Raw genomic sequence first — 56,032 nt, forward strand, 5'->3', positions numbered from 1 at the left:
GAATACCTATGTGAGAATGCTGTTCATCGACTACAGCTCAGCATTTAACACCATAGTACCCTCCAAACTCTTCATCAATCACCCCGCTCTGTGCAACTGGGTCCTGGACTTCCTGACGGGCCGCCCCCAGGTGGTGAGGGTAGGTAACAACATCTCCACCCCGCTGATCCTCAACACTGGGGCCCCACAAGGGTGCGTTCTGAGCCCTCTCCTGTACTCCCTGTTCACCCACGACTGCGTGGCCATGCACGCCTCCAACTCAATCATCAAGTTTGCAGACGACACTACAGTGGTAGGCTTGATTACCAACAACGACGAGATGGCCTACAGGGAGGAGGTGAGGGCCCTCAGAGTGTGGTGTCAGGAAAATAACCTCACACTCAACGTCAACAAAACAAAGGAGATGATTGTGGACTTCAGGAAACAGCAGAGGGAGCACCCCCCTATCCACATCGACGGGACAGTAGTGGAGATGGTGGAAAGTTTTAAGTTCCTCGGTGTACACATCACGGACAAACTGAATTGGTCCACCCACACAGACAGCGTTGTGAAGAAGGCGCAGCAGCGCCTCTTCAACCTTAGGAGACTGAAGAAATTTGGCTTGTCACCAAAAGCACTCACAAACTTCTACAGATGCACAATCGAGAGCATCCTGTCGGGCTGTATCACCGCCTGGTACGGCAACTGCTCCGCCCACAACCGTAAGGCTCTCCAGAGGGTAGTGAGGTCTGCACAACGCATCACCGGGGGCAAACTACCTGCCCTCCAGGACACCTGCACCACCCGATGTCACAGGAAGGCCATAAAGATCATCAAGGACAACAACCACCCGAGCCACTGCCTGTTCACCCCGCTATCATCCAGAAGGCGAGGTCAGTACAGGTGCATCAAAGCAGGGACCGAGAGACTGAAAAACAACTTCTATCTCAAGGCCATCAGACTGTTAAACAGCCACCACTAACATTTAGTGGCCGCTGCCCACATACTGACTCAACTCCAGCCACATTAATAATGGGAATTGATGGAAATTATGTAAAAATGTATCACTAGCCACTTTAAACAATGCCACTTAATATAATGTTTACATACCCTACATTACTCATCTCATATGTATATGTATATACAGTACTCTATATCATCTACTGCATCGTGCCATCTTTATGTAATACATGTATCACTAGCCACTTTAAACTATGCCACTTTATGTTTATATACCCTACATTACTCATCTCATATGTATATACTGTACTCTATACCATCTACTGCATCTTGCCTATGCCGTTCTGTACCATCACTCATTCATATATCTTTATGTACATATTCTTTATCCCTTTGCACTTGTGTGTATAAGGTAGTAGTTGTGGAATTGTTAGGTTAGATTACTTGTTGGTTATTACTGCATTGTCGGAACTAGAAGCACAAGCATTTCGCTACACTCGCATTAACATCTGCTAACCATGTGTATGTGACAAATAAAATTTGATTTGATGATTTGATTTGTGCTACTACCATGTTGTGTTGCTAATATGTTGTTGTCATGTTGTGTTGGTACCATGCTGTGTTGTCATGTGTTGCTGCCATGCTATGTTGTTGTCTTAGGTCTCTCATTATGTAGTGTTGTGTTGTCTCTCTTGTCGTGATGTGTGTTTTGTCCTATATATTTTTATTTTTAATCGCAGCCCCCGTCCCTGCAGGAGGCCTTTTGCCTTTTGGTAGGCCGTCATTGTAATTAAGAATTTGTTCTTAAAACTGACTTTCCTAGTTAAATATGGGTTCAATAAATGAAGAGTTTCCGCTCTCAAAATCCATACCATTACCAACTCCTTCATTTCATTGGTCATAAATCTTATCATTAACGCTGAATGAAATGGTCACTTCTGAGCTTGTTTTTAATTAAACTAAATGAAAAATGTTGCCACCCCTCCCACGTCAGCGCAAGCGAGCTGATGTTAGACAGGTACATTTGCAGAATCTGGCGCATGGGGTTGAAAAATGCCAACTAACGTGCGTTTGACACTTGCGCCGCCGCAGTGCCTGCCGAAAATAGGGTCAGATAGAAATGACAAAATGTGTAGAATATGTTGACTCCTTTCCTGTTTCAGATGTGTTACGGGGAACGTATATATTTCCCAAATTGACCTTCTCCTGTAACATACAGTATATATACGTAACACATGTAAGCCCTTTACTATTGCAGTTACTCGGCCACTATTGCAGTTACTCGGCCAAAGGCCACTGGCCTTTGCTGGTCTGTATATAAAAAGCCTTCTCTAACTCTCAGGGCATTCCTGACCTCAGACATGTGACGGGATTGAGGCTAAATGGGGGACATCAGATCACCAACAGATCAGAAAGATTTACATCGTTTGGGAATGATTGGATATTTTTACTGTGGAGGCAGAACAGATTGATCTCAGAATGATCCCAATTAAAACACCAGGGCCCAGGGCCGGTTCCAGGCATAAGCGTTTACTAGGGCCCCCGGCCGCTAAATGGGGGGCGCATGACTCGGTCTGGGTCTCAAAATTTGGTTGCGCTTCGGCAGTTTCTCTCTTGTTATGTCAGTCACTCAATTAGCCATGTCAGCTAACAATGTTTTGATTGGTAGTTAGTCTATCCAGCTATCTAAACTTAATCATGGCCGAATACCGACCGGGCATGCAGGGCACGTGCCCAGGGGCCCTGACCTCCAGGGGGCTCCCATTGAGGATGTTAGTCATTCTCACTCACATATCATATTAACGGGGAGTAATTCATGACAAAATGTGTAGAATTGCAGGAAATTAGCTGTAAAACTGCACATTTTTTATCTCCGCCCCATGACAAAATGTTTAGAATTGCAGAAAATGAACTTCAAAAGTCTCCACTGTGAAGAGGGTGTTTGTGTGAAAATTCACTAGCTTTCTTTGTCATTCTCAGCATCTCAGTTCTCTCACTCTATCTGTATTCATACAGGTGCAGCTCCATCTGTAAGTGGCCACTCAAAAGCTGACATACCAGCATCGTAGTTACCACGGGCCCATGTTGCAATGCTTTGATTCAATGCTCTGATTCAAACTCAATCCGTGAATTAGTCATTAAGACGTCGCAGTACATTATCCACCTACAGGGGGGATATCATTTTCTTACCCCTGTGACCAGACGCAGGTGACGGTGCAAATTACATCATCCCGGGTCATTACTGGTCTCGTTGGTTGGCAGAAACCTCAACCTAAAGCTATGAAGCTATATAGGCTAATTCAGTCCGATAAACCTAAGTTAATATGAGCTTATCCAAGCCTAAAGTATCCCCGGCTCCCAGAGCAATTCGTAAGAGCAGGGAGTAAACGACTTGTCCATGGCTCGTATGCTCTAGCTAAGAGCTATGGCCCCAGTCCTCTCCAGTGTCACTTTGTACTCAAGCCAATCACTCGCCCACACTGCACTTAAGTTGGGGTAGCAGGAGGGTGTAAGGTTACACTGTTGTATCGGACATTAAAGCTGCAGTGGATGCATTCCAATTTGACGTTTGCGTAGACTTGAGCAGAAGTCCTTCTATGCTGATTTAGCATTCAACTTTTAATACATGGACACAAATCCCTGCAGAAAATTGGATATTCTCTTAGTGGTTTATCATGTAATATTAAGTAATATTGTCACGATTGTCGAAATGAGCGGACCAAGGCGCAGCATGATTGGAGTTATCCCACAAAGCAGGTGAGAACAGGGAACCCTTAAGTATGATCCCCAATTAGAGACAATGATAATCAGCTGCCTCTAATCGGGAACCATACTCAATCCCAAAACATAGAAACAAAATGACTAGAACACCCCCCTAGTCACGCTCTGACCTAAACATCATGGAGAACCAAAGGCTCTCCATGGTCAGGGCGTGACAGTACCCCCCCCCCCCCCCCCCAAAGGTGCAAAGGAGGGCTCCGGCCATGGAGCTGGGTTGGACGCCGTGCCTGGACTGGGCACCGGGAGGCTCCGGCCTTGGAGTGGGACTGGGCGCCGGCGCAGAGGAAGGCTCCTGCGCTGGAGCTGGACTGGACACTGTGCCTGGACTGGGCACCGGCGCAGAAGAAGGCTCCGGCCATGGAGCAGGATTGGACACCGTGCCTGGACTGTGCACCGGCGCAGAGGAAGGCTCCCGCCCTGGAGCTGGAGTTTTCGGACTGTTGACCGTCGTTGGAGGTTCCGGATTGTTGACTGTCGTTGGAGGTTCCGGACTGTGAACCGTCGCCGGAAGCTCTGGACTGTGAACCGTCGCCGGAAGCTCTGGACTGTGAACCGTCGCCGGAAGCTCTGGACTGGGAACCGTCGCCAGAAGCTCTGGACTGGGAACCGTCGCCAGAAGCTCTGGACTGTGAACCATCACCGGAAGCTCTGGACTGTGAATGCGCACTGGAGGCCTAGTGCGTGGAGCCGGTACAGGTGGCACCGGACTGGTGACACACACTTCAGTGCGAGGAGCAGGCTCAGGACGTACCGGACTTGGGACACGCACTTCAGGGCGAGTGCGAGGAGCAGGCACAGAACGTACCGGACTGGGGAGGTGCACTGGAGGCCTGATTCGTGGGGCCGGCACAGGTGACACCGGACTGGTGACGCATACTTCAGGGAGAGTGCGGGAAGCTGGCACAGGACGTACCGGACTGAGGAGGCGCACTGGAGGCCTGCTGCGTGGGGCCGGCACAAGTTGCACCGGACTGGTGACACGCTCTTCGGGGCGAGTGTGGGGAGCAGGCTCAGGACGTACCGGACTGGGGACACGCACTTCAGGGCGAGTGCGAGGAAGAGACACAGGACGTACCGGACTGGGGAGGCGCACTTGAGGCCTGATGCGTGGAGCCGGTACAGGTGGCACCGGACTGGTGACACGCACTTCAGGGCTAGTGCGCAGAGCTGGCACAGGACATACTGGACTGGGGAGGCGCACTGGAGGCCAGATGCGTGAAACCGGTGCAGATGGCACCGGACTGGTGTCACGCTCTTCAGCACGCCTGTGCTGCAGCATTCTCATTGCTACCACCTCTCTCCGGAATCTTTCATCAAATTCCTCTTCCGACTCCCAAACAGGCTCTGTGGCACTCTCCGCTGCTCGATCGCCAGCTCCATGTGCCCCCCCCCCCCCCCCAACAAATCTTGGGGTTTCTGTGGCTGTGGTCCCCGGCGTCGTCGCTGTCCTTCCGTGCTCCTTTGCGACTCCCGCCAAGGAAAGATCTCGTGTCCTCTCATGTCCTCCCAAGTCCAAAACTTCCTTACCTCATTTTCACGCTGCTTGGTCCTTTGTTGGTGGGATATTCTGTCACGTTCTTCAAAATGAGCGGACCAAGGCGCAGCGTGATTGGAGTTCCACATCTTTATTTTTAGTGAAACTTAAAACAAACCAAACACCTCCCTAGTCACGCTCTGACCTAAACATCATAGAGAACCAAAGGCTCTCCATGGTCAGGGCATGACAAATATTCAGGGCGTGACAAAGTGGTATGTTATTTATGATATGAAACTATTGCTGTCATAAATATAACTACATGTGCTAAAAACAATCTGGTATATTCTTTTCCATGCAAATGGATTGTTATAAGAAACCACACAACAGCCTTCTGTAGGGAGGGGTGTCAGTCTTCTGTAGGGAGGGGTGTCAGTCTTCTGTAGGAGGGGTGTCAGTCTTCTGTAGGGAGGGGTGTCAGTCTTCTGTAGGGAGGGGTGTCAGTCTTCTGTAGGGAGGGGTGTCAGTCTTCTGTAGGGAGGGGCGTCAGTCTTCTGTAGGGAGGGGCGTCAGTCTTCTGTAGGGAGGGGCGTCAGTCTTCTGTAGGGAGGGGCGTCAGTCTTCTGTAGGGAGGGGCGTTAGTCTTCTGTAGGGAGGGGTGTTAGTCTTCTGTAGGGAGGGGTGTCAGTCTTCTGTAGGGAGGGGTGTCAGTCTTCTGTAGGGAGGGGTGTCAGTCTTCTGTAGGGAGGGGTGTCAGTCTTCTGTAGGGAGGGGTGTCAGTCTTCTGTAGGGAGGGGCGTCAGTCTTCTGTAGGGAGGGGCGTCAGTCTTCTGTAGGGAGGGGTGTCAGGCTTCTGTAGGGAGGGGCGTCAGGCTTCTGTAGGGAGGGGTGTCAGGCTTCTGTAGGGAGGGGTGTCAGTCTTCTGTAGGGAGGGGCGTCAGTCTTCTGTAGGGAGGGGTGTCAGGCTTCTGTAGGGAGGGGTGTCAGGCTTCTGTAGGGAGGGGTGTCAGGCTTCTGTAGGGAGGGGTGTCAGTCTTCTGTAGGGAGGGGTGTCAGTCTTCTGTAGGGAGGGGTGTCAGTCTTCTGTAGGGAGGGGTGTCAGTCTTCTGTAGGGAGGGGTGTTAGTCTTCTGTAGGGAGGGATGTGGTAAGGTGGCGTGAATTAAGGTGGCGTGAGGTAAGTAGCCACTGAAAGCCACTGCAGCTGGTCACCACATGAGAATCTCATTCAGACTCCCGTGGGATCCCTGTGGCGTACCACTACACTCCCTGACATGGACACCTGGCCTGACATGGCCACCTGGATCAACCTGTGTCCTCTGTGGCTTAGTTCGTAGAGCACGGTGCTTCCAACACCGAGGTCGTGAGTTTGATACCCATTTGGGCCACACGTGTGATAAATGCATGATTGTAAGCCTTTTAGGATAAAAGCGTCAGCTAAAATGGCATATATTATTTACCCACAGACACCTACATAACAAACAAATTCACGTACAGGGACTGAAATGTACTCACAGTAACACACACGTACAAAAACACACATAACTTTTCATAGATTTGTGAAGTGCATGGAGACTTTTTAAATACTGTATAATAAATAAGTAATATATACTTAATAGATAACAATGTATATATAATTTAAATCCACCATGACAAATAAACTATCAACAGCACATATATCAGATCTCCCGCATACCAACCACTAACACATTGTGAGGATCATGCTCAGGTAAATGCTTTGGTTGCGCTCTCTCACACTCTTCTTAGTGCTGACCTGTCATCTTAGCTGACCTGCCATAACCTTACTTGCTGATTGGTGGCGGGATTAGTTTGGGGGTGGAGTTAAGAATCAGACCACCAATCCCCCATCTGCTTCATGTCCTGGAGTGGCCTCTAGCAACTCCTCCCAACCGTATAGTTTTGAAGAAGCACACCACTGTTTTATCTCTTTCACTCTGCACACATCACGTGAACAGGCCTCCTTATTAACATCAACGGGGCTGTAGTGGAGCCGGTCGAGAGCTTCAAGTTCCTTGGTGTCCACATCACCCACGATCTATCATGGTCCAAACACACCAAGACAGTCATGAAGAGGGCACCACAAAACCTTTTCCCCCCTCAGGAGACTGAAAAGATTTGGCATGGGTGCCCAGATCCTCAAAAAGTTCTACAGCTGCACCATCGAGAGCATACTGACCGGTTGCCTCACCGCCTGGTATGGCAACTGCTCGGCATCTGACCGTAAGGCGCTACAGAGAGTAGTATGTACGGCCCAGCACATCACTGGGGCTAAGCTTACTGCAATCCAGGACCTATATAATAGGCGGTGTCAGAGGAAAGCCCATACAATTGTCAGACTCCAGTCACCCAAGTCATAGACTGTTTTCTCTGCTACCACACGGCAATCGGTACCCGAGCGCCAAGTCTAAGACCAAGAGGCTCTTTAACAGCTTCTATCCCCAAGCCATAAGACTGCTGAACAATTAATCAAATGGCCACCGGACTATTTACATTGACCCCCCCCCCCCCCCCTCCATTTGTTTTGTACAGTACACTGCTGCCACTAACTGTTTATTATCTATGCATAGTCACTTCACCCCTACCTACATGTACAAATGACCTCTAACCTGTACCCCCCCCCACAGTGACGCGGTACCGGTACCCCCTGTATATAGCCTCGCTATTGTTATGTTATTGTGTTACTTTTAATAATTTTTTACTTTAGTTTATTTGGTAAATATTTTCTTAACTCTTCTTGAACTGCCCTGTTGGTTAAGGGCTTGTAAGTAAGCATTTCACGGTAAAGTCTACCCTTGTTGTATGTGACAAAAACAGTTTGATTCGATTTTTTTATTTGATTTGAAACGCACACACACACACCTGCACACTCACTTTATAAGCCATGAGTGGTACCTCATCATCACAACGCTACTTTATCTGATATGTGCGTGGTGACATCACACAGCTCTCATAATGCTCTAACAACTAATCCGACTGCTGTACGACATTGCCCGTCAGAGCCGGTTACTACACTATACTGTATTGTGCCTCCCACTCGTGGCTCTAATACATACTGACTCTGTTGTACAAACACCACGGCTATGGATCCTATAGATGCTAATAGTCTCTGGCTGAAAGGGTTTGCCCTCTACTGGCCGGTTTGCAGTCCAGGGACTCTGATTATCTGTGGTAGCAGTAATAATCCTATGTCTCAAGTGAGATAGATTAGCTAACACTAAGAGGAAAGGGAATACAGGGGTATTTATCACTAGGCTTGTAAACAGATCCAGGACATCCAAATAGAAAGTAGACGATCTGATGGACACGTTTTATGGCTGGCCTAGCTGACAGAGGTTAGTGGTACTATTAGATCACGTCAAGAGAATGATACAAGCCAGAAATGAAGCTCATTCATTCTCTCACAGACACAGTGTACATATTAGTGCCTCTGCATCAGGTTTCCTTAACACTTTTAAAAGTGTTGACAAATGAACACTGAAGGCAGTGCTATTTTATTCTAGTTACCTGGATTAGTGGGACTCATATGTAACACTTTCTGAGTTAAATGTACACTGGTGAATTTTGTTGTGCACGTTAGTGATCTATTTCCTGTACCGCCTCCTTATGGCCTTCTTTACACTTTCCCAAGTTGAAATGTAACGTCCCAGCTAACACTTCTAGGGAGACAGACTGTTCTTGTTATGTTACCTGTAATGTTCCCCTGATGTTTGAGTGTTCCGTTTTCTGTTAGTTAGGGGGACATTCTATATATGTTAGCAAAAAAAACTCCTGAGAACTGACAGTATTTAGCATATTTTGGAGTTAGAGTTAAGAGAACATTCCCTTAACGTCAAACAGAACTTACCCAGACACATTTCATGGTAACGTTGCAAGAAGATTCATGTGTCCAGTTTTCTGAAGGTTAGGAGAATATTCCATCAACGTCACACAAATAGAACATGGTTGGTGAACCACTAATCCATTCATCACACTTTGTCTGACAGTAAGGTTAGGGATACCCACACAGTGCTGTGATGACAGTAAGGTTAGGGATACCCACACAGTGCTGTGATGACAGTAAGGTTAGGGATACCCACACAGTGCTGTGATGACAGTAAGGTTAGGGATACCCACACAGTGCTGCGATGACAGTAAGGTTAGGGATACCCACACAGTGCTGTGATGACAGTAAGGTTAGGGATACCCACACAGTGCTGTGATGACAGTAAGGTTAGGGATACCCACACAGTGCTGTGATGACAGTAAGGTTAGGGATACCCCCCAGTGCTGTGATGACAGTAAGGTTAGGGAGACCCACACAGTGCTGTGATGACAGTAAGGTTAGGGATACCCACACAGTGCTGTGATGACAGTAAGGTTAGGGATACCCACACAGTGCTGTGATGACAGTAAGGTTAGGGATACCCACACAGTGCTGTGATGACAGTAAGGTTAGGGATACCCACACAGTGCTGTGATGACAGTAAGGTTAGGGATACCCACACAGTGCTGTGATGACAGTAAGGTTAGGGATACCCACACAGTGCTGTGATGACAGTAAGGTTAGGGATACCCACACAGTGCTGTGATGACAGTAAGGTTAGGGAGACCCACACAGTGCTGTGATGACAGTAAGGTTAGGGATACCCACACAGTGCTGTGATGACAGTAAGGTTAGGGATACCCACACAGTGCTGTGATGACAGTAAGGTTAGGGATACCCACACAGTGCTGTGATGACAGTAAGGTTAGGGATACCCACACAGTGCTGTGATGACAGGAAGGTTAGGGATACCCACACAGTGCTGTGATGACAGTAAGGTTAGGGATACCCACACAGTGCTGTGATGACAGTAAGGTTAGGGATACCCACACAGTGCTGCGATGACAGTAAGGTTAGGGATACCCACACAGTGCTGCGATGACAGTAAGGTTAGGGATACCCACACAGTGCTGTGATGACAGTAAGGTTAGGGATACCCACACAGTGCTGTGATGACAGTAAGGTTAGGGATACCCACACAGTGCTGTGATGACAGTAAGGTTAGGGATACCCACACAGTGCTGTGATGACAGTAAGGTTAGGGATACCCACACAGTGCTGTGATGACAGTAAGGTTAGGGATACCCACACAGTGCTGTGATGACAGTAAGGTTAGGGATACCCACACAGTGCTGTGATGACAGTAAGGTTAGGGATACCCACACAGTGCTGTGATGACAGTAAGGTTAGGGATACCCACACAGTGCTGTGATGACAGTAAGGTTAGGGATACCCACACAGTGCTCTGATGACAGTAAGGTTAGGGATACCCACACAGTGCTGTGATGACAGTAAGGTTAGGGATACCCACACAGTGCTGCGATGACAGTAAGGTTAGGGATACCCACACAGTGCTGTGATGACAGTAAGGTTAGGGAGACCCACACAGTGCTTTCAACTTCCATATTTGACATACATGATTATATTGCACATGTTTATTCATACAGTAACTATTTTTCAACATGTCTTCACCTGGGATTTGACTTCACAACCTTAGTTCATGGCATTCTGATCTTCCTCAAACGCCACCATGTCTGTATCAGTGATTGAACTCACCTGTATCAGTGATTGAACTCACCTGTATCAGTGATTGAACTCACCTGTATCAGTGATTGAACTCACCTGTATCAGTGATTGAACTCACCTGTATTGCTACACCTTGCACTTCGAAGTAAATCCCAGCTCTGTTAAAAGTACACTCAAGAGAAACAATTATATTTATCATAAACCAGGTTTCCATCCAACCTTTTTCTGCAAGTAAAGTACATGTCAGATAAAACATGTAATGACAGGCCTCATGAAAACAGAAAATGTGTCGGTAAACTTTCCAAATGTCGACAAAACAAAATACGTTAGATGAGGTGGGATCTTTTTGTGTCAGTAAAATGTATTATGTGAGAAATGGCAGTGAAAGCTTTAATGCGCAAATATTGATATAATAACCATCAAATCAAAGTAAACTTGGAGTCACGCGATGACATGTGTCGTCCTCCCTCTACGACTCGATGGGAAAGCATGCAGTTTATTAGGCTACAGATTAAATATGTTATGAAGAACTTCACAGGGAGGTGAAAGTACACGATGATGAGCTTGATGCTCCTTTCAAAATAAATATTGAGGATCTTATTCTGGTGACATGAATCATGATCATCGATGCTTGTCTGTTTTGACAAATACAAAATATTCTTGCTCTTTGGTCCATAATCGTCTCATCATGTAGGCTATACCCACACTGTATCTTCAAGCTGTTGGCTACAGCACACGTACCAATACCAGAGTGGACACACTCACTATATAACACAAAATAAATTGTGGGAAAACCATCAGAAGAGTTCAAATCCTAGGTGAGAACACGCTAAATAATAATTCCTGTATAAAGGACCCTGAATCATGTATATCAAAGAGTCAAATATTTCCGTTGATAACATTGCATGTTAAAATGTGTGGGTGTCCCTGAATTTAGCAACAGACAAAGAGCTTTGAGTGGATCAGCAGTTCACCAATCATGGGCTTGGTAACAGTAACACGAGGTAGGGTGTAAGGAAACATGTTCTTTTGTTTTTCTTGATATCTAATATCTAGAGAACATGGCAACCGTTTACCTCCGTTATCTCACCTCATTTGCACACACTGTATATAGATTTTTTCCCCCTACTGTATTATTGACTGTATGTTTGTTTATTCCATGTGTAACTGTGTTGTTGTTTGTGTCGGACTGCTTTGCTTTATCTTGGAAAGGTCGCCGTTATAATTGAGAACTTGTTCTCAACCTTCCTACCTGGCTAAATAAAGGTGAAATAAAAAATAAAATAAAAGATTCTGTGTATGTTTGGTGTGACGTTATTGGAATTTTCTCCTTACCCTGAGAAACTGGACACATGAATGTTCTTGCGACATTCTCATGAAACGTGTCTAGAAGATTAATACACACACCCACTCACAACCTTTCTTACGTCAAATATTGTGTTACTCCCTTATAGCGATTGGAAGAGTGAGCCACCTGGTAAGTCCAGCCAGTACACCGGGCCACACACAGTGATGCATATAATGATGTCCAGGGAGGAGAGGGTTACTAGAGTGAATAAGGATAACAGTTGCTTTGGAAACTCAGGCCCAAGAATCTGGGACAAGCTAGTTCAATAAGTTTAAACTGGATCCAGAGCTTTTGGCATATTCACAAACCTCAAAAAGTTAATATTGAGTAATCTTTTAAACTCAAGGCTTGAGATTTATGGTTAGATAGGCTGTTCAATCGAAAGTCAAGCGTATCGAGTGTTATCTGCAGCTGTCGAGAGTTTGGGACTTTAAAGTTCTGTCTGCATTTTTGTTAAAATGTAGTTATTGACATGGCTTTGTTCTGTTAAATATTCTCTACCTATTTAGTACTCTAAATACCCCAATTTATGTTGTGAAGTTCAAAAGAATACAATATAAAAATTGCTGTCACCATTCAAACCAATAAGGGTTCTGAACTTTAAAGACAATTATCTTGGAATCCTTGTTTTGCAGATAGAACATTCTAGTTCCAAGCTGTCGTGTTGGTGACTCAACTCACGATGAATGATGTTGTGATGTTGTGTCAGCACTATTTCACGATAGTTGCTGGTTGAAAATACAATCAATACAGGACTTTAAAAATAAAATTAAAAAGTACTTTTTTTGCATGGTTGTTGTTTTTGCTTCACACATGACATTACATGAGGGAATCATTTTATAGACCAATACCAAAAGCCTAGATTCAACCCTGACTGTGTAATATCTGCGTTATAGCGTGAGTGAAATTTACAGGCAATGTTCCCACGTTTGCGGAGACTTCATTCGCGGTATTCCGTCTCAATCGGAAATTACTTTTACATTTCAAACATGCTATAATGCGGATCTTCTGCAGTTCGGATTGAATCTAGCCTAAAGAGATTTTAAAACCTCCGATAACCTTTCAGTTGACTAATCCCACCCATTGCACCACCCCCAACCCATCCATAATCCTAACTGAAATCCTTCCGATTACACCCACCCCTCCCTAATCTTAACTGTGGTCCCCTCTCCGCTCCACTCAGACCACTCCCAGACAAAAAAACAACTGTTTTTGTTTATTTTTTACCATTTTAAATTAAAACTATTGTAGTTAGTAACTTTATTGTTACCCAGAAATGATTTAATATGAAGCTCAAGATGGTTCTACTGGACCTTTAAATCACTGCAAAAAGTTATTCTACAAAGTATTGACTCAGGGTTGTGAATACTTATGTAAATGAGATACAGTATGTGTGTATTTAATTTACAATAAATTTGCTATCATTCTAAATAACATGTTTTTCACTTTGTCATTATGGGGTATATTTAATGCATGTTGAATTCAGGCTGTAACACAACAAAATGTGGACTAAGTCGAAGGGTGGGAATACTTTCTGAAGGCCCTGTACATAATTATATAGGCATTTATCTGTACATTCATGAAAACAGTAATAATGTAATTCAGCAAGTAATATTTCATGATCAACCTTGTCAAACGCTTTGGATAACTCTAGAAAATTGCCAAGAGCGTTGTTGTCGAGGGCTGTAAAGTTTTTATTCTCAGGTGGTAAAAGAGCCATATCTGTGGAGTAGTTTTTACGAAGAAACCATGTTGGTGATATCATATAAAATACGGTGTTGGTTTAAATGTTTCAACGTTCTTTTTTTACGCCAGTTTCTCTGGGATTTATGAAAAACATGGTATTACAGATATAGATATAACCCGAGTGGTGTAGCGGTCTAAGGCACTGCATCTTTGTGCAAGAGGCGTCACTACATTCCCTGGTTTGAATCCAGGCTGTATCACATCCGGCCGTGATTGGCCCAGTGTCGCCGGGGTAGGCCATTATTGTAAATAAGAAGTTGTTCTTAACTGACTTAACTAATTATAATAAATTAGTTAAGGATCTTGGATCCCCAGGTTTAAAGAGGGGGATAACTTTAAAATCTTTAGGATCAATACCAGTTGGTATAGATTTGGTGAATATTTACCTTAGAGGGTATATAATCGAGGAAGACACTGATTTCACCAAAGAGGCACCAATCTCATCATGACCTGCTGCTGATATCTTTAAGTTACCAATTACCTCCATCACCTCCATTACATCATCACCTCCATTACATCAGGAGGATCAAACTGAGGCAGAGAAGGGAAATGCCCCTTAATGTAAATCCAAAGGACTTCCGCCAGTTTTTGCCGGACCCTGGTCTTTTTGTCTTTAAATAATGGATACCGCTTTTATGTCTCTGCATCCAGTATGAAATAAGTTAGAGTTCGTTTTGCGAGCCAATGCTAACTAGCGTTAGCGGAATGACTGGAAGTCTATGGTATCTACTAGCATGATAGCAGTTACCATAGACTTCCAGTCATTGTGCTAACGCTAGTTAGCAAATTCCTTCAAACTGCATGCAGAGACATAAAAAATGGTATTCACTGCACAGGAGGTTGGTGGGACTTCAATTGGGGAGGACGGGCTCGTGGTAATGGCTGGAGCGGAAGATGTGGAATGGTATCAAATACATCAAACACACGGTTTGATGCCATTCCATTGGCTCCGTTCCAGTCATTATTATGAACCGTCCTCCCCTCAACAGCCTCCACTGATCCACTGGGTTCATCTGACTCAGGGGAAGTGTCACGTTCCTGACCTGTTTCTGTTAGTTTTGTATGTGTTAGTTGGTCAGGACGTGAGTTTGGGTGGGCAGTCTATGTTTTCTGTTTCTATGTTTGTTTAAGGGTTACCTAATATGGCTCTCAATTAGAGGCAGGTGTTTTTCATTTCCTCTGATTGAGAGTCATATTAAGGTAGGTGTTTTCACACTGTTAGTTTGTGGGTGGTTGTCTCCTGTGTCTGTGTATGTCGTTGCGCCACACGGGACTGTTTTCGGTTTGTTTTCTATGTTCCTTCTTTTATGTAGTCAGTTCTCCCTGTTCATGCGTTCTTCGTGTTTCATGTAAGTTCGTTGTCCAGGTCTGTCTACGTCGTTTATTTGTTTTGTAATTTTCCAAGTGTTTTTCGTGTTCGTCTTTAAATAAATTAATTATGTCTTATTCACACGCTGCGTTTTGGTCAAATCCCTGCTCCTCCTCTTCGGATGAGGAGGAGGAGGAAAGCCGTTACAGGAAGTAGATAAAGGGCTTCATTGCTAAAATTCTGAAGTATCCCTTTAACAGCGAGGAACACACAATCACAAAAAAAAGTATTAAATACAACTAAAATAGCATAAGGATCACTATAGGATCACTGTAGGATTATAGGATCACTGTAGAATCACTGTAGGATCACTACAGGATCACTATAGGATCACTGTAGGAGCACTATAGGATCACTGTAGGAGCACTATAGGATTATAGGATCACTACAGGATCACCGTAGGATCACTGTAGGATTATAGGATCACTACTGGATCACTACAGGATCACTGTAGAATCCCTATAGGATCACTCCAGGAACACTATAGGATCACTACAGGATTATAGGATCACTGCAGGATTATTGTAGGATCACTATAGGATCACTGTAGGATCACTATAGGATCAATGTAGGGTTATAGGATCACTATAGGATTAGAGGATCACTACAGGATCACTATAGGATTATAGGATCACTACAGGATCACTACAGGATTATAGGATCACTACAGGATCACTGTAAGATTATAGGATCACTGTAGGATCACTATAGGATCACTGTAGGATCACTATAGGATTACTATAGGATCAATGTAGGATTATAGGATCACTGTAGGATTACTATAGGATTGTAGGATCACTACAGGATCACTATAGGATTACTGTAGGATTATAGGATCACTGTAGGATTACTATAGGATAACTGTAGGATCACTATAGGATCACTATAGGATTATAGGATCACTGTAGGATCACTATAGGATCACTGTAGGATTATAGGATCACTGTAGGATTATAGGATCACTGTAGGATTATAGGATCACTGTAGGATTATAGGATCACTGTAGGATCACTATAGGATAACTGTAGGATCACTATAGGATCACTGTAGGATCACTATATGATCACTGTAGGATTATAGGATCACTGTAGGATCACTATATGATCACTGTAGGATTACTATAGGATCACTATAGGTTCACTGTAGGATCACTACAGGATCACTGTAGGATCGGTATAGGATTATAGGATCACTATATAATCACTACAGGATCACTATAGGATATTAGGATCACTGTAGGATTACTATAGGATTATAGGGGCGGCAGGTAGCCTAGTGGTTAAAGCACTGGGCCCGTAACCAAAAGGTTGCTACATCCAATCTGTCATTCTGCCCCTGAACAAGGCAGTTAACCCACTGTTTCCTCAGTAGGCTGTCATTGTAAATAAGAATTTGTGCTTAACTGACTCGCCAAGTTAAATCAAAATATATATAGGATCACTATAGGTCTTCCAACATTAAATTGAGGCGTGAGAGCCAGAAGCCTTTTTCCTGTTCAACAGTTGATTGCTGGTTTTCCAAGTTTACTTTATATTGTTTGAAGATTCTTGGAATTTTCTAGTACATTTTTTGTGATATCCGAAGTAGATGGCTAAATCTGTTCTCCTACTTTTTGTAATTGGCACAATTCCGGGTGGGATTAGTGAGAAACTTTTATATAATTTGTTTTGTTTTTAGTGAGGATTTTTGGATGGTCTGACTAAGGGAAAGTAGTGGTGAAATATTATGAAATATCATCAATCAACATCTTAAAGTGGTCAGTATTGTTACATATTCTACATGTAACGCTACTATCCATTTCCACCGGTTCTTTTGACAAAGAGAAGTGGAATATTGGAAAGTGGTCATAAAACGACTATTTAAATAACAAATACTTGAATACGGATATAGTTGAACCCAGGTCTAAATCAGACAACACGCAATACCAAATACAATGTGAAAACCAAACATTAACCAAGAAGTGTTTTACATTTTATCTGTTCTTTTCCCGACGATTCTACATGTTCAATCGCCACCACTGTCTACAGCGGGTTCAGTAATCATCATGTCCTCATACGATTGCACTTCACTTGTCTCTATATTAGTTTCAGTCAGTCCACTGGCTTCAGTCTCTATACTAGTTTCAGTCAGTTTCAGTTACATCACTGGCTTCAGTCTCTATACTATTTTCAGTCAGTCCACTGGCTTCATTCTCTATATTGGTCGATGTGCATACTGTGGTTTCTGTATTTGCTGTGTTCTCTAGGTTTATTCCAGGTCCTTCACTTGAAGCAGACTCCATACTGGCTTTAGTCTTTATTGTAGCACAGGTTCCAATGCTGAGTGTGGTCTTTGCGCTGGTTACAGTCCCTGTACTAGTCGCGGTTCTGGAGATCATTGCAGTTCCAGTGCTGAGTGGGGGTCTCTGTACTAGAGCGGTCTGTGGTGCAGGTTTGGAAAACTTTTGTCCAGCAGGGGAGGAAGCGGGAAAGCTGCTCCCGGAGTTCCCGGCAACGCAAGCCGTACACCACGGGGCTGAGTGCCTGCCCCACTAGGAACACCACGAAGTTGGTCACTGTGGCGGCCATATTGTGCTTCCACCTGGTGATGATGGGCACCAGAGGCACCAGAGGGAGCAGGTACAGGATCATCTGTAGCATGTGGATCGGGATGGTGCGGCACCCGCTGCTGTTGGAGCGGGAGAAATGCCCCCCCGGCAGCCCTCCATGTAGATGAGCACGTATCAATAACACCACCAGTGCCAGGCTGCTGAACCGAGATGTGGGACTCTCCAGCGTGGTGGAGCACACGGGGTCCAGCTCCAACCTATAGGCCCAAGAGGACTGGGTGCAGGCCAGGACAGTGAACAGAACCAAGCCAGCACCATGACGGAAGACCGAATGCGACGCACTAGCGTTGGGTAGTGGAGCGGCCTCAGGATGGACAGACAGGTGTTGATGGCCATGAGGGTGAGGGTGATGCCAATGCCACGGCCTAGAGCCACCTGAAAGTCAAAAAGGACCCAGCAGGTAAGGCGGTTGATGGGCACGCGGAGGGCGCGGCGGCCGTGCAGGACGGTGCCCACGCCGTTGAAGCTGGTCACACAGGCACAGTGCTGGAACAGCAGAACGAAGCGGACATTGCGGCGGAGCTCGGCTGTGTGGAACACTGTCACCACAATGAGGTAGGTAAAGAAGAAGGTGGTCAGGAAGATGCCCCCGTGGACACACACTTTCACTGTGTCCAGCAGCCCTACGTCATCCCCAGATATAGTAGCATTTAAAAGGCCTGAGTAGAGGAAAGACACAGAAACCCTGAGAAATAACATGTGAAGTTAAACCACATAAAGGCATGAGTGAGATTATTTGGATACTTTGATAAACCACATAGGACGTCAATGACAATACAATGACTGTAAACCCAAGATAGAGCAAACTCATAGGTTGAGATGAAAGAAAAATTACAGGGAGGAAAAACAGCAGAAAAAATGGCCAAATCTTACCTGTATTCTGTTCCACTGCCACATCATAGTTGGAGTCATTGGACATCGCTTCTGCTGATTCTGGCAGGTCACGGGTGAAAACTAAATTTGGAATTTGCAAAACCAAGAATTCGGAAAACCAAGTTATTGGTGCCAACATCTACAGTATGGGTGTCTCTACTGTGGCTGTTAGCCCTTAGCTTCAGGTAACTGTGACCTTCTATATCTTTGCCTTGTATTTTCTGTCACGTGTCACCACCGCCATGCATTTAGTTCGATTCTTTATCGACTACCTCCTAATCCGTGGGTTTAGTGGAATAGACTGTTCTGAGAGTCAACACCTGCCTCTCAGCATAGCAAAATTCTATATTTAACAGTAGGTGGAGCAATTTATTGTGCTCCTAGGTGTGTGTGCTGTGCTGAGTGTGTGTGTGTGGACATCTGACCTGCACCAGGAGGGTGTGTCGCTAGTGACTGTGAAGGTCCATGAGTGGAGATCAGACTGAACACGTTCCCTATTATTAACTAGAAGGATGTTAAAATGATTGAACCCTTTGGTCCTCAAGTTATTTAGCTGAGATAAGGATTTAATATAGAATATACTGTAGGTTTAAGTCATGAGCATGTTTAAAATATTGTTATATTTTAAACATTGTAAAAATACATAATATATATTTACAAAACAATATCAAATAGGAAGACATTTGTTATGAGAACACAGCTGGCAGGTTTTAATCCTTTTATTTTTACCAAACATGCCCCCCCAGAATCATTCCACTGGATGGTATTGTCCTGCTCGTGCAAAAATGTATAAGGAAAAAGATTATGGCACATGTACAACACAACGCAACAGCAGGTTAAAATATTAACATCTCCAGCCATTGCCACAACATCCTTTGCTGCCAGGCAACAGTCTATGAGACAAACTGTCTTCCAACAAAACACAGCCACTGTACTGATTGAAAGACAAGAAGCATAACTAACATGAATTCAACAAACATTCAACAGTCATCATATTTGTATCAAAAACGACTTGCACTGTCTCCACCCGAGATCAAGCCGTCCTCTATTCCTCTGCATGGAAACCTCAAGGATCCTATTTAGAGTGTAAAGATAAAACAAACGTCATTTCAGTGAGCTCCCTGAATCAGAGCTCCAGTCCCCCTGTGCCACATCACGACCCTGGCCCGCAATCACCCCACAGAGCTGCATGTCTGTACAGAGCTGCTCCGGCCCAGGGTCCGACTCAGAACCTGGCTCTATATCTGCAGCGCGGCTCTCTGGGTCCTCACTGCGCTCCACCATTGTGTCTATATCATAGCGCTCCGGGTCTGTACAGAGTAGCTTCTGGCTCCTCTTCCTCCTGCGGCTGATCTGTTTCTGCAGCTGCAGCTTGCTGGTGAAGAAGACGCTCTTCCAGCCCAACTCCAGGGCCAGGGCCTCCACCTCGGCCGACACGGTGCCGCAGTGGCCGCGCACCGCTTGCTCCCAGAACTCCTCCGAACGACACAGCTGACAGACACACAGGGAACAGTGGTTAGGGACCTAGACCAGAGTTTGTGGTCAATCATTCAGTCAGTTAACTCACCAGGGGTTTAAACCACAAACAAAAACAACAGATTCACTACAGAAAATAAACCAACAGAATATGGAAATATGAATATGGAAAACACATAATTACAGTCAGATATATCCATGTAGTTACAAAAGGATTCACATACAGTATACATCATAGGCAGTACACTGTCTACATCATAGGCAGTATACAGTCTACATCATAGGCAGTATACAGTCTACATCATAGGCAGTACACTGTCTACATCATAGGCAGTATACAGTCTACATCATAGGCAGTACACTGTCTACATCATAGGCAGTACACTGTCTACATCATAGGCAGTACACTGTCTACATCATAGGCAGTACACTGTCTACATCATAGGCAGTACACTGTCTACATCATAGGCAGTACACTGTCTACATCATAGGCAGTACACTGTCTACATCATAGGCAGTACACTGTCTACATCATAGGCAGTACACTGTCTACATCATAGGCAGTACACTGTCTACATCATAGGCAGTACACTGTCTACATCATAGGCAGTATACAGTCTACATCATAGGCAGTACACTGTCTACATCATAGGCAGTATACAGTCTACATCATAGGCAGTATACAGTCTACATCATAGGCAGTATACAGTCTACTTCATAGGCAGTACACTGTCTACATCATAGGCAGTATACAGTCTACATCAAAGGCAGTATACAGTCTACATCATAGGCAGTATACAGTATACATCATAGGCAGTACACTGTCTACATCATAGGCAGTACACTGTCTACATCATAGGCAGTATACAGTCTACATCATAGGCAGTACACTGTCTACATCATAGGCAGTACACTGTCTACATCATAGGCAGTATACAGTCTACACCATAGGCAGTACACTGTCTACATCATAGGCAGTATACAGTCTACATCATAGGCAGTATACAGTCTACATCATAGGCAGTACAATGTCTACATCATAGGCAGTATACAGTCTACATCAAAGGCAGTATGCAGTCTACATCACAGGGTTTGATCCCGGGCTGTATCATAACCGACCGTGATCGGGGGTCACATAGGGGGGCTCACAATTGGCCCAGCGTCGTCAGGATTAGGGGAGGGTTTGCCCGGGGTAGGCCGTCATTGTAAATAAGAATTTTTCTTAACTGACTTGCCTAGTTAAATAATGGTAAAAAAAATCAAATAAATAGGCAGTAACACTGTCTACAGTACATGCATGCACCGAGTCTCACACAGACTGAGTGGGTCCATTCACCTTCCTGAACCTGTGTGAGGTGTGTCCAAGCCGTGCCACGTCCTCCAGTTCCAGATGGGTCAGGATGTGGAGAAGCAGGGGATCGGGCAGACGCTCCAGGTAGTCATAGTGGCCCTGACATAGTGCCTGGCTGTACTGAAGGATCCTGGGGCCAAACACCACACTCACCTGACCTAGGAAACCATCACACCAGTGGAGGCTGCTGAGTGGAGGATGGCTCATAATAATGGCTGGAATGGAGTCAACGGAATGGTATCAACCACATGTAAACCATGTCGTTGATGTGTTTGATACCATTCCACTGACTCCATTCCAGCCATTATTATGAGCCGTCCTCCCCTCTGCAGCCTCTACTTGATCACACAGACAGCACCTGTCAACAGAGTCACTTAGCCTCATGCCCACCAATGGGGACGTTGCTTAACTTTTTTTTGTGCTGTGCCCAACCTAGCAAAAGTCCGTTACAAGGGCAGTAGACCATGGGAGAATCTCAATTGCATTTCCTTGACTCCTCACGTCCCCTCTCCTTCTCAAACCCCATTGGATGAGAAAGTCAGAGCTCCCTCCCCTCTGACCATCTCCAATGGGTTTTGAGATTCTCTCCAGGAACAGGGTTGGAGTTAACCTACAGGACAGTAGCTCTCCAGTGTCAGGTTTGGAGTGAAAACCTACAGGAGGTTATCGCTCCAGGAACAGGGTTGGAGAGCCCTAGGCCATTGCCTCTACGACCTCTGCCCTCCTAGAAACTACCCTTCTAACACAACTGTGAACCTAAATCATGTGGGAACTGCTGACTTAGCCGCTTGGAATAGTATCATTTAATTAGGGGTTGATTGGGTTACAATCAAAGCAGTCATTTTTAGCAAGGTAATTCGCTTCATTCGAGGGCATAGGGTTATTTTGGGCATTTACGATATTATCTATCTTGCTATTAGTGAGCTGTTGGGCTGTAAGTTGAGCAGGTGGGCTGAGGGCTACACTGGGCACCTTACTCTGAAGCAGGCTGTCATCCAAGTAGTCATTGTGAGACTCCCTCAGTTCTCCTGGCTTTGTGTTCCTACCATCTCTTCTCAAAGAAATCTTCCACCATCTCCAAATAACCTGAAAATATGAGTATTGCAGAGCAAGTGGTATTACAGTATTTACTTAAAACAATTTAGCTAGCTAAATTGCTTTGCTGATTATTTGTTACGAGTGCTATTTACTTTAACTATTTGTTGCCAGCTTTCTGGCATAGCCTTATTTGTTAGTTAGCCGAGCAAGCTACTACTAGATTATATTGTTATGTGTCTAACGTTACTGACATGTACGTTATTATAGCTAGCTAACGCGTTGGCTAAACTAAGATTGAAAGATTACTGTAGCGTTAGAGATTGAAAGGGCAAGGCAGTAAATGGCTAGCTTAGAAATGTCTAAGAAAAAAATGTTCTAAGTACTTTACATTTTAGGGAGGACATAACACGAAAATATTTACCTCTGTCTTGGTAACAGAAAATTGGAAGAAGTCTTTATTGGGTGCAGGGCCTTGACCACTGACTTCAAATAAACTTTCCCCCAGCAAAGTCGACATTTTGGACGCTTGGTTTGTGTTGCCATGGCAACGAAATGGTTCGTTAAGTTCATTTCCACCGTGCTAGAATGTAACGAAACCCCTCCTGCTGCGACATTCCTTCCTGCCGCATCATGCTACAATGTAACAAATGCAAAAATGTACAACATCCTCTTGGTTTTGAAGTCACTTTTGCAGCTGTGTATAAATGAAAAGCTATGTTTTCCTGGTACTTGAGTCAATGAAAACATTTCCTCATAAAGAGCTATAGTGAACACAATTTTACTGAGTTACAGATCATATAAGGAAATCAGTCAATTGAAATAAATTCATTAGGCCCCAATCTTTGGATTTCATATGACTGGAAATACAGAGAAAAAAAGGTAGGGGCGTGGATCAGAAAACCAGTCAGTATCTGGTGTGACCACCATAGAGTTGATCAGGCTGTTGATTGTGGCCTGTGTAATGTTGTCCCACTCGTCAATGGCTGTGCAAAGTTGTTGAATATTGGCAGGAACCTGAACACACTGTCGTACACGTCGATCTAGACTCTAGAGCATCCCAAACATGCTCAATGGGTGACATGTCTGGTGAGTTTGCAGGCCATGGAAGAACAGGGACATTTTCAGCTTCCAGGAATTGTGTACAGATCCTTGCGACATGGGACCGTGCATTATCATCCCGAAACATGAGGTGATGCCGGCGGATGAAAGGCATGACAATGGGCCCCAGGATCTCATGCAAATGCATTGTGCTCGTTGTCCATAGTTTATGCCTGCCCATACCATAACCCCACCATGGGGCACTCTGTTCACAATGTTGACATCAGCAAACCGCTCGCCAACACACCATACGTGGTCTGTGGTTATGAGGCCGGTTCTACATACTGCCAAATTCTCTAAAATGACATTTGAGGCAGCTTATGGTAGAGAAAGGAACATTCAATTATCTGGCAACAGCTCTGGTGGACATTCCTGCAGTCTGCATGCCAACTGCACTCCCTTAAAACTTGAGACATCTGTGGCATTGTGTTGTGTGACAAAACGTAATATTTTTGCGTCCTTTTGGCCCCAGCACAAGGTGCACTTGTGTAATGATCATGCTGTTTAATCAGCTTCTTGATATGCCACATCTGTCAGGTGGATAGATTATCTTGGCAAAGGAGAAATGCTCACTAACAGGGATGTGAACAAATTTGTGTACAACATTTTAGAGAAATAAGCTTTTTGTGCATATGGAACACTACTGGGATCTTTTATTTCAGCTCACGAAACATGGGACCAACACTTTACATGTTGCGATTATATTTTTGTTCACTGTAGATTTTAACCTCAAATTCTAAATGAGAATCAAGCGCAAACTGCAGTTAAGTTAAAAATCTTTAATATATTTATACATATTTATATATGTACACATTGACTTACGTATTACTGTAATGGCGAGTAACACAATTCCATTAATTAAAAGTGATTGGGGGGGGGGGGGGGGGGGGGCACAAGTTAACCATCTCTCCAAATAAATACAAACTTGTCATGTGTTTTTACACACCTGCGCAGGGCTGTAGCTACATATGAAGACACCGAGGTCCGGACACTGAGGTATAATGGTCCGGACCTCGGTCATTCTTTACAATTAAAAAAACAAAACATTTATTTAAAAAAAAAATGTACGAACCTACTCGGGGTCTCCACTTACTGTTGCTAGGTAGAATAGTAAAATACACAAGGTGCAATTTAAACACTTGGTAGTGCATCAGCAGTTTCCCTCATGTCACTCACTGACAATCACTAAAAAATGTTGGGATTGGTAAATGGGTCTCGTTAGTCTAGCCAGCTATCTAAACTTGTAGTAATCACGGTTGAATTACCAACCGGGCACGTGTCCTATTAACATGGCATGAGTCATGGCAAAATTTGTAGAATTCCAGGAAATTTACTTTAAAACGGCAACAACAAGAAAATGTATGTAAAGCAAAAATGTTGTTGTTTATCTTTTGTTACTAAAAAAACTTTTTCTGTTAACAGATCCCTCTGTACGTATTAATTTCTAGTTTGTAATCCCGGTGCTGAGTTAATGTGAGTTAATGTGTAGCGGCTAATCGTATAGCTAATAGGCTGTGTTTGTAGGCCGACTGAGGTGAATGAAGCTACAGCAACCACTGTGATAATGCCAGGGGTCATTTAAGCTTGTTTTTGCTGTTCTTCAAATAGCATTTTAGAGTTTATAAATTGTATAAATGCAGTAAGTGAGCTTTAACTTTCTTAATTTCTTTGGGTAAAATCTAGGATTTTTTTTTTGGGGGGGGGGGGGGGTCCTGCTCCACAATCTTGTACTTTGCTGAACGCACCCCAGGTTGCACCCCAAGTAATAGTGGTATTAATCATGCACCAAATAAAAGTCCCTTTCCCGAACACCATAACTGCAGGCAGAGGCGTCATGCCAATTGAAACCACTACACAATAGATTGTTTCTTTAACACAGAATTCATTAAATGATAGTGAATATGACCATCGGTGCTACCTCGTTCACCAGCCTGATTCTTCACCAACATCTAATCGTCATCGTTTCCCGATGAGAAAATCTTTGTCACCTCAGTTCCCTCCTAGACTTGTTGTATACAACCATGTTAGTTATCATATAAACCCACTGGTAGAAACATTGTAGTGGCGTCAGCACAATGTCCTCCGCTCACGTCAAGTCCTAATTATACATAACATAATGTATTTTAAACGTGATTACAAATGCCGACATGCACAATAACTGTCAAACATAATAAACTACAAAATATATGTATAAAGAACGTATAAGTCCCAGGGCATAGTTCCAGGGCAGTCCCCGATCCCATAGTCCTTCATAGTGTCGTAAACATAGTTAAGAAAATCTTGAATTCAAAGTTTCAGAAATGTACTGTCACATCACAAGCTGTGACTGAGCCGGTACATTGAATAGGTGCTGCATGCTGCCCTCTGGTGGTGACGACGGGGAGGGAGGCGTTCTACAGGAAGGGGTTGGTGTTGGAGCTTCCAGAGGGGTAGGATCCTGCCGGGGCTCCCGCCTGGTTGGAGACAAAGGGTTAATCAATATTGTAAAATACATGACCATCAGCATGACTTCCAAACATTGATCCATGAGGTTAGCAGAGAGAGAGGGGGCGCACAGATGCGTTTTTACATTGGACCCATGCAGAAGTTGAATGTGTGTAAGTAAATTGTATGTGTTCGGACTTGCATTTTGTTGGTCAAAGTCAGGCACAAAGTGTTTCACACTTGTATTACAAATCAAAGACCACAAAACATTCTTCGACATGATCTGGAAACATACACACTATTAAATACTCCCCATAAATGGGTTATTGGTCATCCCAGGACCAGCCATGGGCTGCCCAAAGGGGGTCATGGAGGGCTTGGTCTGTCCATAGACTGTATATCCACCAGGACCTGTCAATGCAGAGAAAAAAACTGATTAAGGCTTAATGGCCTCTTTACCAATTAGTTTCCCAAATAGTGGAATGATGGCTATTTAGTTGCAGAGTGGATACTAGCCAGAAACATGATATTTGTTTATAGTGTAGGGTCACAAGAAAAGTCACAGCACAAAAATTGTTTTGGAAATGACAGCTTTAATGTTATGGCCAAACTATATTGTGATTGAAACTACACTACTTACCATTGGGTTGTTGGGGTTGGTAGGCCCCCGGCTGGGGGTAAGGGCAGGGGGCCTGGCCAGGGAAGGGCTGCTGGAACGTCCCACTAAAACTGGTTGGGAGGCAGTAAGAGGAGGCATTCCCAAAGCCAGCAGGCATACTCATAGAGCCTGTGCCAAACGAGGCTAAGATACACAGAGAGATGGGAAGGGGCGGAGTGAGTAACATGAACACAGTGGTAAACACAAACTAACCTTTCAATGTACAGGATCTACTGATTTCAAAACACTATTTCAGACAAAGAGAGACAACTGGCTGAATCCCAAACACACACTTGATATGCATGTACGTATGCACTTTCATGTGCTCACACAAACACACCTGCGGCCGGTGCGATACCATTGGTCTGGAAGGGGTTGGTGACCATATCCGGGGCAGCAGCAACAAATGGGTTATTGGACGAGACGGCTATAACAACAGGAAATGACATTATGCTTTCATTGTGTTTGAGAGTCAACCATTTCAGAAAATACTGTAGGTGTAACAATCCACTCACCTCCAAAGCCTTGCTGCACATGCATGTTGGGCAAGACTGGCTGAGTCTGGGCAGGCAAGGTTCCCAACACAGCGCCAAACATATTCCTAGATTCACTTAAATACAGAACATGAATACATTTCTTAGCTCATTGAACCACCATTTTTATTTTTTTTATTTAAGGAGATGCAAAGGCTAAAAATGTGTTTTTAGTGCCAAATTTTGGAGTAGTGTCTGTCTCTCACCCCTGGACACTACTCCCTGTGGGGGCAGAGGAGCTCAACACGTTGTCCAGCTCAGCCAGAGCAGCGTAGCGGTCCTCTGCCGACGTGCCCAGCTGGGATTGGGCCGGTACAGCACCAGCCACTGACGGCACTGGGACACCTCGCCCTACAGAGAGCGAGAGAGACATACACAGGGGTCAATATACACACATTCACACACAGGAGAAAGGACAAGGATACAAACACACACACTAAAGAAAGAGGCACACATGGTATGATAAAAACAAGCTAACCTGTTCCCCTGTTGGGCTTGGAACAGAGATAATGAATTAAATGACATTTCATTTGTGTCAAACCGTCAATAGGCAACCCATCCCTTATGGGATTAATTGACACAAACAAACATTACAATAATTCACTGTGGCAATTAAATCATGTAAATGAGAGGGTATGTATGAGAATGGGACCCGGCGGTACCTGACGCAAACGACTGAGAGGGGGATGAGGTCCTGAAATGCGGAGGTACTCCAGAGTTGCCAAACGCCTCAAAGTTGGCAAAGTCAGCTTTTGAGTTAACCTTAGTCACTGCAAACCACAGAGGAGGAAACACAAAACCCTGACAATGTGAGGAATGAGGAATGGCGTGACGGTAAAACCCTGACAATGGGAGGAGCAGCAAATGACAATGATTTAACATACAAACAACGTTATAATGACTTGTGTACCTGCTTAGGCACATTGGCAGTTTTACTACTCTTCTTAACTCCTCATTTGCATTGAACTCGAGATTTATTTCATTTTGACTCCTTGAAGACAAATCATTCAAATCTACTTAATATTGGGCAACGTCTAAATCCAACTTAAAAAGGGTCAATCTGCAGTTGCTACATACACTGCTCAAAAAAATAAGGGGAACACTTAAACAACACAATGTAACTCCAAGTCAATCACACTTCTGTGAAATCAAACTGTCCACTTAGGAAGCAACACTGATTGACAATACATTTCACATGCTGTTGTGCAAATAGAATAGACAAAAGGTGGAAATTATAGGCAATTAGCAAGACCCCCCCAATAAAGGAGTGGTTCTGCAGGTGGTGACCACAGACCACTTCTCAGTTCCTATGCTTCCTGACTGATGTTTTGGTCACTTTTGAATGTTGGCGGTGCTCTCACTCTAGTGGTAGCATGAGACGGAGTCTACAACCCACACAAGTGGCTCAGGTAGTGCAGCTCATCCAGGATGGCACATCAATGCGAGCTGTGGCAAGAAGGTTTGCTGTGTCTGTCAGCGTAGTGTCCAGAGCATGGAGGCGCTACCAGGAGACAGGCCAGTACATCAGGAGACGTGGAGGAGGCCGTAGGAGGGCAACAACCCAGCAGCAGGACCGCTACCTCCGCCTTTGTGCAAGGAGGAGCACTGCCAGAGCCCTGCAAAATGACCTCCAGCAGGCCACAAATGTGCATGTGTCTGCTCCATGAGGGTGGTACAGACTCCATGAGGGTGGTATGAAGGCCCGACGTCCACAGGTGGGGGTTGTGCTTACAGCCCAACACCGTGCAGGACGTTTGGCATTCGCCAGAGAACACCAAGATTGGCAAATTCGCCACTGGCGCCCTGTGCTCTTCAGAGATGAAAGCAGGTTCACACTGAGCACATGTGACAGCGTCTGGAGACGCCGTGGAGAACGTTCTGCTGCCTGCAACATCCTCCAGCATGACCGGTTTGGTGGTGGGTCAGACATGGTGTGGGGTGGCATTTCTTTGGGGGGCCGCACAGCCCTCCATGTGCTCGCCAGAAGTAGCCTGACTGCCATTAGGTACCGAGATGAGATCCTCAGACCCCTTGTGAGACCATATGCTGGTGCGGTTGGCCCTGGGTTCCTCCTAATGCAAGACAATGCTAGACCTCATGTGGCTGGAGTGTGTCAGCAGTTCCTGCGAGAGGAAGGCATTGATGCTATGGACTGGCCCGCCCGTTCCCCAGACCTGAATCCAATTGAGCACATCTGGGACATCATGTCTCGCTCCATCCACCAACGCCACGTTGCACCACAGACTGTCCAGGAGTTGGCGGATGCTTTAGTCCAGGTCTGGGAGGAGATCCCTCAAGAGACCATCCGCCACCTCATCAGGAGCATGCCCAGGTGTTGTAGGGAGGTCATACAGGCACGTGGAGGCCACAAACACTACTGAGCCTCATTTTGACTTGTTTTAAGGACATTACATCAAAGTTGGATCAGCCTGTAGTGTGGTTTTCCACTTTAATTTTGAGTGTGACTCCAAATCCAGACCTCCATGGGTTAATAAATTTGATTTCCATTGATCATTTTTGTGTGATTTTGTTGTCAGCACATTCAACTATGTAAAGAAAAAAGTATTTAATAAGAATATTTAATTCATTCAGATCTAGGATGTGTTATTTTAGTGTTCCCTTTATTTTTTTGAGCAGTGTACATTTTTGGACTAATTAATTAATTAAATGTACCCATTGATTCTTGAAAAATATAACTTAGAAATGCCTCATGAGCTTAGTTCAACAGTCGTACCTCGTCAGAACCCAAAATATAAGCTTGTTTTACTCCAATGTTTGTAAACAAAGTAAATGTAAACAAACACTAAAAAGCCTCTAAACATGGTTAAAACTATCATTTTTGATATCATGGATGGTCAGTCCATCCATAGTCCAACAGTCTGTTATTGTTTCCACTGCTGATTGCTGCTTTAAATACAATTTTCACTTAGTCTCCCATTAACATCCACGCATGACCAAGTGAAAATTCAACCTAAATGGAAGTTAGGATTTGCCCCTGGGAGTTTGAGTGAAGGCCAATCGCACTCATTACTAGATTGTCTAGGGGAACCTGGTTGGCTAGGGAAACCTGATTGGCTCATTACCTGATTGGCTGGGGAAATTCGCAAAGTTGGCAAAATTGGCGTTGCTGGCAGCCTGAGAGGGCAGAGCGGCAAAGATGTCTCCACCCAGGTCTGTAAGGAGGTCAATCTTCTTCTCCTGAACTATGGGATGGGCCACGGAGCGAACCACCATCGGGGACTGGCGGAGGGAGAGAAAGACCATGAGAAATAATTAATAACAATTTATCAACGTGTATATAGTGCTTTTCAAAGAATCTTAAAGTGCCTGCACTTCAAAGCACAAAAAAATATAGGTAATTTAGAAAAACAACATCACAACGTTATGAGATGGACAGTCATTAGAAAGTTCATGGCTTGAGTGGTCATCTGAGGGAGGTGGTCAAGCAGGGAGAGACAGTCCAGAGACAGGCAGGAAGTGTGATGTCTTCAGGGTGTCTCACTGTCTCTGGCTTTTCCGTAGTAGAACTCAGTCAGATGAAGTCTGAGCTAAGCCACTGTAGTGCATGGACTCCGTAGAAGGTAGGTAGCTAGCTACCAAAATTAAGCGCCCACTTGGATGATGCTATGGCAGTCACGTGGCACCAAAAGCACACCACGTTTCAATAATAATTAAATAGCAGCCTTGTAACTACGTCCTCTCTACGAGCCTCATCACTGCACACCTCTGTAGTCTTGTAGTCTTGCTTTCGGCTTCTCTCCATCCTCACCCTCCAGACACTAGCTGGCATTCGTATCAAAACAGCTAGCCAGCTAACATTAGCTAGCTATTCAAACAGCTTCAGTCAGCTTCAAGTCTTTACGTTGTGGTGGATTCTGATTATATTAGCTATATTAATTGTTCATTCTTAAAACAAAAAGATTGTTGGTAAAAATACCATACAAATTACAAAAATATTAAAAAAATGTACAGCTCTCTGCTGCTAGGGTGCCATGGCAAACGTCTACTCAAATGCACCCATTGACTTATATGACTAGACCAAGTTATGAAATGGCTAAAAGGGCATCAGCCTAAAATGTATTTCATCATTTGTTTGGAAATGACTCAAAAGCACATCAGCCTGAAATGTATTATGCCATATTTCATAGCTGGTCATGGGTGCACCTCAGCCACGCTCAAGGTCCTAAACGATATCTCAACCGCCATCGATAAGAAACAATACTGTGCAGCCGTATTCATTGACCTGGCCAAGGCTTTCGACTCTGTCAATCACCACATCCTCATCGGCAGACTCGATAGCGTTGGTTTCTCAAATGATTGCCTCGCCTGGTTCACCAACTACTTCTCTGATAGAGTTCAGTGTGTCAAATCGGAGGGCCTGTTGTCCGGGCCTCTGGCAGTCTCTATGGGGGTGCCACAGGGTTCAATTCTTGGGCCGACTCTCTTCTCTGTATACATCAATGATGTCGCTCTTGCTGCTGGTGAGTCTCTGATCCACCTCTACGCAGACGACACCATTCTGTATACTTCTGGCCCTTCTTTGGACACTGTTAACAACCCTCCAGACGAGCTTCAATGCCATACAACTCTCCTTCCGTGGCCTCCAACTGCTCTTAAATACAAGTAAAACTAAATGCATGCTCTTCAACCGATCACTGCCTGCACCTGCCCGCCCGTCCAGCATCACTACTCTGTACGGTTCTGACTTAGAATATGTGGACAACTACAAATACCTAGGTGTCTGGTTAGACTGTAAACTCTCCTTCCAGACTCACATCAAACATCTCCAATCCAAAGTTAAATCTAGAATTGGCTTCCTATTTCGCAACAAAGCATCCTTCACTCATGCTGCCAAACATATCCTCGTAAAACTGACCATCCTACCGATCCTCGACTTCGGCGATGTCATTTACAAAATAGCCTCCAACACTCTACTCAGCAAACTGGATGCAGTCTATCACAGTGCCATCTGTTTTGTCACCAAAGCCCCATATACCACCCACCACTGCGACCTGTATGCTGTCGTTGGTTGGCCCTCTCTTCATACTCGTCGCCAAACCCACTGGCTACAGGTTATCTACAATCTCTGCTAGGTAAATCCCCACCTTATCTCAGCTCACTGGTCACCATAGCAGCACGTGCTCCAGCAGGTATAACTTTCTGGTCACCCCCAAAGCCAATTCCTCCTTTGCCCACCTCTCCTTCCAGTTCTCTGCAGCCAATGACTGGAACGAACTACAAAAATCTCTGAAACTGGAAACACTTATCTCCCTCACTAGCTTTAAGCACCAGCTGTCAGAGCAGCTCACAGATTACTGCACCTGTACATAGCCCATCTATAATTTAGCCCAAACAACTACCTCTTCCCCTACTGTATTTATTTATTTTTGCTCCTTTGCACCCCATTATTTCTATTACTACTTTGCACATTCTTTCACTGCAAATCTACCATTCCAGTGTTTTACTTGCTATATTGTATTTACTTCGCCACCATGGCCTTTTTTTTGTTGCCTTTACCTCCCTTATCTCACCTCATTTGCTCACATTGTATATAGACTTATTTCTCTACTGTATTATTGACTGTATGTTTTGTTTTACTCCATGTGTAACTCTGTGTTGTTGTATGTGTCGAACTGCTTTGCTTTATCTTGGCCAGATCGCAATAGGAAAGTTGAGAACAAGTTCTCATTTACAACCTGGTTAAATAAAGGTTAAATAAAAAAAATAAAAAAAGAATATGTTAAGCAGGTAGAAGCAATACCTGACGTGTTGGGGGGGTCTTGTTGAGCTGCAGGGTTTTCAGGGGCTGGACCTCCGGGGTGCTGGTTGTGCTGCTGGCTGAGGAGCCCGACTTGGAGGCCTGGGCCATGGCTACTGTCCTCGCCTGGTCTGGAGGGACGTACCTGTGTGCACACAAGCATAAAGAAAAATACATCCAGGGAATTGCTGGAACTGAGTTCCAAAGGTGTAAGAATTTTTACATGTAAAACTGGGTTGCTGTTCATGACTTCATAGGATTTTACATAGGCAGTTCTCTAGAGAGTGATTTTTCCTCCAATTTCACCCCTGAATATATCACAATAGAAACTGGAGGATCTCTACTTTTTGAGATATTCCGTTAACTCGATAGAAAGCAAAAGAGTGAAGCTCCTCACCATCTTTTCTTCTCATATTTTTCCTGGAGGAATTCTTTTACTTTCTGTGGTTCGCGGAAGTCTGGAACAACTAATGTCTTGTCATCGTACAGCCCCAACCAGATGTATTTACAAACCTAGATAGAAAGTGTGTGGGGAAGGGGGAGAGAAAGGAAAAAGAGAAATGCCAATAAACTCCCTTGAGATAGAAAAACTCAGACGGCAGACATGAGGAGGCAGACATGAGGATACAGACATGCACAAAGACAATAATCCACTGTTCTTCAATAATGGTCCTGGGGACCCACAGGGTCAGCAGGATTTCATTCTCAATACTAACACACCTGACTAAGCTAATCATCAATGCCTTTGAATGAATACGATGTGTTAGTGCTAGGCTGGAATAAAAGCCTGCATTCACCCCGGATCCCCAGGACTAGGTTTGAAGAACACATTTCATAGTACATTACATGAATTAATGTCAGTACCTCGTTGGTGTGTTTCTGTAAGAATTCAATTTCCTGTAGTGTGAAGGTGGTCATAGAGATGGACTTCACTCTGTGGGGGGGATTCAGGCCTCTTCTAGAGTGTGTGTGTGTGTGGGGGGGGGGGGGGGGGGTAACGATAGCAGAGGGGAACAATTGGTGAGTATGCATTCTGTGTCAATAATTTTACAATGACCAGACACAACATGACTATACACTCACAGCTAAAATGCTTTAATGTGCTTAGCCTTCACATATGGAGTGAGATGATCCGTTTTCGCATCAGTTGTGCTTTTGTCAGTAGTCCCTTCCTATTGTGGTCTCTAAACTATATGCATTTGAATTACTTGACCCACTTCAGGTATTCTATAAGTGTTTGGCAAGCAACAAATGCGACCATTTCTGCCTAGGGCAATACTATATACAACTACTATAGGAGTGAGCAACGGATGTCCCAAACTACCCTTATGGTATAGATAAACTTGGATTGGGAAAGAGCCGAGGTTGGGCAAGAGTTTCGCCGGCGGTACAGTGACGTGCTGTTTTGACACACTCGGCAAATACGCCTTTAATCAGCAACCATCACACACACTAACCTTGAGACAACTATTTTCGGCACAAACAATACTTTAGTTGAACTTTTAAAGATTGGGAATTGAAACCTCTCGTTACATCAAAGTACGGGCTTTGCGACCCTGCCGAACCAATAATAGTCTTTAGCTAACGTTGGATAGCATTACATGCGGTGTTGGGGAGCTTGATAAGTAATATTAGCTAAACCAGCATAAAGAACGACTTTAGCTTGCTTTAAAATCAACCCCACATAAAAGCATAACAATGGTCAACACAGTACTTACAGGATGCCAGAACAGGTGGTACAGACGAAGGAACCCACTGTCATGTTGGCATAAGTCGGGCCGCGCTGGTCGCAATCAAAGCACTTCCTATTCTGGGGCTGGCTAGTCATTTCCCGAAGCATCTTAAGATGCGTCTCCTCTTGTTTTCGCTTCGCACTCGTCGCCATAGTTGAGAAAATGGGCTGCTAAAGGTGGGAGAAGTTTATCCAGTGCTAGGCAGGGATGTCTTGCCTCGACAACAGTGGTTCAGACACCTTGCAGAGGTCTAGTGGGACGGACACATTTCTTCTTCGTTGGTTTACAGGTGTACTAGACAGCTAACCGGAGCGTGACTGACACCTACTGGCGGGCAGCATTGACCATTCGACAACATTACATTGATGAATAACAGTTTAATAGTAAATACAATGTTTACCATCATACTATGTTTTGTAAAAACAACGACTTAAGAGAATATCCTCTTCCAAAAGGCATCATTTGGAGTTTTGGTCTCAACTTTGACATGATCCTGTCAGTTTATCACGATAAGAAAGTAATTTGCCTAGAATGTGGCACTGTTGAGGGTAGCAGGTGTCCACCCATTTGCCTTCCCTCAGTATAAATCAATCGTCTCCTGTTTTGGCTGAAGGAACAAGCAAGGCCCCACAGACAGTGGTTGCACAGTTCTCGCCAATGAGTCCCCGCCTCTGCTCATCCTGTTTACTCGTTCACTGGGAGTTGGCCAGGGCCGTGTTCATTAGGGCACACAAGGTTTTAAAACGGAAAACAAATAATATGAGAATTACCTACTGGACATGCCCAGTTAGTCTGTCCCCGTTTCAGTGCATTTTCTTCCGCTTGGTGCCTAATGAACATGACCCTGAGGTAGTCGCTGTCCCGAATCACTAATCGGTTTATGCTCAATTGTTCGGAAGTGAAATAAGTGTATAGATCAGTTGATCTGCTCAGGTAGACCTTCGTGGTCCTTTTTCAGGTAGGAATGTGAGACAAAATATCCAGTGAAGTGTTATCAACCCGACCTTCAGTATGCTGGTCTGTAACGTTATATCGTTTGCATTTTCAATACTGGTGCAATTCACACGTGACAAAATACTTACACAATATGTCCGAGCCTAACCGAATGGCAAGCACTTCCAGCTGATTGCGAGGAAACGTTATTCGGTCGACAACACTCGGTTACTGTTTACTTATTTTGCATCACGTTGAAAATACAATCGACAGAACCAACCGGCACCACAAAAAGTCAGGTAAAAAACACTTTCCTGTGGATTTATCTCCACCTCCTACCGTCAAAAGGAACAACAGTATGTACAATCGGTAAGTGTAAATATCATTTTATTCAACGACTGGAGTAACCATGGTAACAGTCTAGGGCATCCTCTTCACTGTCGGACAGCTGGGGGTGGAATCATTAGTCCAAACGGTTGCAAAACGAGAGTTTCTATTGGACAAATTAAGTTATGTCCTTCCCCATTTAATTCCTTTTGCTTTTGTTTATGAAATGTTTTGTAACAGAATCGGCGAACTCGCCCCTGGTTAGTCAGGATGCATGTGCAGTACTGCCAGGCACCATCTGAGGACAGTGTCACTTGGACTCACTCTCTTTCCTTTGGCGGCGATGGAAGATTCAGCCGGCTACAAGGGGAGAGATAAGGCTGGTATTTCAGACAACACAATGACTAAATACATACTAGAAATACACTGGCCGATTTAGGTGCCACGTCGCTTACAGTTTAGCCTGGAATCCAGTCTGTTAGGTGCCACATCACTTTCATTTTAGCCTGGAATCAACTGTGTTAGGTGCCACAGCACTTTCAGTTTAGTCTGGATTCCAGTCTGTTTCTGCTTTAGCCAACCCGGTTATCTTGGAATATTATCTTGCCAAAAAAGGCAATGTGACGTTGTTGAATGCAGGAAGAGTTAGGCAACCAGGCTACTCCCAGTTCAGCAGTACAGGGTCGTGTTCAGTAGGGCACACGGTAGTGAATCATTATGCATGCAACAGAGAAGGAAAACCTGTGCTCTTATTGGACAAGTTCAGGTAGTACCTTCACTCTATTTCAAAGCGTTTTCACCTGTTTCGAGCCTACTGAACACGACCCAGAAGAAAACATGGTTTTCAACACTTTTAAAATGTATCAAGAGAGACAGTCAATATAACCAAATACATGAAAGGTGATCAATCAATCAATAAAAATGCATACCTACACTGATGAGGTTATAAACTGTGAAAATCGCTGTACAATTCATACTGTTCACATTAGCTGTTCTGGATACAATGGACCAATGTAAAGGGTTGATACAGTCTGGGGATCTCCAAAGCAATAAGTATATGAAGCATTTGGCATCGATTAAATGCCTAATTAAGTTCTATATATAGCCATCTTTATACAGAGCTCTGGGCCTTATGATGAGATATAGAGTTTAGCAGGTACTCCCACCGTAAAAAGGTGAGGTGTCAGTGTAACGGATGTGAAATGGCCAGCTAGTTAGCGGGTACGCGCTAGTAGCGTTTCAATCAGTTACGTCACTTGCTCTGAAACCTAGAAGTAGTGTTGCGCCTTGCTCTGCAAGGGCCGTGGCTTTTGTGGAGCGATGGGTAACTATGCTTCGTGGGTGACTGTTGGTGATGTGTGCAGAGGGTCCCTGGTTCGCGCGAGGGGACGGTTTAAAGTTATACTGTTACATCATTAAAATAGTGACCTGCTGGCTTTTCCGCAAAACGCGGAAGAATTCTTCCATGCGGGTTTGTCTGCTCCGTCCTGCTGCCTTGTCGCCCACCCTCTCCGCTCACGGAATTTCGCCATTCGACCGCGTACCCTGTACTCCCTACATATCACATACATATGGAATAATACCGTTTTAGATTACTACCATGGACATAAAACATGCACTGCAAGATCCAGATGATTTAGAGTTGTGCACACCAAGGGGTCACATATAAAAAAAAACGTCTCAGTTTTAGCTTTTAGAACACAATGAAGAAGATTACATGGACAGGGAGGACCTGATCCTAGATCAGTACTCTGACTCTGAGACGCTTGATACATTATGACCCCTGGTCTAATTCCAAAGGGGGTTTTACAGGACCAGAACAGTACTTGACGTGTTTATCATGGCACAGAAACCGGAACCAGGGCCTCCTCATCCGGCTCAGTCCAGGTCAGGGGGCTCGGTCAGGGTGGCGTCCTGGTACTGCCAGAACAGTGGGACAGGGTGGTTATGGAGGAGGAAGGGTTAGAGAGTGTTATTCTAGGTACAGTCCACGGACATAGCATAGGAGTTGAGGTCTGAGGTGAAAAATTAAATAACTATTAGTTAATATATGTTCATCGTATGTGAAGTGGGAACAAATTACATTGATTATTGGTTTAATAGTATGTTTAATCCGGATTTATAAAAAAGACTTCTGCAAACGCATTGGCACCAAAATCTCCAAGTCAATTGTATTGTAGTAATATGAGCAGTGGTCAGGGAGGAAACATACCTTTCTGTTGATGTTCAGTACTACATTCTCTATAGTCCAGTACTACGTTCTCTATAGTCCAGTACTACGTTCTCTATAGTCCAGTACTACGTTCTCTATAGTCCAGTACTACGTTCTCTATAGTCCAGTACTACGTTCTCTATAGTCCAGTACTACGTTCTCTATAGTCCAGTACTACGTTCTCTATAGTCCAGTACTACGTTCTCTATAGTCCGGTGCTGCTGGATCAGAGTCAGCGCTCTCTTGGGGCCAAGGCCTGCAATCTTATCGCAGTAGTCACAGCCTAACAAGATACACAAGTCCACAAACTGACAGACATTAGGAGGATAAAGAGAAGGGGTGTTAATGAGTATGGGAGCATTTTTAAAGTACAATAGTTGCGAGATCATACTTGAGAGACAAGTAAATAATGATGTTGTATGTCTTACAATACAAAGGACATAGTGTGCTTATATATACATGAAGCTTATGACCATGTAATGAAGGCCTATGACCATGTAACGAAGGCCTATGACCATGTAATGAAGGTCTAGGACCATGTAACGAAGGCCTAGGACCATGTAACGAAGGCCTAGGACCATGTAACGAAGGCCTAGGACTCATTCATTACAAAAGCTGTGGGTGGTCTTACCTCTTCATGTGTAATCTTCAGAATGTCTAGCAGCTTGGGTAGAGAGTATCCAATTACTTCACTGTGAGGAGAGGAAGAATTCGACAGAGAAAAGTGGCCATCAGTCATTTCAATAACTCAACCAATAAATCAATTAAATGTAAATTGTATAGCCTTCTTTTACAAATACTTTGCCACAAAGTGCTTGGAAAGCCACTCAGTCCTAAAGCTTTTTTTCTATTGGAGAAGCCCACAGCAGTATAGACATGGTTATTGACTCAAAGGATGAGCTGGCGGATCAGGACATTGCCACCAAAGGGCAGTGCCCATGTCTTCTGATGCCACCACGTCTACTGTGCCCCGTTTCACCAGGTGGGCTCCTCGCCATCCCCAAGTGCCTTGAGAGAGTGAGAGAGTGAGATAGAGGGGGCTGGGAGACATGTCATTGTGCGGTGGTTAGTGTGTGTTCAAGTCAACTGGGTGTGTTCAGGGTTAGCATGCTACATTGAGGATTGGCACACTGACCTGGATGATGGACACACCCATAAGCTTCAGGAACTCACATGTCTGAGGACACACTACAAAGACACAGAGAGACAGGTCAAAAGTCCAATACAGGAAGACGGAAAACTTGGGTATATTCATTTAAACCAAGAATGAAGCACATAGTTGCAAAACATTCTTGGCTGTGATATATTTTATTGTTATCTGTATGTTTTTGGTTTTTTATATTATGTGTTGTGCGAGGTTGGGGATTTGGTGGGGCCGCCAGGGGTTTGATGGGGATGGGAGGGGTTGTTAAGTCGGGTATTGTTATTTATCGATTGTATTGCCTTGATGCGATCCAATAAAATCAACTGTTCACAAAAAACTTTTCAACTGCAACCGTTCACTCTAAACGGAAAACATTTTGCAATGAAAACGAGTTTCTATTGGACAAATTCAGATAGGTCGAGCCCCATTCCATTATGTTTGCTTCTGTTGGCTTCAGTTTGGTTCCTAGTAAATAGACCCCTGATATGCGCAGTGATTGAATTCCAAATGTTCTCTTACCTGTTCCTGAACAACTGGGGGAGCTCTAGCCTGTGCGCTCTTCTCCAGCTGGAACGAAACAGGGATTTTATGGGATGTGTCGGGAAATTATACCATAAGTACTGTATGGCACTACTTGTGAGGGTGCCATTTTGTGAGGTAGGTAGCTATGGTTTCGGCTGTAATTCTAAGAGTGCCACTCAACACAGCCCTTTTCTCCTCTGGAGGCTTCCCATCAAACACAAACACTGGCTTGATGTCATGGCCCAAGATGGTTAACGTGTGAAAGAACATGCCTGTCACGTGACTAGGGCGAGAAGATGGGAACATGGGTTGGAAACAGGGCCCCCAACTCAGAGTTAGTTGACACAGAATAGAAACACATCCCAATAGCCTAAAGTGACTCCCTCTTCATCTGGGCTACGGTCTTCATCTGCACTAGCTTGAATTAACTGGACAGGTGAAAGTAAATACTATCACCTATCCTGTGATCTCAGATCAGTGCAGAGGAGAGAAGAGAAAGCCACAGTGTTTTAATGTTATCAACTATGCCAATGGTTCGATAAGCTGCTCAAGAAGTAAGAGATTACAGCTCACCTAGGGTACTGAAGATGAAGATTGGGTACTGCAGTGAGGAACTGGTTCAGGTGTCCAACGCAATGACCTTTCCTAAAATTTAAACAAACAAATGACTCTATTAGTCAAATCTGTCAACTCAATGAGCAGCAAACCTGCAGATCATACATCCAACTAGGTCCATGTCAATAGATATGGGACATCTATTGGCTAACACTTGGCCAGCATGCTAGTTTACTACTTCTGAGTAATACCTTGTCTGGTAGCTTCAATGTTGGGGAGAAGACTAGTCAACTCTTGGGCGGGGCGCAAGGATGCTCCATAACATTACACATGTTAGGATGAGATGAATCACACATGGAAGAGGTCAAAGTTGATACTATTAGTACAGATGAAAGGGGGAAATTCTAGTAGGAGCGAACTGCATGCTAGTTAGCTAAACTCTCGGCTAACCCACAGCTAACCGTTATAAACATGCACACTTACCCGTGTAATCGCAGATCTCTCTGTACGAAATGGCACCAGGTGCGTTGCTGCGCAACAAATCACTCCGTTTTGTAAAACCCACTATGCTCGTCTGACTCTTAGTTATAAAGACAACAATTTGATACACAGTTGTGGGTGAAGTTTTTTTTTTTTACACCAATCTACCAATAGGAGGCAGAGGGAAGAGAACAACAGATCATCCTTTTCAACCACACATCATTTATTACAAGTCAAATATTTCCAAACAATCCATTGATATTACAAGAAAATAGATAAATAAATGCACAAATACATGTTCAACTAAAGAAAATAAATACATACATACATAAAAATACAAATAAATGTTAAACTAAAGAAAACAAAATAAAAAAACTGTTTTTCAACTAAAGATGCCAGCTTCGTGCAGCGAAAACAGCGCCTGATAAATACAGAACATAATCACATTTGTCGCAATGTTTCTTAGCTCATATATTCCACAAGATACATACATATTTATTCCTGAAAAATATGAGTTCAAACTATTTTTTCCACACACGGCAATTACGTCATACAGTGCTAAAGACTTCATTGGATGATAATGAATAGACATTTAGACTCATGCTCCGCTTCTTGCCAACATCGAGGTAGGAGAGAAATAAATAGTCATTCCACACCATAAAATGGAGTAATGGTACGAATCCCTTCACACAGGACGTGCAACTAAATGCTTACATTTGGAGAAATCTCAACACTGGTTTCCTTTGCCTGTATCCTTGTAATTTCAGCAGCCTCACTGGTTCAAGCAATCTGGATTGATGGGGACATCCAAGCCATATTTTTAACCAACAGATTAGGCAGTCGGGAGTTGTCATAGATACCACCACCCCCCCTCCACAATTTAGTTTTGCTCCAAACAGGTGGGTCCACCCCAAAGTGATGACAGACACCTGTCTCGATCAATGTGAGAAGACTTGAAATATACAAGATGGCGGTGTACACATTGTTGGATTACTTCACGGATCATAAAAAGTATTTATTTTAATAACAGAGCATTTAAAAAATAAAAACGTCATGGACCCCCTTGTACCCTGGACAAGGACATGTTATGAGACTCCTGTTTCTACAAATAGAGGATGAGGACAGTATCGCCAAACTAAGATCGGTCTGAAATGTTCTGTGCTACACCAAACAGTACCTAACCGGTAACTCCCAGTATATTAGATTAAAAACATTGTTTTGATTAAATCACATTATCTGGTGTTACAATCTGTAGAAGGAATTGAGATATTTCTGGTTAAATGACAGTGTAGGACCTGGTCATTGGGTTCCGTGCGGTTCTAACGTCGGAACCAGATCCAGGTATTGATGAGCCAGAACGCCACGGTGGCGGAGTAGAGAATCACCTCTCGCTTGGAGCGCTCCTTGTTCTCCTCCTCCAGTAGCTGGAGACGTCGGTTCAGCTTCACAATCTGAATAAGCAGGTGAATGTAGTGAATCAGTTTGTTAAGGATGATGATTCATCAGAACAGTTGATTCAGTCCATTCAGTGAATTAAATGAAATTCAGTTTAGTGGATTGAAAACTCCTTATAGACACCATTTTATTCTTTCTTCATTGGGAGAGTGTCAATTCCACATCAATTCAGGACATCCCCAAAATGGCATTTCCTGAACTGAAATGGAATTGACTCAATTTCTGTGAGTCAGACAATTTTTCAATTTATACATTACATACCTATCAGTGGTGGCTGGTGGCACTTTAAAAGGGGAGGACGGGCTCATAATAATGTCTGGAATTAAATGAATGGAATATGTTTGATACCTTTCCATTCACTATTATGAGCCATCCTCCCCTCACCAGCCTCCTCTGATACCCATTATGTGTTAGCTACAGTCATTCATTTGATCAATATATACATTGGAAGGTAATCAATCATTTAATAAATATAATTGGATAGGAGGGCAACACAGGGTACAATGCTTTGACTACCTGTCGCCGTAATGACGAGGCGTCCACTAAGCCTGAATCATCAGGGGTCATGTCCATGTCGAGGGCCAAGTGACCAGCCCTACAGGAAACAAAAAGCAGAACATATTTATAATACGACAGAACATAAATGGATTTAACATATATGGAAAAAGTTACATTTGACAAAGTTACTGGCTGCAACACTGCAAAAGCCAACATCTATATTCCGAAGTAAAATACGTTCCCCCAAACTGATGGACTGCATTTCCGGCTTGGTTAGTAACATTGTAAATACTTGACTCAGAGCATTTGAATGGTCTTTCAACTTTAAAAAAAGACCGTTTTAGTGGCGCTAAACACGCCATCACCACTCCGAGCTCAGCTTCATTATTGAGAGGGTAAGTACAGGCTAGGTGCCAATACAGCAGTATTTGAGCTAACAGAGGCGATCATGAGCCAACTCTATGCAGTCTAATGCTATTCCATTAGAACACACACACACACACACACACACACACACACACACACACACACACACACACACACACACACGTCAAGAGTCACCTTGATTCATCGGAAAAAAAGGACAAAGTCATCATGAGAAAGTATATATAAAAAAAGGGGCTATTGTAAAAACAGACTGACTGTCTGATGTTCTCCTAGAGAATGACTGATGTCACAAGATAAAATAGACCCAAGGAAATCTGTTGACAGTAGCTACGCACTACAGATTACTTAGAGATAATATATCTTAATCTCATCCTAGCTTAGAGAAAGCATAAGGCACACACTGACTACTCCTGAAGTATGCACTAGCACACTTTCTCACATAGATGTTATTAACAAGGGTGGAAACTCCTTCCGGTCGATGTTTACACCAGTCTTATGCTTTTAAATCCATGACCGGGAGCGTGCAAGTGCACACACTTAGGAAAAAGGGTGATTTTTTTTCTTCTTTCAGAATGCAACATGTGTGTGGCTGAGGAGATCAAGGGGGTCACCTGCGGTGGATGTCGACCTCCAGGACCTCCAGGACCTGCTGGTAGGCCCGGCGCGTGGTGCATTGGATATAGGACAACAACCCTCCAGCACTGTACTGTAGGTTCACCACGTCCTCAGGGGTACACAGTGGAGGACAGGCACGGAGAGGGGGGGCGACGGGGGACAGGGTTACACTGAGAGAGAGAAGGGAAAAAAAAATGTAAGAGTGAGATGGAGAGAAGGGAGGGGAAGGGAGGGATGGAAAATTGAAAGAAGGTAGAGAGATGGACAAACAGAGGAAGAGAGGTAAAGACATGTCAAGGAATTGAGAGAGATGAAGAGAGATAGGCATTTCATAGTCTCCCGTGACAGAACCAAATCTAGGCTCCGGCCAACTGCTCGATTTGGTTCTTGGGGGGGGGGGGTGCATCCCCGCAAAATTAGGATTAGTCCAAAACCAGCGCACTGGAAGAATTGTTGCACATTATCCATCAAATCCCAGTCTCCGAGGAAAGACGCAACATTTGAATGTTTCGTCCTCATGAGATTCTTCCTGTGACAGATTACATTTAAATGTTAAAGGGGATACTTTTGGCGATAAAGACCCAGGGTCAGATGAACTCTTGGACACCATTTTTTCAAAACATTTTAGTCATTTAGCAGACGCTCTTATCCAGAGCGACTTACAAGACCAATTATGGTTAAGTGCCTTGCTCAAGGGCACATCAGCAGATTTTTCACTTAGTCGACGAGGGGATTCGAACCAGCGATCCTTTCCAGCAGTTATTTTTACGAATCATGATTTCGCCAAAGTGGTGCTAAGAGTGGGAACAGGGATTCTAACCGGAAAATTCTCTAATAAACACTAGTTATCTGCAAAATAGTCGCTTTGAAAACATTGTCATATACCTCCATGTTATTAGCATGCAGCATATACAAATATTGTAAAAACAGGGGGACTTTCCAGAAAGGATGGGGCTAGGAAGGGTCTTTGACAGGGAGTTTGCGTGGACTTGTCTAGTTCAGATTTGAAAGCCTTTTTGCCCCAAGAACCAAATCAAGTAGCTGGCCACGCCAGATCTGGTTCTGGGTGCTGAAATTAGGCATTTCATAACTACGAGAAAGAAAGCGATGACTCTTCCAATGCTTCCCTCACACCTGGGCTGTTGCTTACCTTACGTGGGTTCTGTTGGCCGGGCCGCTCTGGCGGATGCTGGTTGTATCGCTCACAGTGCGCTCCCTCAGCGACCGAGAGTGGACCTGTGTATGGGGCACATCAGGGATGTATGATGGGATCGCTATATTTTCATTTTAGCCTTAGATTTTAAAGTGATAGGACTTTCTGCCTAATTGGAAATGTAGTAACGGATAACTAGGAAGTAACTGGCGGTCCTTAGAGTAAGATACCAAACATACAGTATGGGTTGGTCTACTTTTTATTACCATTTTTTCTTTGGTCCAATTGGTAGTTACAGTCTTGTCTCATCGCTGCAACTCCTGTACAGACTCGGGAGAGGTCAAGAGCCATGCGTCCTCCGAAACACAACCCAACCAAGCCGCACTACTTCTTGACACAATGCCCACTTAACTCGGAAGCCAGCCGCACCAATGTGTCAGAGGAAACACCGTACACCTGGCGACCTGGTCAGAGTGCACTGCGCCCGACCTGCCACAAGAGTCGCTAGTGCGCGATGGGACAAGGACATGCTTGCCGGCCAAACCCTCCCCTAACCCGGACGACGCTGGGGCAATTGTGCGCCGCCCCATGGGTCTCCCGGGTCGCGGCCGGCTGCAACAGAGCCTGGACTCGAACTCAGAATCTCTAGTGGCACAGCAAGCAACTGCGATGCAGTGCCTTAGACCACTGCACCACTTGGGAGGCCTGGGTTGGCCTACTTACCCGCTGATTAGTGTTAGCATCGTAGCATGAATAACAATGAAAAACCAGACCCAGGTTAGCATGCTCCAAATAGAAGGCTCCAAATAGAAAAGCATTTTTTTTTTTGTAGAACATTTCTCATTTCTGAGAACCATTTATGGCTCTGTGTAGTTCTAATGACGTCACACCGTTGACACAAACTCACCCCCTGGTTGGCGTGGGCCTGTGTTGTGGGAGCCTGGTCAGTCTCCAGGGAGTCCAGGGAATGTTCATTGAGGGTGAGTATTCGTGGTGGCGCCTTCATGTCCAGTAAATCCACAGGAGGAGTGGACTGGATCAGGTCTAGGTCTCTGGGCCGGGAGTAATGGGAGTCCCCATCGTCCCCTGGAGAAGGCGGAAGGAGGACAGTGTCATGTTCATTAGTCAACAAACGGAAGAACACGGACTGAAACAGGGGAGGACTAGCTGGACTTGTCAGCACAATGGCTCAACAGGCATTTGGACTGACCTACTGAAAACCAGATGGCTCTCTCCAGGTTTCCGCACAGACAACCAGATGGCTCTCTCCAGGTTTCCCCACAGACAACCAGATGGCTCTCTCCAGGTTTCCCCACAGACAACCAGATGGCTCTCTCCAGGTTTCCCCACAGACAACCAGATGGCTCTGTCCAGGTTTCCCCACAGACAACCAGATGGCTCTGTCCAGGTTTCCCCACAGACAACCAGATGGCTCTGTCCAGGTTTCCCCACAGACAACCAGATGGCTCTGTCCAGGTTTTTCCCTCCGGCCCCACTTCCAGCATTGGGGAACATCCCGCGTCACGTCTATTCCCATACGCACAAGCATTGTTCATGACACAAACTGCTCACACCACTCATTGGCGTAAAGAATTAGACAGATTTAAACCTACTTGTCTTGCAATTCTACACATGTTTCCATGTCTAATGTGCATTAATGTGATAGATTGTGTTGTCATGTTTGAGTCACTCCTATGGGATAAAATAACTAGCAAAAAAAACATTAGCTGACATGAGCAAGTTGATCTGGACTTTTCTGACAAGTTCTGCAATGACTGACATGACAAGAGGAAATGATGATGCACTACCCAATTTAGAAAATGCACCTTGTGTATTCTACTATTACAACTTTGAAGAGTAAGTTGAAAGCCGGACAGAGTTCCTTTTCTACGGGTGTCTAATCAATTGTGCTATGTGTTTTTTTAGACAAAGATTTTTTCTTCAACAAGCAGGAAGCACAGGATGTACAAGGCTGAAATCCCCGTCATTGGCAAGAGAAAGAGACGCAGGTACAGAGGACACAGAGCGGGGTGCCTCGTAAGGATCCGCAGAAGGCAAGTGGGAAAGCTGCCGTTACCGTCAATATTACTCGCCAACGTGCAATCATTGGACAATAAATTAGACAAGATACGATCACGAATATCCCACCAACGGGACATCAGAAACTGTAACATCTTATGTTTCACGGAATCGTGGCTGAATGACGACATGGATATTCAGCTAGTGGGATATACGCTGCACCGGCAAGATAGAACAGCACACTCCGGTGAGATGAGAGGAGGCGGTCTGTGCACATTTGTAAACAACAGCTGGTGCACAATCTTAGGAAGTCTCTAGATTTTGCTCGCCTGTAGACCAAAGTCTTGGCAAATAGTGTTCATCCATACTTTTTGTGGCTGTTTATTTACCACCACAGACAGATGCTGGCACTAAGACCGCACTCAGTCAGCTGTAGAAGGAAATAAGCAAACAGGAAACCACTCACCCAGAGGCGGCGCTCCTAGTGGCTGGAGATTTTAATGCAGGGAAACTTAAATCAGTTCTACTTAATTTCTATCAGCATGTTAAATGTGCAACCAGAGGGAAAAAAATTCTGGATCACCTGTACTCCACACACAGAGACGTGTACAAAGCTCTCCCTCGCCCTCCATTTGGTGAATCTGACCACAATTCTATCCTCCTGATTCCTGCTTACAAGCAAAAATTAAAGCAGGAAGCACCAGTGACTCGGTCTATAAAAAAGTGGTCAGATGAAGCAGATGCTAAACTACAGTTTTGCTATCACAGATTGGGATATGTTCCGGGATTCTTCCGATGGCATTCTTCCGATGGCACATCAGTCACTGGCTTTATCATTAAGTGCATCGAAGACGTCGTCCCCACAGTGACTGTACGTACATACCCCAACCAGAAGCCATGGATTACAAGCAACATTCGCACTGAGCTAAAGGGTAGAGCTGCCGCTTTCAAGGTACGGGACTCTAATCCGGAAGCTTAAAAGAAATCCTGCTATGCCCTCCGACAAACTATCAAACAGGCAAAGCGCTGATACAGGGCTAAGATTGAATCGTACTACACCGGCTCCGACGCTCATCTTATGTGGCAGGGCTTGCAAACTATTACAGACTACAAAGGGAAGCACAGCCGCGAGCTGCCCAGTGACACGAGCCTACCAGATGAGCTAAATCACTTCTATGCTTTGAGGCAAGCAACAGTGAGGCATGTATGAGAGCATCAGCTGTTCCGGATGACTGTGTGATCACGCTCTCCGTAGCCGACGTGAGTAAGACCTTTAAACAGGTCAACATTCACAAGGCCAGACGGATTACCAGGACGTGTGCTCCAGGCATGTGCTGACCAACTGGCAGGTGTCTTCACTGACATTTTCAACATGTCGCTGATTTGAATCTATAATACCAACATGTTTCAAGCAGACCACCATAGTCCCTGTGCCCAAGAACACTAAGGCAACCTGCCTAAATGACTACAGACCCGTAGCACTCACGTCCACAGCCATGAAGTGCTTTGAAAGGCTGGTAATGGCTCACATTAACACCATTATCCCAGAGACCCACACCAATTTGCATACTGCCCAAACAGATCCACAGATGATGCAATCTCTATTGCACTCCACACTGCCCTTTCCTACCTGGTTTTTTATATATACATATATATATATTTTTTAAATGTTTATTTTTAAATAAATTTGCCGATTAATCGGTATCGGCTTTTTTTGTCCTCCAATAATCGGTATCGGCATTGAAAAATCATAATCGGTCGACCTCTAGTCGAAACACACCAAGACAGTCGTGAAGAGGGCACAACAAAACCTATTCCCCTCAGGAGACTAAAAAGATTTGGCATGGGTCCTCAGATCCTCAAAAGGTTCTACAGCTGCACCATCGGAGCGTCCTGACGGGTTGCATCCCTGCCTGGTATGGCAACTGCTCGGCCTCCGACCGCAAGGCACTACTGAGGGTAGTGCGTACGGCCCAGTACATCACTGGGGCTAAGCTGCCTGCCATTCAGGACCTCTACACCAGGTGATGTCAGAGGAAGGCCCTAAAAATTCTAAGACCCCAGCCACGCAAGTCATAGAATGTTCTCTCTACTACCGCATGGTACGAGAGCGCCAAGTCTAGGACCAAAAGGCTTCTCAACAGTTTTTACCCCCAAGCCATAAGACTCCTGAACAAGTAATCAAATGGCTATCCGGACCATTTGCATTCTCCTCCCCCAACCCCTCTTTCACGCTGCTGCTACTACTCTCTGTTTATCATATATGCATAGTCACTTTAACCATACCTACATGTACATACTATATCAATTAGCCCGACTAACAGGTGCCTGTTTTTAGCCTCAACACTGTATTTCACCTTTATTTAACCATATATCCTCGCAACTGTTATTTTCACTGTTTTTATTTCTTTACTTTTCACATAATACCAATTTTTTTAACTCATGTTTTTTTTTTTTTTTTTTTTTAATCGCACTGTTGGTTAGTAAGTAAGCATTTCACTGTAAGGTCCACAGCTGTTGTATTCAGTGGGGCGGCAGGTAGCCTAGTGGTTAGAGCATTGGACTAGGAGCCGGAAGGTTGCAAGATCGAATTCCCGAGCTGACTAGGTAAAAATCTGTCGTTCTTCCCCTGAACAAGGCAGTTAACCCACTGTTCCTAGGCCGTCATTGAAAATAAGAATTTGTTCTTTACGGACTTGCCAACTGTAGATAAATAAAGGTAAAATAATAACATTTGGCGCACGTGACAAATAAACTTTGATTTGATTCCCAAACCATCACAACTGGGTTGAGGTCGGGTGATTGTGGAGGCCAGGTCATCTGATGCAGCACTCCATCACTCTCCTACTTGGTCAGACAGCCCTTACACAGCCTGGAAGTGTGTTGGGTCATTGTCCTGTTGAAAAACAAATGATAATCCCAATAAGCGCAAACCAGATGGGATGGCGTATCACTGCAGAATGCTGTGATAGACATGCTGGTTAAGTGTGCCTTTAATTCTAAATAAATCACAGACGGTGTCACCAGCAAAGCACCCCCACACCATCACACCTCCTCCTCCATGCTTCACAGTGGGAAATACACATGCGGAGATCGTCTCACAAAGACATGGCGGTTGGAACCAAAAATCTCCAATTTGGACTCCAGACTAAAGGACACATTTCCACCGGTCTAATATCCGTTGCTCGTGTTTCTTGGCCCAAGCAAGTCTCTTCTTATTATTGGTGTCCTTTAGTAGTGGTTCTTTGCAGCAATTCCATCATGGAGGCCTGATTCACACAGTCTCATCTGAACAGTTGATGTTTATATGCATTTATTTGGGCTGCAATTTCTGAGGCTGGTAACTCTAAGGAACTTATCCTACGCAGCAGAGGTAACTCTGGGTCTTCCATTCCTGTGGCGGTCCTCATGAGAGACAGTTTTAAATCAAATCAAATTTTATTGGTCACATACACATGGTTAGCAGATGTTAATGCGAGTGTAGCGAAATGCTTGTGCTTCTAGTTCCGACCATGCAGTAATATCCAACAAGTAATCTAACAATTTCACAACAACTACCTTTTGCACACAAGTGTAAAGGAATGAATAAGAATATGTACATTTAAATACATGTATGAGCGATGGCCATGCAACATAGGCAAGATGCAGTAGATGGTAGAGTACAGTATATCCATATGAGATGAGTAATGTAGGGTATGTAAACATTATATAAAGTGGCATTGTTTAAAGTGACAGGTGATACAGTTATTACAATTTTTAATGATTAAATTGGCTAGATGCACAATCAAGAGATGCACAATCGAGAGCATCCTGTCGGGCTGTATCACCCCGTGGTACGGTAACTGCTCCGCCCACAACTTTCAAGAAGGCACACCTGTTAATTGAAATGTATTCCATGTGACTACCTCCTGAATCTGGTTGAGAGAATGCCAAGAGTGTGCAAAGCTGCCATCAAGGCAAAGGGTGGCTATTTGAAGAATCTCAAATATAAAATATATTTAGATTTTTTTAACACTTTTTGGTTACTACATGATTCCATATGTGTTATTTCATAGTTTTGATGTCTTCACTATTATTCTACAATGTAGAAAATAGTAAAAATAAAGAAGACCCCTTGAAATCAGTAGGTGTTCTAAAACCTTTGACCGGTAGTGTATATAAATCAAAATATTACTCCCCCCCCCCCCCCCCCCCACACAATTTGGGAACAACTGATGCAGACCACACACTGCTCACCTGCTATCACAATCCTCTCTGGTACATGCATCATGTGGGGGGCCAGGGGCTGAGACAGCAGCCCATGTTGGTTTTCGGGGGCCACTTTGAGTGTGTCGGGGATGCGCATGCGCTGGCTGATGCCCTCGGTGTACTCCAGCTCATAGTGGATACGATTCATCTCTGCCTCTTCCGAAGAGGAAGAGGGGAAGGTTGCCCCACTCATCCAGCCTTGTAATAACAACAACAAAAGCCTCAATTATCAAACATTTAAAAATCGCTCATATGTTAACATTTAGGTCAATGGATTTTAAGGGCTTGCCCTAAAAAAGGAATGCAATTTGCCATTTATATGCAATTTAACCAACTGTGTTGATAACAGGGCATTTGATATAGCATAACGATTTCATGGTTTTATTGCATTCTACACATTATTGACATTCTTGTGCATTCCTGATATGTTTAATACCAACTCATAATCAAATAATGATGACTGCATTTCCTAGTTAAATGGTAGCCTACATGATCATTTATGTGGGCTAACTAACATAGTGATGTTTTTTGTACTTCTGGTTATTAATAGCCTGATACCTCTGCTTAATCCAAAACAAGCTGATCATGGTTTTATTTATACTGAACAAAAATATAAATGTAAAGGGTTGGTCCCATGTTTCATGAGCTAAAACAAAAAATCCCAGACATTTTTCCATATGCACAAAATGCGTATTTTGTGCACACGTGTTTACATCCCTGTTAGTGAACATTTCTCCTTTGCCAAGATAATCCATCCACCTGACAGGTGTGGCATATCAAGAAGATGATTAAACAGCAAGATCATTACACAGGTACAACTTGTGCTGGGAACAATAAAAGGCCACTCTAAAATGTGCAGTTTTGTCACACAACACAATTCCACAGATGTCTCTGTTTTTGAGTGCGCTAACAATTGGCATGCTGACTGCAGGAATGTCCACCAGAGCTGCTGCCAGAGAAATTGTTAATTTCTCTACCATAAGCCGCCTCCAATGTTGTTTTAGAGAATTTGGCAGTACGTCCACCGGCTTCACAACCGCAGACTACGTGTGACCACGCCAGCCCAGGACCTCCACATTCGGCGGCTTCACCTGCGGGATCGTCTGAGACCAGCCACCCGGACAGCTGATTGAACTGTCTGAATAATTTTTCTGCACAAACCGTCTCAGGGAAGCTCATATTTTTTATAAATGTTTTATTTTATTTAACCTTTATTTATCTGTGTGCTTGCCGTCCTCAGCAAGGTCTTGACCTGACTGCAGTTTGGTGTCATAACCGACTTCAGTGGGCAAATGCTCACCTTCGATGGCCACTAGCACACTGGCGAAGTCTGCTCTTCACGGATTAATCCCAGTTTCAACTGTACCAGGCAGCTGGCAGACAGCGTGTATGGTGTCGCGTGGGTGAGCGGTTTACTGACGTCAACGTTGTGAACAGAGAGCCTGATGGTGACGGTGGGGTTATGGTATGGGAAGGCATAAGCTACGGACAACGAGAACAATTGCATTTTATTGATGGCAATTTGAATGCACAGACATAACATGACGAAATCCTGAGGCCCATTGTTATGTCATTTATCCGCCGCCATCACCATGTTTCAGCATGATAATGCACGGCCTCATGTTGCAAGGATCTGTACACAATTTATGGAAGCTGAAAATGTCCCATTTCTTCCATGGCCTGCATACTCACCAGACATGTAACCCATTGAGCATGTTTGGGATGCTCTGGATCGATGTGTACAACACAGTGTTCCAGTTCCCGCCAATATCCAGCAACTTCGCACAGCCATTGAAGAGGAGTGGGACAACATTCCACAGGCCACAATCGACAGCCTGATCATCTCTATGCGTTGCATGAGGCAAATGGTGGTCACACCAGAAAATTACTGGTTTTCTGATCCACACCCCAACTTTTTTTTAAAGGTATCTTTGACCAAAAGATGCATATCTGTATTCCCAGTCATGTGAAATCCATAGATTAGGGCCTAATGTATTTATTTCCATTGACTTATATGAACTGTAACTCAGTAAAATCTTTGAAATTGTTGCATGTTGCGGTTTTTTTGTTGTTGGTGTAGCTACGGAATTGTAAAGCAATATGTGATGGCTCCATATCTGGTGTTATGGCTTAGTTAATGGAAAACTATGCCACATTTTTCTACTAACCTGGTCTTGGCGATACTTTCTTTGTTCTCGATTTGGAAGAAAAGTGTATCTCATAAATGTCCTTGTCCAGTTGCAAGTGGCTCTACAAAAACCAGAAAATTCAGAAAGATATTAAATCCATGTTTTGTACCGCATGAGGGGGTTCCTTGTCATTTTAGCTGCCTGCACATCTAGCATTCCCCAGCATCTATGCAGGAACTAGTTGCTTCTGTGACACCCCCGCGGCCACATGTAGAAGTAGATGACAGCCATCACACAGTGCGACCAAAACAAAGATATGCACACATGCCAGTTCTCACTCACTACACTGTAGCTAGGTTTTATTGCATTCTATAAATTGACATTCTTGTTACCAACTCCTAATCAAGTCATAATGACTTCATACAAAATGAACACGTAGGCTACCATTTTAATTATGTATTTTTTTTAACCTTTTTTAACTAGGCAAGTCAATTAAGAACAAATTGGTATTTATAATGACGGCCTACCCCAGCCTTTCCCTAACCCGGACGACACTGGGCCAATTGTGCGCAGCCCTATGGGACTCCTGTTTACAGCTGGTTGTGATACAGCCCGGGATCGAACCCGTGTCTGCAGTGACGCCTCTACCACTGAAATGCAGTGCCTTAGACCACTGCACCACTCGGGTTAACTGTTGTTTGATTTCCTAATTATGGTTAATAATAGCCTCATGCTTAATCCTAAACAAACATGGACTGAAATTAGCTCAAACGAATTGTCTTAACGTGCTATTCAGAATCCTTGGGACGACTCACCCAAACGAAGTTGATATTGCAAATGGTTATGGTTAGGTAAGGGTTAATGTTAGGGTTTCGGATATGCGTCCCAAGGATCCCAAGTAGCAATGGCATTGGCTCAACTGCGTGGGTCAGACAGTGGATTACTTGACAATTACAGGCAGTAAACAATAACGCTGGAAAGCACCGTGTGGCTGTGATATGAGACTCGTATCAAACAATGACAACTAGTGTGAAGATATTACAAATACTAACTAGTTAACATTTTCAGTTTTTCCCCCATCAGGCTAGCTAGCTATTTGAATGTCTAACCAGGTAACGTTAGCTATATTGTTTCGACGCTTTGCAACCGAAAGCCAACAGGGCATTCAGTCGTCGGCTGACTGGAGAATGTAGATTGATTGTAGAAAGACAAGCCAGACGAAATGTTGTTTTTTTGCTCACGGTAAACGCTAACAAAGGCGTGCATGCCAAATAATTATTGTTGCAAGTAACTATAGCTAGCTAACGTTAACTGGCTTGACGTGGAAGCTTGAAGTTAGCTACATACATTCTCACGACGGTGACGGCTAAATATTCAGACATTTACCTGTTGTATTGCTTCGTCCAACTGCAGATTTCATAAGCTAAATGATGACATTTAATTCGTGTGTTTATGTTCCCCGTGTGCTGCTCATCATCATCAACCAACCGCATGAACCTGTAGTAGTCGACAAGACCGGGTAGGGGAGTACCAGCTAGTTACGAAATGTTAGCACATAGCTGTAGCGTCATTCATTCACTGTAGTAGTAATGGCAAACCAATCATTGTGTCAACGGTGTCGTATCTTACTATCTTCAAAAGGGCATTTCGAACTTAGCACATTGCTAACGCTAGACATTACTTGACATGTTTCACTAACTGGTGTGAGTTTGCATGAGTTAACTTAGTAGCCTAGTTACTAATAACACATCTTTCAACTCTAGGACAAAATCACATATACACTGAGTGTATAAAACATGAAGGACACCTTCTCTTTCCATGACAGACTGGCCAGGTGAAAGCTAGCTATGATCACTTGCTAAATCCACGTCAGTCAGTGTTGATGAAGTGTAGGATACAGTTTAAATAATTATTTTTAAGCCTTGAGACAATTGAGACATGGATTGTGCTATTCAGAGGGTGAATGGGAAAGACTCAGGGTATTCTTCCTGGGGTCCTGCAAAATTAAGGCAGTTTTACAATTTTAAAAACATTACAATACATTCACAGATTTCACAACACACTGTGTTCCCTCACAGCCCTACTCCACCACTGCCGCATATCTACAATACAAAATCCATAAGTATGTGTGTGTGTAGTGCATATGTTATCGTGTGTGTGCCTGGGCTCCCGAGTGGTGCAGCGGTCTAAGGCACTGCATCTCAGTGCTAGAGCCGTCACTACAGTCCCTGGTTCAATTCCAGGCTATATCACACCCGGCTGTGAAGAACTGCAAAACTGCTGGGTTTTTCATGCTCAACTGTTTCCCAGCCAACTTGGCATAACTGTGGGAAGCATTGGGGCGTCAGGTAGCCTAGTGGTTAGACTGTTGGGCCAGTATCCAAAAGGTTGCTAGATCAAATCCGTAAACTGACAAGGTAAAAATCTGTCGTTCTGCCCCTGAACAAGGCAGTTAACCCACTAATTCATCCTTAACCCACCTAAGCTGTCATTTTAAATAAGAATGTGTTCTTAACTGACTTGCCTAGTTAAATAAAATTACCTAATAATAAATACAATTCCCCAATATAATCTCCACCT

General features: G+C 44.2%; 4 protein-coding genes across 14 annotated transcripts; all 4 read right to left on the bottom strand.

The window, feature by feature from the left end:
- Positions 1-17,579: 17,579 nt before the first annotated feature.
- Positions 17,580-18,752, bottom strand: LOC129824579 (uncharacterized). Its single transcript, XM_055884271.1, has 3 exons — positions 18,707-18,752; positions 18,078-18,492; positions 17,580-18,030 (listed from the first exon to the last, which is right to left on the bottom strand). The coding sequence occupies exons 1-3, from the start codon at positions 18,750-18,752 to the stop codon at positions 17,580-17,582; spliced, it is 912 nt and encodes a 303-aa protein (XP_055740246.1).
- A 663-nt stretch (positions 18,753-19,415) lies between these two features.
- Positions 19,416-24,541, bottom strand: fbxo36b (F-box protein 36b). The gene is made up of 4 exons (XM_055882638.1): positions 22,993-24,541; positions 22,511-22,619; positions 21,519-21,691; positions 19,416-20,197 (listed from the first exon to the last, which is right to left on the bottom strand). The coding sequence occupies exons 1-4, from the start codon at positions 23,086-23,088 to the stop codon at positions 19,811-19,813; spliced, it is 765 nt and encodes a 254-aa protein (XP_055738613.1). The 5' UTR covers positions 23,089-24,541; the 3' UTR covers positions 19,416-19,810.
- Positions 24,542-24,547: 6 nt separating this feature from the next.
- LOC129823703 (arf-GAP domain and FG repeat-containing protein 1-like) lies at positions 24,548-41,085 on the bottom strand. 10 transcript variants are annotated; one of them, XM_055882628.1, is made up of 19 exons: positions 40,720-40,924; positions 40,487-40,558; positions 39,911-39,958; positions 39,383-39,435; positions 39,048-39,255; positions 38,879-38,939; positions 37,464-38,555; positions 34,761-36,395; positions 33,907-34,000; positions 33,440-33,555; positions 33,046-33,187; positions 30,368-30,524; positions 27,947-28,054; positions 27,491-27,635; positions 27,267-27,361; positions 27,092-27,178; positions 26,734-26,895; positions 26,406-26,504; positions 24,548-26,121 (listed from the first exon to the last, which is right to left on the bottom strand). In XM_055882628.1, exons 8-19 carry the CDS (start codon positions 34,925-34,927, stop codon positions 26,063-26,065), a joined length of 1,431 nt encoding a protein of 476 aa, XP_055738603.1. In that variant the 5' UTR covers positions 34,928-36,395; positions 37,464-38,555; positions 38,879-38,939; positions 39,048-39,255; positions 39,383-39,435; positions 39,911-39,958; positions 40,487-40,558; positions 40,720-40,924; the 3' UTR covers positions 24,548-26,062. The 10 variants fall into 10 exon arrangements, with proteins under 10 accessions (XP_055738603.1, XP_055738598.1, XP_055738602.1 ...); XM_055882623.1 differs by adding an exon at positions 40,952-41,085 and having other exon boundaries at positions 37,464-39,255; positions 40,720-40,782; XM_055882627.1 differs by having other exon boundaries at positions 37,464-37,955; positions 38,248-39,255.
- A 65-nt stretch (positions 41,086-41,150) lies between these two features.
- Positions 41,151-55,058, bottom strand: LOC129823705 (mitochondrial fission factor homolog A-like). Of its 2 annotated transcripts, XM_055882636.1 has the most exons (8): positions 54,839-55,057; positions 53,492-53,573; positions 51,312-51,521; positions 45,964-46,142; positions 45,054-45,139; positions 43,900-44,073; positions 42,920-42,998; positions 41,151-42,399 (listed from the first exon to the last, which is right to left on the bottom strand). In XM_055882636.1, exons 3-8 carry the CDS (start codon positions 51,514-51,516, stop codon positions 42,268-42,270), a joined length of 855 nt encoding a protein of 284 aa, XP_055738611.1. In that variant the 5' UTR covers positions 51,517-51,521; positions 53,492-53,573; positions 54,839-55,057; the 3' UTR covers positions 41,151-42,267. The 2 variants fall into 2 exon arrangements, with proteins under 2 accessions (XP_055738611.1, XP_055738610.1); XM_055882635.1 differs by lacking the exon at positions 53,492-53,573 and having other exon boundaries at positions 54,839-55,058.
- Between the last annotated feature and the right edge of the window lie 974 nt (positions 55,059-56,032).

Source organism: Salvelinus fontinalis, chromosome 26 (assembly GCF_029448725.1).
Source record: "Salvelinus fontinalis isolate EN_2023a chromosome 26, ASM2944872v1, whole genome shotgun sequence".
Taxonomy (NCBI): domain Eukaryota; kingdom Metazoa; phylum Chordata; class Actinopteri; order Salmoniformes; family Salmonidae; genus Salvelinus; species Salvelinus fontinalis.

Excerpts from the sequence above, each read along its gene's own strand:
- LOC129824579 (XM_055884271.1), bottom strand. The coding sequence starts at position 18,752 with ATGTCCAATGACTCCAACTATGATGTGGCAGTGGAACAGAATACAG. Across the intron at positions 18,493-18,706 it reads GGCAGTGGAACAGAATACAG|GCCTTTTAAATGCTACTATA; the intron begins GTAAGATTTGGC and ends TCCTCTACTCAG. Across the intron at positions 18,031-18,077 it reads TCCGTCATGGTGCTGGCTTG|GTTGGAGCTGGACCCCGTGT; the intron begins GTTCTGTTCACT and ends TTGGGCCTATAG.
- LOC129823703 (XM_055882624.1), bottom strand. The coding sequence starts at position 34,927 with ATGGCGACGAGTGCGAAGCGAAAACAAGAGGAGACGCATCTTAAGATG. Across the intron at positions 34,001-34,760 it reads ACCACCTGTTCTGGCATCCT|AAGAGGCCTGAATCCCCCCC; the intron begins GTAAGTACTGTG and ends CACACACTCTAG. Across the intron at positions 33,556-33,906 it reads TACAGAAACACACCAACGAG|GTTTGTAAATACATCTGGTT; the intron begins GTACTGACATTA and ends CTTTCTATCTAG.
- LOC129823705 (XM_055882635.1), bottom strand. The coding sequence starts at position 54,872 with ATGAAATCTGCAGTTGGACGAAGCAATACAACAG. Across the intron at positions 44,074-45,053 it reads GCCAACAGAACCCACGTAAG|TGTAACCCTGTCCCCCGTCG; the intron begins GTAAGCAACAGC and ends TCTCTCTCTCAG. Across the intron at positions 42,400-42,919 it reads CCTCGTCATTACGGCGACAG|ATTGTGAAGCTGAACCGACG; the intron begins GTAGTCAAAGCA and ends CTGCTTATTCAG.
- fbxo36b (XM_055882638.1), bottom strand. The coding sequence starts at position 23,088 with ATGTCGACTTTGCTGGGGGAAAGTTTATTTGAAGTCAGTGGTCAAGGC. Across the intron at positions 22,620-22,992 it reads TTTCTGTTACCAAGACAGAG|GTTATTTGGAGATGGTGGAA; the intron begins GTAAATATTTTC and ends TCATATTTTCAG. Across the intron at positions 20,198-21,518 it reads CCTCACACAGGTTCAGGAAG|CTGTGTCGTTCGGAGGAGTT; the intron begins GTGAATGGACCC and ends TGTGTCTGTCAG.